Genomic DNA, 71546 nt, shown 5'->3' on the forward strand with positions numbered 1-71546 from the left:
ACTCTTGTTTTTCAATAAACGAATGCAATGTATCTTTCAGAGTTTTTTTTTGTGGTGGGACATGTGGTGGGTAACTCTGGGGGTTTTGGAAATTTTGACATAGAGGAACTGGTTGTGAAGATTGTGCATGGTTATCATTTCTCCAACTGAAATTTGGATGGTTTCTCCAACCAGGGCTGTAAGTTTGGGAGTATGGATTGGGATTTGGCCTTTTGAAATTGTCAACGACATTTACTTGTTCATGCAAACTTTCTCTCAGAGCTGGTAAGGTTGGACAATCTTGCGTAGAATAGTCAATAGAATCGCAAACATGGCATGAAATATTTTAAACAGACTTTACATGATCATTCTTTTTCGACTCTAATGCTTTGACTTTTCTAGCTAATGATACAAATTTGGCTTAAAAATCATGGTCTTCCCTAAGGTTATGCATGCCTCCATCATATGGAGATTACTGGGGTTTACTTGATGACTCATAAGAACCAACTGTATCCCAGTGTTGTGCATTCTCTGCTATATAGTCAAGATAATCTAGTGCATCTTCAGGACTTTTATCCCTAAACTCACCATTACACATTATTTCAATGACTTGTCTACCTTGAGATGTTAATACTGTTGTGCAAATTTTATTGAACTCGCAAGTGCACGAATCTATTGTAGAATAGATCAATGGTGACGAGTGTCGATCCCACGAGGAGGTGGATTTTAATTATATGTAGAGTTAATTTTTGAATTGGGTAATTGGATTTGTGGTGAAAGTGATTTAGACTATCTTAGAATTTAAATTGGAATGGCGGAATTAAATTAAAGCGGAAACTATTATAATTGAAGCGCTTGGGTATCTGGATCCGCATCAACATGCATCATGGGCTAAATATTCATTATTAGTGTCAATTAAATCATGAGGGGGGTATCAACACCTCATGAACCACACTTTAATCAATATGGTGCTAAGGGCTTATCCTGTCAAATAATAATAACCTTGTACTAGGGAGCCGGTGAAACCAGTGTAGTATCTAGACAAGATTATTATTATTTATCGACGAGAAGTCAAAACATCTACAAAAATTAGAGGGGAAGAGAAAATAAATTTACCAAATAAAGCTCATGACACATGTTGAGACTTCACCTTCAACCCAAGCTTGAAAGAAAATTATCTACTCATAATTGAACTAGGGGTAAAATAGGAATTTATTAAAATACGTAGAAAATACAAGATGGAGAAGGAATTACAGAAAATGGAGTCCAAAAATGGATTCAGAGATACCAAATTAGGGGAGAATGCCCCCTTTTTATAGATACATGGAGTAAATCATGGTCATCGGATTAAAAACAGTTTGGACGCTCAAGATTGCGCCACGTTATCAGTCAACAGTACGCGGTTTAACCACGTGGTTTGAACAGTGACACGGTTTGACCACGTGGTTTGGTTGAAAATAATCATGTGTATATGCATGTACCGTACACGCAATTTTTGGTCCACTAACATGCTGCCACGTCACCGATCAACAGTGCATAAGAATTTTCTCCAATGGAATCGTGACACCTCATCAGTCAATGCCACATCATCGGTCAATGTCACGTCATCGATCCGTCCATGTGAACAGTGTCGTGAACAATAACGTAAACAATACCGTACATGTGAATAGTGACATTTTTTCTTTTATGCTCCTCATAAGGTTTTCGACTGTCCTGAGTTCAAAAGTGATGTCCATTTTGCCGTTTGATTTCTCGTTCATTGTGAAATGACCATGATGCCCCTAAAATACATAAAATACTTAATTAAAATAAAACACACGTAATTAAATCACAAGAAACTTAAATACATAAAAGTAAGGGTGTTAGTAAGACTTGAAATGTAAAATGATGATTTTCTTCTTTATAAATATACATTTTCTAACACTCAAAAAATACCTCGTAGAAATAAGACACTAATCTCCATGTTTCAAAATCGTGGTGTGGACAAAATGTTAAGTAGTTCTTTAAACCTATCCCAACATTGGTAGAGGGTTTCTTCTGATTTTTTAGTGAAGGTGGTGATTTGTCTTTTGAAAGAATTTGTTCTATGGGGTGGGAAGAATTTTTTCAAAAATTGTGCTTGCAATTTCATCCCATGTTCTGATTGATCCTGACCTAAGATTTTGTAGCTAAGTTTTAGCTTTATCCTTTAGTGAGAAAGGAAAAAACTTAAGCTTGATTATATTCATGCTACAATTTTGATCAGTACATGTGTTACAGACTTCCTCAAATTCCCTTAAACGCAAATATAGATTTTCATACTCAAAACCATGAAAAGTAGGAAAAAGTTGAATGATACCAAGTTTGAAAATAAAACGTGATGTGTGAGGAGAAAAAACTATGCATGATAGTGACCCTGTTCTAGTAGGATGCATGAAGTCTCTAAGGGTCCTAGGTTGTTCATGAAGATTTTACAAGGCTTGGTCATTTTCAGCTCCTATGTCAGCCATATCTAAGGGTGGTGAATGTGATCTTCTAATTAATTTGCCACTATTTGTACGAGACCAACGACACATGCAATGCTAATGATGTGTGCTAAACCAATGATGCATAAAATGCTAAATGAAAATTGCAGAAATAAAAATAAACTGGAATTAAATAAGTAAAAATGTGAAATAAAAATAAACAAAAATAAATAAATAAAATTATTAGGCGGTTAAAACAGCCATAAAAGCAATTAATTTAAGGAAACAATTAACAAAAATTAGGCGGTATTTTAGAACCAACCATAAACAAAGAAATTAAAAGAAGCAGTTTAGACGATATTTTAAAACTAATCATATAATAAAGCATAAAAATTAAACAAATTAATGTACAAAAATAAATAAATTGAAATTAAAATGATAGGTGGTAGAATAGACCATATAATAGAAAATTTAAATAACAATTTAGGCGGTAAAACCGACCATATAAAAGAAAATTTAAATAACAATTCAGGCGGTTGAACCAACCATATAAAATAAATGCAAAAAGTAAATTACAGAAATTTAAAGAAAAAAATTGGTTTGAGGACTAATTTGCAAAAGTTTATGGGCTTAAATGAAGTTTCTCACCAATTTTATGGATAATGTTAAAATTTAGGGAGAGGAGGAGTGCTATCTGAAGTTTTTTAAAAAGAGAATAAAATAGAATGACTAAAAGATAGTAATGACAAAACAAAAAAATAATAAAATAAAGATAAACTGACACAAAATTTAGAAAACTCTCCGATAACGGTGCTAAAAACTTAACACGACTCAAAAGTGTATTACTCCCAAGTATAAGAGTGTTTAGTTATAATATAATCTCATGAGTCCGGAGTTGAACCACAAGAAATTTAAAATTTAATGGTCAATTTAAAACAAAGAAAATTAATTATGGGAAAAGAAATCACTATAAGATAATTTAAAAATATGCTAAGGTTACGGGATCCACTCTCAGTTATTCAAACTATAATTTTAATATCAATACTCTTTCATTTTTATATTTTGCCTCACTTTTACCAGTTAATTTTTATATCATTTAATTTTATGTGTGTGGATAAATATAGAATAAAGTACCTAATGTGCCACAACTGTATTAATGTGTCAACATTATGTCAAAATACTATATAGATCCAAGAGACTCTATAAATTAACATGACGTGAAAATAACCAGAAAAGAATAAAATAAACTTAAAAACTCACTTTGAAAAAGTAATAAATTTAATAATTTGAAACTTTGAGCTTCACCCTTCACCTCAACTTAGTAAAATTAGTCACTTATTTTGAAAGAAAACAAAACACTTTTTTTATTTGATAAACTTTTGACATATGTTATAAGGAAAATTAATACAGATGGAAACAAGAAAAGAAAATAAAGAAAGAAAGAAATTCTTTAGCTACACTCTTGACTATCACCCTCTCTCTCAGCTCGGCTTAAGCTCCTCTCTACTCGCTCTCCCTTTTCGCTTCAACTCATTTACTTCCTTTTTATAGGCAACGAGTGCCTTTAACTTTATTTACTTTATTATTTATTTATTATTTTATTATTATTATTTATATTATCATCTTTTTAAAGGTGTGATGGTCAGGTGGCCAAAATGGCTACTTGACCATCACGAGCAACCAAATTGCTCACATTTCGTTCTTTTGTTCTTTTTTTATTTTTTTTATTATTATTTTTGTAATTTTATTTTTTATTTATTTACATCTCCTAAATTGTGCATTCTAAATGGCTCTAGTAATTCTTCTTTGTTCCCACTTCTAGTGCTAATTCCATCTTTATTCCTGAAAAAATATTTACAAAATAAAAATAAACATATTGCGAATTAATTTAACATGAAAATATATTTGGGGAGTGTTAAGATAATTTAGAAATAATGAACGTTTTAATCGACACAATAAGGGAAAAACTAATAATTTCATCCTCATTAAATGTATAATTTTTACTGTCAATCAGTTATAACCAATTTGACTTGACTCATGTTTTGGTTTCTTGTACTACTCATTTGAGGGTATTGTTGACTCTTGACATTTGGCTCTGATTGAGAAGGAAACTTACTTTTTTTCATGAATAGCAAGGGCTAATGTAAGTTTGGAGATGGTATCTATCAAATTGGTCAAGGTTTACATGGTTTGTTTGTTGATGGGCTCTTTTATTTCAATGAATGAATGCAATATATCTTTGAGGGTTTTTCATAGTGATAGGACATAACGTGGGTAACTCTGGGAACTTTAAAAATTCTAACATGGAGGAGGTGGTTGTAAAGGTTATGCATGATTATCATTTCTATAATTGAAATTTGGGTGATTTCTCCACCTGGAGTTGTAGGTCTGTAGATATCAATTAGGATTTGGTCTTTTAAAATTGTCTGTGGCATTTGCTTGTTCATATAGACTTTCTTTTAGAGTTGACCAGGTCAAACAGACTGTGTAAAATGGTCAGTGGAACTGTAAATATGACATGAAATTTCTTGAACAAATTTAATATGATCACTCTATTTTACTATAATGCTTTGACCTTTCTAGCTATAGATGCAAATTTGGTTTGAAGGTCATGATTTTCCCTAAGTTTGTACATGCTTTCACAAGATGGAGATGGTTGAGGTTTACTCGATGACTCATAAAAACCAACAATATCCTAGTGTTGTGCATTTTCAGCTAATTGGTCAAGATATTCGGATGCACCTTCAGAAGTTTTGTTTCTAAAATTACTATTATTCATCATTTCAACAATTTGTCTATTTTGGGATGTTAATTCCTCATAGAAATATGACAATAACCTCCATGCTTCAAAATCATGGTGTGGGCAAATATTAAGTAATTCTTTATACGTGTCCCAACACTGATAAAAAGTCTCTCCTAACTTTAAAATGAAAGTAATGATTTGTCTTTTGAAAGAATTTGTTCTATGGGGTGGAAAAGTTTTTTAAAAAATTGTTCCTCCATGTTATTCCAAGTTCTTATTGATCAATATCTGAGATTTTATAGCTAATTTTTAACTTTATTTTTTGATTAAAAAGAAAAAAAAAAGCTTTAGTCAAATTATGTTCATGCTACAACTTTGGTCTGCATATGAGTTACAAATTTTCTCAAAATCTCTTAGATGCAAGTATGGATTATTGGATTCCAAACTATGAAATGTTAGTAAAAGTTGGATAATACCTAGTTTAAAGTTGAATCAAGATGCTTTAGTTTAAAGTTGAATCAAGATGCTTCTAGAGGAAATATTATACACGAGGGTGCTCCAGTTCTGGTTAGATATATGTAGTCTTTCAAAACCCTTGGTTGATTCTAATCATGTGCATTATATTGAGAATGGTTGTCTCCTTAATCAATTTGAGAATTACATTAGTTCAAAAAGTTTTCTTCTTTGATCTCTTTCATGATTGGTGTTGGTGATTGAGATCAACGAATTAACCTACCACTTGAAGTTTGAGACCAACATCTCATACAATGTTGATAATGTGTGCGTGAAATTAGATGATACACAAACAAATGGCAATGTAAAAAAAATGAAAATTAAACAAATTAAAAAAATAAATTGAAAATTAAATAAACGAGTCATATAAATGTAACAAGAATAAAAAAAATACGAAATAAAAATAAACAAATTGAAAAGTGAGTAACTGAAATTCAAATAATTAAATAGGCGGTTAAACCAACCATAAAAATAAAGCAATTAAACAAAAAAACACATAAACAAAATAGAACTAGCCATATAAACAATTAATTAAACTAAACATATTAACAAAATAAGAATATATTAATAACAATTAAATAACAATTTAGGCAGTTGAGCCGGCCATATAAATTAACAACATTAAACAAATGCCAAAAAAATGAAAAATTGCAAAGGAAATAAAAAAGTAAAAATTAAATTACAGAAATTTAAAGAAAAATAATAATATTTATCTCAAGATGCAGACTCTTTCGTTTTTTTTAATTTTAAAAATTACTAGCTAATTAAATGATTAATTCAAATTATCGGGCCTTTAGTGTAATTTTCAAAGTCTACGTCAATGCTTATTATATCCAAAAATTCCAAAAGTCAAGATTCATTTAGTCCTCAAATCAAAAAGTCCAAAGAATAAGTCATAATCTAAAGATCCAAGTTCCAATTTAGTTTAAGGACTGGTTTGCAAGAGCTTCTGGGTTAAAATGAAATGTTCACAAGCTTTTTTAGATAGTACTAAAATTTCAAGGAAAAAAAGGGTCTAACTAAAATTTTACTGAATAGAATAAAATAAAATTATAAGATTTAAACGAAGAAATAGCAAAGGTAGAAATACAAAGCAAAAACAATAAATAATAAAAGAAAATAACAAAATAAATATTTTTCCTCAGCAACGCGACAAAAACTTAACAAGATTTAAAAGTGTTGATTACTATTAAGTATAAGAATGTCTTATTATAATATAACCCGGTGAGTTTGGGGTCAATTCACAAGAAAAATGTTTAATTTGTTAACATCTTTAATTTATCTGAAAACTAAAAAATATATAATTTAAATTCATGCTATTTAATTTAAATGAAACTGCGGAAATAAACTAGTTAGGCCTATGGATCCACTCATAGTAGTAGATATAATTTAATAAATCCTTCCTTTTATTGGTTATTTCCCAAAAGATAATTATATAAATTATCATTATTTCCTATTAATTTTATTATGGATTAAGTACTTAGTGTGCCAAATTTCAATTTGTTTGTAATAAGTCAAAATGTCATTTTACCATATTTTATACTAATTTATTTATGTAGTTTCATTTAAATTAAATAGCATGAGTTTAAATTTTTTTTCAGATAATTTAAATTCATGCTATTTAATTTAAATGAAACTACAGAAATAAACTAGTTAGGCCTATGGATCCACTTTTATTGGTAGATATAATTTAATAAATTCTTTTCTTTTTATTTATTTATAGCCCAAAAGATTAATTATATAAATTATCATTATTTTCCTATTAAATTTATTATGGATTAAGTACTTAGTGTGCTAAAATTCAATTTGTCTATAATAAATCAAAATATCATTTTTACCATACTTTATACTAAGATATTAAGAATTTATTGTGCCATCCCTTGTTTGTCTACAATAAATCAAAATTTTAAAATATAAAATATGGATAAATTTAAATAGAAAAGAATTTGATTTTATATAATTAAAAATATAATTTAATTATATTATATTTTTCTACTAAGAGTTTCACCTTACCCTAACTATTATTATTTAGCTAAACATAATTGAAATAAAAATAATTGTTGAAATTAGATTACACATAGTAAAATTAAAATAACTATAATTAAAATAAAACTAAATTTATTTATGAATTAAAAATTAAATTTCAAAAATAAATTACAAGAAAATTAAATTCAAAAGAAAAGAGAAGAAATTTTGAACTCTAAGGTTTCCGTTTCTCACCCCTCTTCTGCATGCTTCCTCCAACACCGTCCTCTAATTATCCTCTCCTCTCCTAACTTCTTTTTTATTCTTTTTCTTTCATGCTCTTGCTCTCTTTCCCCCACTTTTGTTAAGCCGGAGCTCCCTTCTCCTTTTTTTTTTTAATTATTATTTAATTTTTTATTTTTTTTAATAATGCCAAAGATAAGCAAGTGACAACCCACTGCCACTTGCTTATCTTGACAAGGTGGGTCCACTTTCTTTGTTTTTTTAAATGTTATTATTTTTTATTTTTATATTAATGCAATCTATCTTATTTATCTCCCTCTTTCAGTTATGATTCCTTCTTATTCTTAAACTATATTTATAATATACAATTAAGATAAAATTAACATAAAATTATATTAGTGGAGCATTAAGATTATTTATAAATTATGAGTGCATTAATCATTGTAAGTGAAAAAAATGATAATTTTAATATTTATTAATTAGTCATGTATTTGATTTTATTATAAATTAGAGTTGAAAAAGTCAAACCTATATGCAATTTGGATTATATTATTTGAATTAAATAGTGAGGCACATGGATAACTAATTCAAATTAAATGAGAAAGGTGGGTGAATAATTCAAATTGAATTAGGAAAAAAAATATAGAGTTTCTCTATATAAACAATATATAAAAAGCCTTTAAGACACTATTACTTCTCCTTCTATCTTATGTTTCCTTCATAATTTTTCTTTCGTTGTTTTACACACTTGTTTGAAATGCAACCTCACAACTGTGATGTCATTAAATCTTAGAGATTAATCTGCATTATTTGTGTCCTTATTGCATCGGAAGATCTTTGTAGAAGAGCGAAAATTGGCCTTAAGGACAATGTTTCGCGCAAGCCTTGACAAATTTATGATTGTTGTCGTAAATAGTATCATGTGAACAGTGTCGTAAATAGTATTGGATGAACATTATCTATGAATAGTAATGTAAACAATGCCCAGGAACACAAACAGTATTGACAACTTCTATTCATGAAGTTCTATTCTCACGTTTAAAGTTGTTATTGTGGCTGGTCTTGAAATTTAAAGAAACAATATTGACTCATATTTTCAACAAGAATATTGGCCGAAATTTGGACGTTTATTTTTTATGTTTTCTAACATGAAAAATCCACGAAATATGCCCTTCTAATACATTTTTTAACTCCATACATATTTTCGAGACCTCATGTCTCTCATAATCCACTAAAACAAAATGGCGCACTTCAAAGTTTTCAAATGCCGAAGACCTCAATATCAACTCCTATCAGACATACTAAATGAAATTCTCGTATTAAAATTACAATGATTAGTCAAATAAAACTGTAAAGTTCTTTACATGAAATATGGTGTTGAATGATCAAATGGAACTTACAAAAATGTATTTTGATGAAAATATTTGTGCTAAATGAGTAATTGACTTAAATTGTAATAATTAAAGGAGCATTTACTCCTAATCAGCAGATTAGTTACTCAACAAGTACATGTTAATTTAAACCGAAAATTTTTCTTCAGATTCTTTCCGAGCTAAGTTTTTCAGCTTGGACAAAATCAGAGTTCCGTTAAGTCCTCATTCCAATTTTAATTTTTCTTAGTGAACTTAAGTTATATTTATCTATTTTTATTAACTGTCGTAATAATATATTGTTTTAGTTGATCAATCACGAACAATATGGTAGCATAATGGCAATTACAAGTTGTGAAAAAAGGAAAAAAAAAATTAATTTGTTGTACCAAACCTTAATGTGTTGTGAAGAAACGTTCACGTCTTATAATTGCATTAAGTCATTGAGATCATTCTCACTTTAGGTACGTTGTTGACTCCCAATCATGATTTCTTTGCTGATGCATATAGACTACATGTTTGATAAATTGTTTATTCCTTGTAATCCACACTTTGCCACCCCATACATATACACATACGTACGTATGTATATATATATATATATATGTACATACATACGTACGTACATATGTATGTATGTATGTATGTATGTGTATTTCTTCTCTTATGGGGCATCGTCATTTTTTTTTTCATATAAATATATTATTAAACCATATAATTTAATAAAATTAGGACAAACACACTATTAAACCATATGTCTTTATAATTAATTGAACTTGATTCTATTAAATTATATGGTTTAATCTGCATGAAATTTTATACGGATATGCACAAAAGACTTTTACAATACTATAAAAGTGTAAAGACATTTTACAACTTTGTGAATGCATACACATATATAGAAAAATTCTCAAATGTGGATGTTCGTATAAATTTTTGTGTAGATTTGGAGTTGCACAATAGTATGACAGTTTTTGACACCATTGTAAATTATTTTACAATGTTGTAAAAGCCTATATATATATATATATATATATGTATGTATGTATGTATGTATGTATGTATGTATGAATTCTTAGGTACATGGTCTAATACGGACACGCTACTAGAGCATGACTCTATATATATTTATAACAATTCTTTAACGCCATACTCTTTGTCCTCAAAAAAATAAATACGCAGGTTTTATTATAAAATCGTTTAAAGATGGCATCTTAAATTATAGCATTTAACTTTATGAAAACTACAATTGAGAATGGTCTAGAATTAATGTACATTAACTAACATCTAATATTGAAAGTTAATAATCATACTTAACACATGTTACAATCATGTGTAAAGAAATAATTCAGAGCGTTGAAAGTTATAACATACGATAAATTTTTGAAATATTTACCTATAAAATAAATCATTTTTATGACTTCATCATGTGACTTTAATGGTTGTGAGTAAAATACAATAAAACACATACTTGAATGCATTAGAAATTATTATTTTTTTTAATCTATTAATATTCATATCAAGTGTAAATATTAAAATATAAATTAGGGTTAACACCATATCAAGCTATAGTTAATTAAATAAAAATACGTTGACGAAATTCGTATTTTAACATCCACACTTGAAAAGCTTAGAATATATGTATGAATAGTATTATCATCCATTCTAGAGAGAGAGATTGCCATGAATGCACAAAGTTAGATAGTGGTCCATCAAAAATCGTTTGCTATATATGAATTAATAGCGTTGCAGTGAAATAAAAAGCTAGGTCCCCATTTTAATTAAAGAAATGAACATTATTCATGAAATTTGGTTAAAGGTTTCCTTAAATTGTACAGCAGCCCTTAACTATTCTACTTTAATTGTTGCAAGCAACAGGCCATCTAACTCTCCTAAACTCTTATATCCCCAACCAAATGTGAGCAAAGCAAGAAAAGGTAATAATTATGGGGTGGACCATTAGACCCTTCGTACGGGTTCATTGAAGAGACACTCTACAAAATATCAATTTAAGTAAATAATTATCGGAAGTTTGATTATATTTAGGATTGAAGTGATACTAAATGTTGTTTCAATGGATTTCTAGAACGTACTAGAAATGATAAACTCTCTCGCAATGAGAAATGTCACATTAACGATGGAGACGAATCCAAAAAGACTTCATCATTTCTAGTACGTTCTATATAATCCTGCATTAAATGGGGTAAAAAAGTTAAAATCCTATTTAGATTAAAATAACAAGAAAAGCTCAAACTCTAATTAATACTAAAAGGGACAATTCTGATAGAAAATTAAATATAGCACAGCCCAACGATGCAATGTGCTATGGCTTTCTCGAAAGAGACGTATGACCATGCCAAAAGAATAAAATAAAATAAAAATCCGCACTTTCTAAATTCTATTATTAGACGGTCTGGATTTGGGTTATTTGTTCACTGTTCCTGAATTCTCATATCGGTGTTCATCGTGGCTGCCAACTTTTGAAGAACTGTTTGTCAAGTCAATAATATTTGGCTCAGGATTTAACACTTTATTAAAATTTAAAAAAGTTTTTACATCATACTGATCTAATAGTTTTCTATTAAATCCAGGATTTTAGATTGGATAATTTCTACCTATTAACTTCCTAAAAATTATTGAATTTCTTTGAGTAAAATCAAATTAATTTTATAAGCAAAGTTAAAAGTGCCTATTGCCTAATTAAGATAAATGATCTGTATCGCAACAGTTGAAGACAAATTAAGCCTTAGGTCACACTTGGTTAGAAGAAAATAAGAGGAGAGTAGAGGAATGAAAAGAGAGGGGGGCAAGAGAAATGAGAAAAAAAAAAGAGTGTCAATCTCAATATCATTATTTAATTGGATATGAAATTTATCTTTTTTTCCCCTTATTTCTTTTCTCTCTTCTCCTTTCTTCGACTATTCTTTTCTTTCATTTCTTCAAACCAAACATATCATTACTCTATACTTGGTGACTTTCAATAGTTCTTTCAATGTAAATACACAAATCGATATATTTTTTTAGTAAAATTTGTTATGTTTATCAAAGTTTTGATATATATATATATATACACATGGTGAATTTGATAACGTTTTAGTATGATAGTTGTAATTTTTGACGCTGCAGCAGTATAAATAATACTCCAAAGCGGTTAAAACTTTGGAAAAAATAAATTATTGCTGAAAGCGTATACTGCTGTGCATAATGCAAGATACATACCGATCACTAAAATAAAAAGAAAGAAAAATGATAATCATTAAAGGAAGAAAGAAAGGTCACGGGATCAATAATAGACTTGGGGTTTCTTCATCATTCATGTGATCTTGGCTTTATTACTAGTCTTTTACAGATTCTCGTCTTATTAATTTCTTTGGCCGCTAAGTGGAAACCACAGAGCAGTATGAAAATAAAAAATTATCTAAATATTGAACACTAATCTCCAAAAATTGATTGCTGATCCGTAAAATGAAAACTCCATTAATAATTGAATGTATGAAAATTTTGTGATTTAAGATTCAAAATAATGTAAATTTATATAATTTTAGTGTTTCATGATTATTAACGGCAATTTTTAATTTCATTTATATATTCCTTCAGCTTGAGACAATTATTCAATTAGTCTTCCTTATTTAAATAATTGTAAAAAACATATAATCATTAAGTAGATTATAACGAAGACATACAATTTTTTAAATATTTTTTTAAAATATAAGAATCCAATAATTGACTCAGTTTGTAGTGCTTGAGAGACCATTTACCTTAATACTGTTTTTTTTTTCTTTTTCATTTTTTCAAAGATGGCGTGGCAGAAGCTGATTGGTCCCACGCCAACCGTCCAAATTGCCTGTGAAATTGATAAATACCTAACGGCGAAAGCGCGGGGTTTGCAGTTACTACTCTCACAAGAGCACTCTTCTCTCTTTATGATCTTGTCTTTCTCCTTCTTTCTCTCCATTTTGTAGGAAAATTTCTCATTTCAATCGCATTATATGTAGCTCTTAAAAAAATATATACCAAAAAAACGAAATCCCATTATCACAAATGTTATTGTTATCATTTTATGATCACTGTCGCTGCACAAAATTAACAAGATCGCATCTCTTCATCAACTCTTTCTGATCCAATCAATGTACTGAGGTTCTTTTATCAATTTTCCCTTTGCCTTTGAAGAATTTTTGTCTCAATATTTGCCATTGCTATGTTGCTAGTTAGTTAACTACAGTATGCTATCTTTTGATGCGCTTGTGTTTACACAGCTCATAGATCGATCGTCTCGCCGGAATATGGGGAAGAAAGGCGGCGGCGGAAACGGTTGGTTCTCGTCGGTGAAGAGAGTTTTTCAATCTTCTTCTAATAAGGACTTGCCTCATAGAAAGGTAACCTTTTCTAGTTTTCTTTTTCTTTTTTCTTTTTCATTTTTAAGTTTACTTTTAAGCAATGACTTAGTATAGCAGTTTTGATTATTAATGCTTGATTAGTAAGCAATTTAAAATAGCAATGACTTTGATCACTGTCTTCTGTTTGCCCAAATCTTACTATTAATGAACTTTCATTTTCACCCTACACCTAACTTTCATTTTCACCCTATATATATAAGCCAAAACTTGATGGTTGCATTTATTCCACAGAGTGACACTTTAATAGTTTATTTGGTCTTTAAATAATGATAGAAAACACAATACGTTGAAGTAAATATAACCTTTTAACATATAAATCAATGAGCTTTAATCTATAGAGATTTCGAATAATTAATTTTTATGCGAAAATGTCACGTGTACCCCTACGACAATATTTTTTCAGTTACTGTTTTAACATCAGAAATGAAATGGATTTATATATCCACCCACGACTAATGTGGTGAATCTATATTCTAAAAAGGATTAAGATGTCGTTTTTTCCTTTTTGTTCTATAACATATATTATACACATGCATGATAAGTACGTAAATAAACAATTAATAAAATAATAAATAATTACTTGCTAGAATTTTTCAGTATAGATCAATGAGGTTGTGACCACTATTGAGGTTAATTTGCACGGCCACATTGTTGATATCTCCCATCCACCAATACACTACCCCTTTACTCTATCTCTGCAACAATGCTAGGACCATGAACGGATAAATCGTATATATGATGGTCCCCTATCAACATGACCAAATTTTGCAAACTTTTCGACATATTGTTGTCAAGCCACCTAAGCCCATCACATCATTTACTTTGATCTCTCATGTGCTTTGACATGTTAGATCACCATCATGCCAAAATTACATTGTATTTCATGATTGTATATTTTTCTAAATTGAGAGTAGGACAAAGGAGAATTAATTTCATATATCCATCTCCACTATGTTCATTTGCTCAAACATCAATTCATCCGCATACTTTAGTTTAAAACTCATTAAAGATCTACATTTGTGACACTATATTTTTAACATATATATGGATGTCAATTTCATGGTTAAATACTTCAACATGAACTATAAAATATCAATTGTCCCAAAGGGCGTGGTCGGGTTGATTGCAGTGCAGCTGTAATCTTTACCAAAACCGAATTCGATTCTTGGGGGTGGTAAAGGGGTAAAAATTATATGTGAGCTTGCCCACCCCCTTACCTTTTAAAAAAAACTATAAAATATCAATTAAGAGGAATTATAAAAAGACCATGAATAGGAAATTAGTGAAATTTATATTTTATTTTCGAGTGTATGGATATTGAATTTCCACAACTGTCAATTTACTATTTTACCTACCATGTGATGAATGTTACGTACATTAATTGGCATTCAGTATCTAGCATTGCTCTAAAATTTTTTATATTACGTAAAGTAGTATTTACACTGAGAGCAAAAGTATTTTCATCATTTTCAGAAAGAAAATGTAGAGAAATGGCCACAAGAGGTTCCAGAGGTTGTGTCATTTGAACATTTTCCGGCAGAGAGTTCACCAGATGTGACAAACGACGAGAGCACCGGATCAACTCCGGCTGAAGATAGAAATCACGCTATAGCTGTCGCTGTAGCCACTGCTGCCGCGGCGGAAGCAGCAGTCGCGGCAGCACAAGCTGCAGCTAAAGTTGTTCGATTGGCTGGTTATGGGCGTCACTCCAAGGAAGAAAGGGCTGCAACTCTCATACAGTCATATTATCGAGGCTACCTGGTAATGTTAATTAAATTAATTACTCGCATATATTACATAATTAGTACCCAAAAAAAAAAAAAAGAGGGTGGGTAAAATTTAAATTATTTTTGTAATCTCCTAACATGTCCGAATTCGAATTGGGGTAAGCCAGCTAAAAGAACTTATTAAAAAGTCCTCGCTCAAGCCCCTAGGCCTTAATTCTTTTGAGTAGTTGTGACAAACCAGTTACAAATTTTGATAGAAAAACTTGTTAACTTATTAATGTTACAGGCCCGGCGTGCATTGCGGGCGTTGAAGGGATTGGTGAGGCTACAAGCATTAGTAAGAGGTCATAATGTGAGAAAGCAAGCACAAATGACAATGCGATGCATGCAGGCACTAGTGCGGGTGCAGGCAAGAGTAAGAGCACGCAGGCTCCAATTGGCTCACGAGAGACTTCAGAAGACGAAGGTCAAAGAAGATGAAGATGAAGAAGAAGTTGATGAAGAATTGCAAAATCAGAGAAGCCCCCTGAAGCAGTATGCTGCAGCTGGCAGCTGGGACAATGGCCGCGGCCGCCATCAAAACTCAGAGAAGAAGCTTAAAGAGAATGCATCAAGAAAGCACGAATCTTTGATGAAGAAAGAAAGATCCCTCGCTTATGCTTATGCCTATCAGGTCTGTTAATTGGTTACCCATCTGATTTGAATTTGGATACAGTGCTTACCTATCCACTGCGCTTATCTTTTCCAATGCTTTTAGCACCGAATTAAGATTTCAGAATTTAAATTGGCTAAGAAATAGTGATTATTATGTTAAATGGTATAGATTTAGGATCAACGCCTATTTGATATCACTAATCTAATGATCATAAAAACTTACTTAATCTCATAAGTTATTTTTATATTTTTCTAAAGTTGTTTAATATTTTTTTGGTATTAAATAAGTTATTTTGCTTGTACTGGAAAATTTTTAAATTTTAAACTTTTGGAATAGAAGTTGAAATTTTTTTTAAATGTTAAAATATCTAAAGTATTCTTTAATTATTTAACAATTTTATTTAATTACTAAAGTAATTTTATGATTTTTAATAAAAGTTTTCATTAATAATTAAGCAACTAAAATTTTTGTAATAAAACCTCTAATTGTAGAAGCTTTACTTAAATAAGTTCTATTTTAAAAGTTATACCAAACAGATTGAACCTTTATGTTAATTGATCTTGGGTTAAATTGATATATATAATTAAATTTCACTAATATACACTTATTGAATCATGCTCAGGTCTAGATATATAAATTTAGTAAAATTTTAATTCAACTAGAATAATAGTTGTATAGCTTTTTACAACTCTAATTTTAATTTAAATTAATGTTAAAAATGTATAGATGGCAGAAGATTTTTAAAAGATAAGCACAAATCAATATCGTATTTGGATACAATGTTGACCTTAGGTTCTGATATTTTAAAGATATATACGTTCTGCCTAGTGTGTCACACACGAAAATTAAATGATGCTAACACTCTACCAACACTAGCAGCAGCAGCAGCAACATCAACATCTGTCACAGTCTAACCCGAATGGTAGAGACATTGTGGAACTCTATGCGCAAGAGGGTGAAAGAGGGCAGTGGGGATGGAATTGGCTTGAGCGTTGGATGTCAGCACAGCCGCACCACGCCCGCAATTTAGGCCCAAATGAAGCGTCTTACGTGGCACTCCCCATCACTACCACCACCACAACGACGACGACGACAGACGACATGCTATCAGAAAAGACCGTGGAAATGGACGTGATCACACCACCAAGCTCAAGCAACACCAAAATGGGAAGGTTCAATAGAGAATTATCAGACTCAAGCTCATACATACCTCCCCAACACAAGCCATCGTTCTCACACAATGTCCCAAGCTACATGGCGCCAACACAGTCTGCCAAGGCCAAGGTGAGAAGCCAAGGGATGATGAATATCAAGCAGCAGCAGAGGAGTCCAAATGCTACACCGCATTGGAACTCTTCAACAAAGAAAGATTCAGTACTTGGGTCAGCTGCAGGCGGCTGTGATTCCTCTAGTTCTGGCGGTGCAACAACGACGTACCAGGCTCCGAGGAGCCCTAGCCCAGCGTTTAATAATGGCAGCCGGGTTAAACGGGTTGCAGCCGGGGTTAGCCCGGATTCCAGTGCCGGTGAAGATTGGAGGCTGCGTCTTGGTGGTCATGGTTGGAGACATGATCTTGTTTGATTTATATATAAAATAATTTTGTTTGTGAGTGAGTACTGCTTTTGTAATGTTTGATGAAATTAAATTTTCATATGTATTGTTATACAGTATTATTAATTGTATTATTTAACATATTTTTGGCTTGGTATAATATTTTTTTCGTCCAATTATATTACATATATTTTTAATCATTTTATCTATGAAATTAAATTTAATGCTGAGTAGTAATTACTTACTTTTCAATATTTTTATCGCTGTATGTTAAAATTTAGCTACATATAATTTTTTATACAATAACTATCCTATCCATCACAATATAATAAAAGTTATCGTTCTTATTATTTATATATAGAATTTCTACTCACAATGCAGTTGTATTAACTATTAGTATAGCACTCAGTTTGCGTTGGATGGCTGATTTGGGAGCTGTACTGAGTAATTAATGTAATGTCATTCAGCTTCAAGTTCAATGGGGAATGGTGGGCAGTTGGCTGGTTTAGGGTGCGTTTGGTATTAAGGTTGAACGGCTGTAACTTAAAAGTTATAATACTAAAGTGTTTGGTAAACACTAGCTGCTGTAACTTGTAAGCTATATTGATATGATTTTTCACTTATATAATGAAACATCTATTATATCTTTAATAATTTTGTTAAAATTATTATTTAAAATTTATATTTACTACATACTATTAATTTTTGTTCGATAGTTACATATTTTTTTTCCACAGCAGCTACAGCACCTCAATCCCAAACGAGACCTTAATATTGTACGTACCTACATCCTAATTGTCATGCAGTTCGATTCTAACAGTTATTAACTACTTTGGTCGCTGGAGGATATAGAATGAATGTTCAGACTCGAGGTGGGCATGGATGTGATAGTATTGGATCAGTATTAGATCAAGATTCTCTTCTGACCTAATCTTTTATTTGAATAAATACATTCCCATCATATAAGTATCTTGTTTTAACTAAATTTTGGGGTGAAGAGGAAAGAAGAAAAACCTAGCTAAACAAAATAAATTTGTAGTAAAGTGAAAGAGTGTCTCGTATAATCGAGGTGTGTTATTTGTTTTTGGTTTCTAGTAGAGCTTGAGAAAGAACAGAAGAGGTGAGGTTGTTATGAGGGTTTTGATCTGGAGAGAGTTGGCTTGAAGGGCTATTCTTAACCTGCAAAAAGAAGAAAAGAGGTTAGAGATGGAGCTAGTAGTGGCTGGCAACCGCACTTCAATACTCAAATTATTGTTGGGTTCATTTTTTTAGGTAGATGCCAGCAAACTCTCAATGATGGAGGTGGCTAGAGGTTAAAGCCTTTGCCTTATGTGTTGTGTGTGTTTACTAATGAATAATGAGAAAAATAAAACACAAACTTCCTTTTGTAGAATGCCCTTGGATGCCTGTTCATCATGCTACCTAGCATATTTTTATTGGTATTTTCTCTCTCTACACAAAGGATATTCCTATCCTTTGCCTTTTCTAACCGTTGGTGCATGGGGTGCATGTTTGGAGAGCAAGTAGGCACGTCATTTGTACATTTTGTCCACACTTACAAATGTTGGACTCTGAGTACCTCTGCAGAAGCTGTCCTATAATGACTGGCGTGTCAAGTAAGGACAAATGGTCCAAACCATTTTGGTGGGCTGCTTTGGCCATTTTTACATATGTGGCAGGCTGTTGCGTCCAGATTGTCAACATAATATCTCTTCATTTACTCCTCAATATAAGTTAAGAAATCAATATCATTTTCTAGTGATAATATTTTTGGTGTTTTCCCCAACTATTCTGCCTTCAATATGGGGTTACTATTTTAATTATTTGGTGTATACGGCATATTCCAATCTCCTCTTAGCAACTTTACAAACTCTATATCAACACGTGTCATTCTCTCATTATCTATTTCTTCCCCAAATAACTATCTCCCTTATTTAAAAATAGCACATCACTATTTTTACAAGGCCATAAGAGAAATACTAAACCTACAAAAAAATAAATTCTTAAAAGAAATTCTAAATTAACTATAATTTTAAAAGCTAAGGAAAGTTGATAAATGTGTTTGTGTGGTTGGGTCGTTGTAAAAGTATTTAGTAAATATTTATTGCTATAGTTTCTAATTTGAAAGCTAATCACTTGAGTTGGTCATACATTTATAAAATGAAAAATTTACAATATCTTTATTATTTTTGACAAAATTATAATTTAAAAGTCATATATATCATGAAATTTTATTTCGAAATATATTTTTTATTTTTTTATTTCAGGGATGTCATCCATGTTTTGCTCATACTGTCCTAATTTATTGGTTCGAATATTTTTTATTTAAAAAAATAAAAATATTAAAAATTTAAAAAAATGTATTTCATTATATTTTTATTTGTAATGAAGGCATGTTAATTTTATACATTGAAATGTAATTATCACGTCATCAGTTCACCAATTCATCAATGCCGCATAGCTAATAATCGAAGAGTAGTGATATTAAAAAAAATTGGAAAAAAGGAAGACATAATTAATTATGATACTATATAATGTAAGAGGAAAAAAAAACACTATATGGTGTTATAGTTCATTCTGTCTTCTATCTCCCTTCAGCTCATTTATCATTTTTCAATAATAAAAAAGTTTTGGATTGGAAAAGGGCAAATTTATCTAATAAAAAATATTCAGAAGCGAATTTAGATAAAATAAGGCTTTGTTTAGAAAATTTTCTCCAATAGCTGGCCCAAACGAGATTTTATTTGGATTTGGATTGAGAGGAGCTTTTAACATCCCTAGAAAATCATTATAACACCCCTTTTGGATCCTAAAATCTTATATTGTTTATTATTGTTACATAATTTTTATATTGTATAATTTTTAATTCTTAAAAGTTTTTCAAAAAAATATTTTCAATTAAAATTTAAAATATAAATATAAATTATGAAATAGGGTGGGCATTTTAAAAGAATAATCTATTTTAAGTGTTTAATTAAATTTTCATTCAAAATTAATTAATTTTTTATTCAAAAAATAAATAAATAATTTTATCTTCAGTTATTTAGGTAATTACAATTAAAGAGACGCTGTAAAATGAATTTCCAGAGAATATGTCAGAAAGCCTACTGGTTTGATTTTTTTTCTTTTTTAAGATTCATGATCTTTTTCTCTCTTAGCCCATGTTTACTGGATTCCCATATTTAAAAAGGTCTTGTATGGGCTTCATCGTGGGCTTATGTTAAATTAAAGGGTAATTTTTAATTGAGTCCTCAATATTTCTAGAAAAATATTCAGAGACCAGAAGTTTATTAAATGAATCAATTAAATCCTTTCAAGTGCAAATTTATGTCATTCAAGCCCTTAATCCAATTCTTCCGTTAAAAAAAATAGTGAAAATGTTAAGTTAAATATAAAAAGACAGGTATACCCCTAAAATCATATTAGTGATTTAAAGTACAATTTTAACCTTGGACATTTTTTTTTTTCAATCTAACAGCCTATTTATCAATTTGAGTAACTGAAAACACTAATCGAATATCTTTAGCCAATTTTTATAAAAATTCAAATATAAAGAGTGAATTATACATGAAAATGTAATTTGCTATCCATATAATTTCATCACATCTATAAAAATAGGAAAATTATCATTCATAGACCCTATATTTGCTCTGTTATCAAAAATACTACAACACTTTGAGGGTATATCAATCGTCCACCCTTAGTTGACAAAATGTATCAGCCAACCACCAAACCATTAGTTGCCGTTTGAAAGTTAACAGAGTTACAGTGAATTGACGATTTTATCCTTGAAAAAAATCACTTGTATGCCCTTAAATTCTCTTGTTATCACTTGTATACCCTTAAATTATCACTTGTATCATATGAAAAGACCAAATTACCCTTCTGACGTCATCATATTTAAACGAAAATTAATGGTTTGGTGGTCAGCTGATACATTTTGTCAACTTAGGGTGGACGATTGATACACCCTCAAAGTGTTGTAGTATTTTTGATAATGAAGTAAACTAAGGGTATACAATGATAATTTTCCATAAAAAAATGATAATTGTTAAACTAAATAACATATGTATTGAATATAATATTAAAAAAACCACAATAACATTCGGTCTAAAAATGAAATTAAAATTATGAAAGTCAATTAAATTCAAACTAACAAAAACCTTAACAATACTAAGGTAAGCTGAAATTTAAACACAAAAAATAGTTAATTGTCTTCTAAATTCTATAATGGAGAATTAAATGCCAACCCAAGGTGAAATTGTACTATCCTACTCCTGTTAACAGTGACAAGTTATTCATTTTGAGGTTGAGATACAGTCCACAATAGTTGTGTATGCAGTCCCACTGGTTGAGTGACATTGATTGAAGCCTAACTAGCTTATTCAAAACTATTGCCAATTGATTGTTCATTGACATCTACTTCTTGAGATTGTGGGTTAGTTCCATGCTGTCCAAAAAGGAAAAAAAAAAAAGACATCAATTTCATTTAATAAAAAAAAAAGAATCAATCTATTTAATATAATTCCACGATCAATTAAACATATATAGCTAGTCCTGTCTTATGGCTGCCTACACATCATTAGGATCACCAAGTTATTAATCCATTTGATAACATAAGAAATCATATATAAGGAGATTCAGTTACAAAATCATACATATGCAGTTGATGAAGTGATATCGCTTGCCTGCGCAAAAAAAAAAAAAAAAAATCACCAAGTTTTAAGCAATTTAATGAAAAAGAACAAAAAAAATTCCTTTAGAATTAAATTTTCAGAACTAGATTAAACATGTCCACTTGATTAAGTCTTATTTCTTCCTTGCACACGACCAATATCACCAAGTTTTAAGCAATATCTAGTGCAAAAGAAAAAAAATCCTTTTGAATTAAATTTTTATAATTAAATAAAACATGTGCACTTGATGAGGTCTTATTGTTTCCCTGCACAACATCAAGATCAATATTTGTTAACTTCACCAAACGAAATTTAAAAAACAAAAATGACTTATATTATACCTCTATGGTTCTTGTGGTTTTTGGAAAATTAGGGCAGCCCCTTTTGTTGTGTCGAAGACATCTAAAAGCACTACATTTGATAGTAAACATTTTACCAGTTAGTTTGGCCTCACCAAGTTCTTTTGTTCTTTTCTTTTTTGGTCTACCAACTAGAGTTTTTATGTCAGGTGGTCCAACCTTCACAGGTACCACAACATCAAGTGAAGGTTCAGCTTCCACTTCAGGCCATGCACACTCATCAGGAATAGGTTTTATAGTCCCCATGTATGTCATCATAAAAGATTCCTTGGTCAGATAATGATGCACATAATCTTCAGGTTGCCCTCCTTTATGAAGAATAGCAGCTACTGCATGTTTGCAAGGTACTCCACTAACTTGCCACATCCCACATTCACACGTACCATCTGTAATATGTACCAGGAAGTTTCTATAGCTAGCTTGACAACATTCAAACAACTCCCCTCTACCTCCAAAGACCTTAACTATCTTTGCCTCATTTAAGGATTGATTTAGTCTTTCTTTAGCATATGGGGTCAAATGGTCTTGCCAAGATTCCCTTTACTGATATTTTTCCAACATTCTCACCATTAGTTGTCTACGAATATGCTCAAGAATGGTTAGGACAGGCTTATCCCTAACCTCATCCACCCACTTGTTAAAAGATTCAGTCATGTTGTTTGTAACATGGTCAGATTTCACATGGTGATCAAACCCACTTTTAGACCACTGTGCAGCTGGTATTTTCTCAACCATTCACAACAATTTTGGTCTTTAGCCCTAATTTGACTCATTGCCCTCTCAAAGTCATATTGATTTGCAGCTCTACAAGCTTTCCAGAATAACCCCATGACATTCAAACCAGGAAACTTACACTTCAAATTAGCAAAGATATGCCTAGCACAATATCTAGAACTAGCATTAGGCCAATATTTTTCCAATCCCCATAAAAGACCTTTTTGTCTATCACTAATAATAGTCACAAGCCTATGATCATCGGCCCTAATGAATTTATACAGTAAAGATAAAAAATAACCCCAATTATCATAGTTCTCTGCCTCACATATGCAAAAAGCCAATGCAAAAATTCCACTGTCAACATCTAATACAACAGTAGATAACAATACTCCCTTGTATGGCCCCTTCAAGTGACACCCATCCAATCCTATGAAAGGTCTACACCCAGTTAGGTACCCCACTTTAAGTGTAGGAAATGACAAAAAAAAAAACCTTCGAAAAACTAGGCTATTTGACAATGGTCTATCAACCTTTACCTTGACGCAAGCACCTGTATTCATTTCATTAGAATGTGAGCATATTTCAAAAGTTTTCCATAGTAAGCAAAGTGGTTAGCACCTAGGTTTTTTAATGCAATTTTTTTGCCTTGTATAGTTTTTGTTTGTTACATTCAATCCCATGTTTATCTTTTAACTCGCTCCTTATGACATTTACACCAACTCCTTGGTTAGTTTGAATAAGTTCAGCACAAACTTTAGTTATCCAAGGTGATGTTGCATCTTTGTTAACTAATTTAATCTGGCAATCATGTTTCCCTTTAATATACATAATTTTAAAAGTTATCCCATCAACCATCGATGAAGCATGAAGTTTCCAAGTGCATTTTGGATTGACACAACAACAAGTATGCCTAACACCATCATTTTTAATCCTATTTAACTCAAAACCCTCTTGGATTGCATATTTCACTATAACCTCTCTTAATAATGCAACAGATTCAAAGGTATTTCCTACTTTTAGACTAACTGAACCATTTAGAATTGGTTGCCACTCATTATCAACAATGGATTCATACATTTGTGAGAGACCATTCTCTTCATCAAATGAGTACCCTCCGATAAAGCCATCCTCACTGAGTTTTTCAAACTTATCACTACCCATACTAACACCTATATTGATAGGATTTTCAGATCCTATTACAAAACTTTCATGACACAATTAACCACATGACCCAGTGTGCACCTCAAACTCAATAACAGGACAACTATTGGTAAAGAACTCAAAAATCAAATACAATTCACTATCATTTGAAATTAGCTTCCTCTGCCTACTTGTAGTCCATGGCAACACAACAGAAATTTCAATCAAATCCATTTCATTGTGTCCATACTTAACTATGACTACTAGAATTTCATGAAACAACCTAATAATCTTATATTCCTTTGGGTCCCTATATCCTATCTCATACACCACCCCATTAATTTTAACCAACAAAAAAAAAGGTAACATGGCTACCTACATCAATTTAAAAAAAAAAAGTCTTGCATCAAAAAATAGCTAAACTAATACAATTTTATTTAGCAAAGAATAAAAAACTCAACCTAAATGAAATATACATGTAACTCGGTTAAAAAAAGTACAAAAGCAAATTCAATCTAAAACATATAAAAATAAAAAATGAAAAGAAAAAATAACCCAGCAACTATAGAGAATTTAGTCTAATATATATAAAAATTACCACTCATAATAACACATAGAATTCAATTTTACATGAACAAAGAAGCAAATACAATGAATTCAATCTTATTAATATAACGATACCAATTGGTTGAAATGAAATATTGTACGTATACAACAACTCAAGAAAGCCCATAAAATAGGCAAAATAAGTTCAATAAATACATATATAAATATGGTGTATTTGGTCTAATTATTATATAAAGAGCAAATTAAAAAAAGTATATTAACAAAATACAACATTCAATAAAAAAAATCCACCAATAATTAAACATAATTTGTCATTTAGAAAAATAGACTTGAAAAACCTAATTTTTCACAAAGATCACTAAATATGGAAACAATTTTATCAGAAAATGCTTGCAAAAATCACTAAAAAATTAGAGTTACTAACCTTTAAACTCAGGTTCTCTCCAATACTTGAACTCAACCAATGTTAACAAAGCTTTGGTCAAAATCACAGTAGATTTATACAACATTTTTGGCGTCATCCCACATTCTCTCGATCTCTCCTCTTACACAAAGAATACGGCAGTTTCTGTAGGTTTTTTTTTTTTGTTTGAAAGAACTTTAATTTGGTTAGGTTAATTGACTTTACTTTAAACTATTGCCACCTGTAAGCAAACTATTGCCACCTGTCAAAAATAAAAGAGTAAGGAAGGGTTCAATTGTTCTTTTACTAAAATGTCCTCAACATTGTTAATATTTCTAACTGAAGAGTTAAGTTAAGGACTTGAATGACATTAGTTTGTACTTGAAAGGATTTAAATGATTCATTTAGTAAACTTCTGATCTCTGAATTTTTTTTTTAGAAATAATGAGGACTCAATTGAAAATTATCCTAAATTAAACTCATTTTCATACCAAAATTACCCTTTTTTTAACTAAATAAACACATATAATTTGTCTTTCAACTCCTTGTAATTTTTTATGAATGCAAAGACGTCTACGCGGACTTAAAGAGAGAGAGACAGAGAATAAAATATTTGAAGAGAGATAAAATACAAGTTGAGTTTATTAGATTTGTTTTGTCCTTAAGTATAAAATGAAAGAATAATGAAAGGGGTGTTAATAGCATGACTTATCGTTAACGCCTTTCAATTAAGGTCTATAAATATAATCCAGTGGAGCTATTGGCACCTCTCTAATTTTCAAAGATAAAAACCCTCTTTTCTAAGTACATCTCTTAAATATTTTACATATACATCACTTCTCAAAAACCCACGTTAATTTTAAAATTACCCTCATTTGTTTACCTTTGTTTTTTTTTTAATTCTCTTCCTTCAAATTTACTTGTAGAATTTGGCTATTTGTATCCTTTTATTTCTCAAATCTAATCTTATTGATTTAATGTAGAACAAACAAATTCACTTTTTCACAATTAAATTTCAAATTCGTTAATTGGCCTGTGGCCAAGCGGTCAGAGCTGCTCCCTCATAATTGTAAGAGCAATGCATTGTGAGGATTTGATTCCTCAATTATGAGTGAAGACAGTTTTCTTCCTTTCGAAATGTGAGTGAAGTTAACATCCATCGAATATTAGAGAGATTTATAGATGTCCCTCTAATATTATATAGGTTTGTGGGGATTTAATTTTTTTCCTCAATTATGAGTGAAGACAATTTTTTTTCCTTTTAAATATGAGTGAAGTAGATATCTCTCGATTATTCGAAAGGGTAAAAATATGGGTAGTGCTAGATAAGATATAATATTCTCATATAATATGAGTTATAATATGAGCAATAGTTTCATATAATTAAAAAAAAATCAAACTTGTTAACTAGTATAAGATATCAATAAAAACAGAAAGAAGAAAAGGTAGATTTTCTTTTTCTTTTGTTAAGATCTCAAACTTTACAAAAAAAAAAATAATAATCATTAAGACTTACGAGAACGAAATCAAGAAACCAAGGAACCATAACAAGCAAGGAGGTGAATTCGCTAGTGAAGACTAGATGTTGTTATGGGGTTGTAATTGCTTGTTGAGATTTTACTTTTTCTTTCCCTTTAATCCGTTTAAAGGGTATTTGTTTTTGTTATTATAGTGTACTTGACACTGAAGTGGGTGTCATTTTAATATATATATAAAAAAAAGTAGAGAGAGAGAGAGCTCATGTGTTGAAGAAGAAGAGTGGGGTTAGTTTCGAAATTAAATTGGGGTTTCAAAATTACAGGTTGTTTTTAAGGAAGGCAGCCGTATGCCAATGGCACTACTCAATCATAAAAAGTAACTCGAGTTTACTTGACACAGGATTTGTTTACAATATTTTCTTTGGTACAAAATGGAATAAAATATAAATAATATACCTCCAAATATCAATAAAGGCAGATAAGATACATATGGATGCATAAGGCTTACAAGTCTAATTGATGAAGATTGATTTTACGTAGCACAACACAGTTTGTGTGCTAATTGCATGCCCATACAAATTTTTGTCGTTATTAGATATTTTTCGACTTCAAGTCAACGGCTTATGGTTCAAAGAGTACCATAAGAACGAGTAAGCCAATCAAGACGGTGCAATTTTCATTTTTGAATACGGCTTCAGGTGGGCAGTCTGAAAGCAATCTTCATGAGCCAAACAAGTGTTTCGTCTTTTAAGTGCTCCACTCTGATTTCGCCACGTCATCTACTCCTTCTGGCAAGATCTAGTTGTGCTAATAAACCTTCAGTGTTCGTATACCATAAATCACTCAAATCTAATCATGACAAGAACACCACTCAAAATCCGCCACGAAAACATTTCCTTTTCCTCCACTTAATTTGGCAATAATGATTGGCCTACTTAGAGTTCCCAACTCTAAAATGCTTCGCAGAGGATTATCTCGGGGGATTCGCGCTTTTCAGGGATCTCACAAGTCACAAATGTAATAACATCTAATCCCTAATATAATTACGATTTCTGAAATAAGGACAATATGTTTACCACTTATATCAAATAGGTACCTAAGTCATTTTTATTTTTGAAGATTAGTAATGACGGATCCGGTATTGCATTAAAAACATCAAATTGGCCAATAAGCTGGTAATAGACTATATTAGACTCAAATATAACGCTTTGAACAATACCTAAATTTAAGATTTAGTCAGGATAATATCTAACTATATGAATATTAACTTTGAACTACACACACTAGAATCTAATGTCTAATGACATATGAGATTTTTATATATCTTAGTATGTAATAGTATGTAATGACTATATCATATTCAAATATAACATCTTGAACAATACCTAAAATTTAAGATTTAATTAGGATAATATCTAGCTATATAAACAATAATTATATTCATTATGAATTCTTTATAACCAAATAGAGAAACACCACACATACTAAAATCTAATGGCACATAGGATAATTTTTATTGGTCCTATCTAGTCTACCCAACTCATCTAGCATATGTAAAGACTACATTTAAATAAAAAAATAAAAAAATCACTATAATGCATGCTAGGACAACACAACAATACCACCACATTTTAAAATCTAAATATAGAAACTTAGAGATAAAATTTGATAACTTAATCGAACCAAGAGCATAATAAAAAAGAAAAAATAATAACACCAAAAGTAAAATAAAATCACAAGAAGCTGTTATTGAAAAGTAATTTGCCAAATAGCTTACACAACAAGCTTCCACCTAGGCTATGAGAACTTCCATACACCATCATCAAAGTCAACATAACCAACTCTATCATAAAATGTTCATTTTTAATCCGAGCACCAAAGTGACACCATTAGAAGGTCCTAAAAAAAAACTTGAGATGTAAGACAAAATTATAATTAAAGAAAAAACTCAAAACAAAAATTAAAAAAATTGATTAAAAGGGGAGAATTCCTGCCTGTCGAAAATTTTAAAGAACAAAATAATATTATATTTGACTATGAGAACAATTATTAGAATTCATGAGTAGTGACAACTTTTCATTAAATTGATTCAAATTGAAAGAATAATTTTTCTTACTTACTTCCATTTACCGTCACATGGAGAAAAATCATCATACCTAAATCATCCTATTATTCATAAATAATGGATACTTGGCTAGTGACCAATTTGATAAAAAAATAATATTTGTGATTGTAATAAAATAATGTAAAAAAATGGATTCAGAAGTTATAATGGCATATGAGGTCTGTAGCTGATCAAACAATCAACAAGTGTTCTCTCCTCTTTTGTTACAATTTACAACTGTCGCACTTTAAGAGATTTTTATTCGACTCTCAAATTTAGCGAGTCCCATGGATCGCTTTCATTTTCCTTTTTGAGTCTTCTGGCTCCTCATTTTCTCTCTCTCTCTCTCTCTGCAGACTCTCATTCTCATGGAGTCTCTGCAAGTCACTCGTTTACTGTCATGGAAATCATTTCTCAATACTGCAGCCAAAGCTGGCACCACTCGTTTCAGAGCAACAACCCAGCTGGGGTTTCCTCCTTTATCCAAAAAGGCTACCAAAAATGGCTTCTTGATGATTAGAAGGTCGTTCACCAATGCCAGCACCGGCAGTGGCAGTAGCAGTGGCGGGACTGACGCTGTTTCTGGTAATATAAGTTCTCACGATAGCTCTTCTCCTCCAGTTGAAGATGAAAAAGACGAGAATAAGCCCGGGTATTTATTGGGTCAAGAAAAGGACGGTTCTGGTTTGGTTATCGGTTTTCACTTTATTCCTCCTTCGGGTATGTTCATTTTGCTTTGTTTTCAATTTTGCAATCTTTGAACTCTTTGTTTTTTTTTTTTTTTTCAATGGCTTGCTTTTTAGTGTTTTTCGAATTTCTTGTTCTTCAGTTTTGGAATCTGCTTTGATTTGCTAATCATTTTGTAATATTCAAACGGTTGCTTTTTCACTTATTTCGTCTTACTTTTCTGATTATGTTCTCCTTATTTGACTAATTGACTTTACTTATTAGCAGACAAAATTTTGCTTTTTTGGAGTCATTTTCAAATCTGAAGTTCCTGTACCAGAATCTTAAATTTTGATAATGGACAATATATCCAGTAATTGAAGCCTAGCACTTATTATCCATGGAGCAAGTTACTCCGACTAGCTTACTGAGCCTCATCTTTATTTCATATTTAGAATTGAAATTCATTGGGCAATTGCCTAATGCTGTGGGCCCAAGTGTAGCCCCACAGGAAGATTCAAGAGGCCAACAAAGGGACTGATCAGTCGATAATTGGGAGAAAATTAACTACAACTTCATGGAAAAATCAGAAATTCTTTTAAGATGTTATTGAATTATTTTGAGTTGTTGAAATTTTTGCTTTACAGAACTTGATAGGTATAGATATTCAGAGACTTGTTTGGGAAATACAAGATTTTGTATTGGAAGGTTGCACCCAACATATACAGTGAACTTGGTGTAACTTTCTGGTGAATTTTGGCAGCTTCCAGTCCTTCTGAGTTTGAATTTCCTCTTGAATATACCGATCTGCATTTTATTGACGTTTGTTGCGGAAACTAAAGAACTGGAAATTCTGATTGCAAATATAAACTTGACCTACAGGAGACCATGAAGTCATTGACTCTAGTAAAGACATAGATGGTTATGGGGTAAAGAAAATTGAGGATGTTGAAGGAGAAGACAAAGCTCAAACTCGAGTGAGCTACAATATTGTCTTTGTCACTGCTGAGGCGGCACCTTATTCAAAAACAGGTGGACTAGGAGATGTTTGTGGTTCTTTGCCTGTAGCATTAGCTGCCCGAGGACATCGCGTGATGGTTGTCTCTCCTAGATACTTGAATGGCACTGCCGCAGACGAGAATTTCACTCTTGCTAAAGATTTAGGATGTTGCATGAAGATATGTTGTTTTGGTGGAGAACAAGAGATTGCTTTCTTCCATGAATATAGAGAAGGTGTTGACTGGGTAAGGATTTCTGTAGGCTTTCATTGACAAATATGTAGAAACTAATTCACATGTTCCTAATACTGTTCAAGTCATAGAATTACTCCTATGACGATGAGCACATTCCCCTTTTGTAGGTTTTCGTGGACCACCCTTCATATCACAGACCTGGAAACCCTTATGGGGATATAAATGGTGCTTTCGGTGATAACCAGGTATGTTTTTAATCTAGTAGGCGTGTTGGGATTTATGAAGCAAACAATGATTTTTTTTCTCAAACAATGACGAGCTGTTTTCTCATCTGGTTTTACAGTTTCGGTACACTTTACTTTGTTATGCAGCATGTGAAGCTCCATTGGTGCTTCCATTGGGGGGTTTTACATATGGTGAAAAATGTCTTTTCCTTGTGAATGATTGGCATGCTGGGCTTGTGCCGGTGTAAGTGGTTTTCTTCTAAATCAGTGCTTTATTTGCATTTACTGATCGATTAGTTGATTTTTGATTAATTTTTCAGTAAATATTAGGAAAAGAGCCTTACGGTTTCTTTATCAAGTTTTGCCCCATTATTGAACCCCTTCCTTTTTCAATGTAGCCTATTGCACTTTTATCGCTCTTTCCCTTATTTAAACATTAGCAAACTTTTACTAAACACAATCCATCTCTTTATCCCTCATCAGTGGAAGTAGGAAACTGTTTTGGTAACTAAGTTGTTGTGAGCTTGTCATTGTAAAAGCATTTAAAAATTTTGTACTTGAAAGATTTTTCATGTCTGGGCCACGTATCAATTAATTGTTTTTTCAATTATCTCATTAAATGGATAGTAGGTTTTTTCTTTTTCCCTCCCATTTCTTATTGGAAATTTTGATTTATATAGGATGTTAAAATCTCTGCCAAAGTTGGTTCTGATTTTTCCTGTCTTGGTTCAGGCTTTTAGCTTCAAAGTATCGTCCACATGGAGTCTATAAGGATGCTCGAAGTATCCTTGTAATACATAACCTTTCACATCAGGTGCTTTTGTGATCAACTCTCTCCATGCTGTTCCTTCAATGTTACTTAAATTGCCACCTATGCTTGTGGTTCATAAACCCCTTTCTATAAATTCTTATGATGTACGAAAGTTCATGTCTCAAATGGTAATCTCAAATATTTATTTTTCTACATATGAAAGGGTGTTGAACCTGCTGCAACTTACAAGAATTTGGGACTACCTTCAGAATGGTATGGGGCACTGGAATGGGTGTTTCCCACTTGGGCTAGGACACATGCTCTTGATACTGGTGAAGCTGTCAATGTTCTGAAGGGTGCAATTGTCACAGCTGATCGATTACTTACAGTGAGCAAGGTCATTAGTCTTGCATATCTTCTTTCCACATTTGGATTTCTAATTTGACGATCTATCAGGTTCCTATCTCTTAGTTGTCTATGATAATCTACTTGTGATATTTTAGCACTTTTATTTTCAAGATTTGAATTAGAAAGTTTATTTGATGGGTCCATCATATGCAGTCAGAAGTGCTTTATATTTCATTGACTGTATCACATTTAGGTCATTGTTATTTTTGCTAATTGCAGGGTTATTCATGGGAAATAACAACTGTTGAAGGCGGATATGGCTTACATGAGATATTAAGCAGTCGAAAGAGTGTTCTGAATGGTATGTGTTTTATAACTACAATTTAACATAAGGTTGTTGAATAGTGCAGAGTTTGTCTAAGGTTGCTAGGTATCTACAAACTTAAAGGTCCTCCAGGATTCCTTAGTTTGATGGAACCTCACCTTTGTGGATATCTGTATTGGGAACAGCAATAGATATTAACTAGGACACAATGATGCTTTTGGTCAAATGCAGGATCTCTCTTCGTGTCTTCATGAAGAGTAAATTTCATGGAGTGCATGTGAATAAATGTATATTGGCACTTGCAGTTTCTTCAATTAACATATGTTATTATTGTCAGGAATCACAAATGGCATTGATATAACTGAGTGGAATCCATCTTCAGATGAGCACATTGCATCCCATTACTCAATTGACGATCTCTCCGGAAAGGTGGTTTAATCTCATGTTTCAATATCCACTGGTTTAATCTCTTGTTTCTACACCTACTGTTTTGCAGCATGCTTCTTTAACACAGGTGTTTATACATTACAGGTTCAGTGCAAGATTGCTTTGCAGAAGGAACTTGGCCTTCCCATTCGGCCTGATTGTCCCCTGGTAGGACAAAAATTTCACTTTCCTCTTGAATTTTGTAGAAAAAATATATATGTACCTTTAATTGTTGTTTTAGTTTGATTTTGTAGATTGGATTTATTGGAAGATTGGATTACCAAAAAGGCATTGACCTGATTCGCTTGGCAGCCCCAGAGATCTTGGCAGACGATATTCAATTTGTGCGTGAGTTTTTTTTTGTTTATAAATTTTTTAAGATAAAAATTACCCTCTTAACTTGTTTATTGACCAGAAAATGGTTTCTTACTAAAATTATGAGTGTGAGTTTATCTTAAGGACTAAGATAGTGGATTTTAAGTTGTTTATTATTTCTATTTTTGCCTTTCACCTTGATCTCATTTCCATGAAGTATCTATGTATCTAATTTTCTCTAAATTGAAACTCCGTAAACTAAATAATATTCTTTGACATTAAAAAAGAAAAATAAAATAAAGTACCCAACTTAAATTTGAGTAAGTTTAAAATAATTAATTCCTGAAACCTCTGTAGAGAGAACAGCGATGTCTGTGCATGCTTATGTAAGTTGTTCTCTATTTTATCCCTTCATTAGGATCGCTGTGGATTATATATCTCTTTAAGCCAACTCAAGCTTCCAAGATGTTTCAGGTCATGCTTGGTTCTGGGGATCCTCAATTTGAGAGCTGGATGAGAGACACAGAGGCAACTTACAAAGACAAGTATCGTGGTTGGGTTGGATTCAATGTGCCAATTTCTCATAGGATCACTGCTGGGTAACTCAAAATTTACCTTCATAGTTAATGTGTTTGTTAAGGATACCGGTGACATTGAAGTTTTGGAATGGACAGATGTGACATACTGTTGATGCCTTCAAGATTTGAGCCATGTGGACTAAATCAATTGTATGCAATGAGATACGGAACTATACCAGTAGTTCATGCCACTGGAGGACTTCGAGTGAGTTCAAGCATCCATGACATTAAGTGTTTTAGATACATGTATAGTCCTCTCTTGTGACGTCTGCATTTTTTCAAAGTCCAAAAGGGCAATTATGCATAGAAAGAGTTTGTAAAAGTAAAACGTTTGCACACAACTCTTTGTGTATAAAGTTGCATAACTAGCGCACTAGAATGAAAGCTTTTTTTCGTTTTTTAGCAATTCTATATAGAGACTTGAGGTCTGAATTTTAAGAGAATGCAGACGTCCGATAGGGGAAGCTTTTTACATATACAAATGGCTTGTGTATTTAATACAACTACCTATTCTAGGATACAGTGGAAAACTTCAATCCATTTGCTCGAGAAGGCAGGGGTGAAGGTACAGGGTAAGTATCTGTCCTTAAGCTCTTGGCTTGTTTGATGTCGATTGGACAAATTCTATCTGAAACAAGAATCATATGGCTATATCTTTTTCTTAGAAAATTTCAAAGCTAAACACATTCATGACTTACAATGGGGTGCGAGATTAATGGGTATTGAAACACTAAACAGAGTTATAAGTCTACTTCTGAGCTAAGCCCTCTGGCATAGAAACAAATTGCTTCCTTGAGAGATGTTTATTATTTGTAGAACGTTTGTTAAGTTAACTTTTTGCTGTACAAGATCAGTAGAAATCTGAAAGAGTTAATCATATGTTGAAAATCTCATGATGTAATTGTTACTAAAGCATACAGAGGTTTTACAAAAGGGAGCGAAAAATTTTTTATTAAGATACGCTTATCTAGTTTAATTATTAAAATTAAATGAATAACTATCTATCATGAATGTGAAGCAAGCGCTTTTTGAATGTCCAGAAGATATTAAATGATGGCCAGAGAGGTTTTCTTGTATATTTAGATACCGTAATTGTGTTCTTCAAATATTTTTGCTTACATTGCTGTAAATGACACTGACAGGTGGTCCTTTTTGCCACTATCAGAAGAAAGCATGTTGACGGTAAGTTTATTGATACTAAAGTATGAATCCGGTGAAAACATCTGATAATCAGTGAGTAAACGAAAATGATGGCTACAATAATCATTTGGGTATTATTAAATTGGTAACATAAACACAATGAAATGATGGAAATCAACTAATATGATAAATGGTTTATTCCTTTTATATATAATTTATCTTTATGGCTTAATCTATTTCTAACCATTGGTGAGTCATTTTATAGGCATTAAGATTTGCAATACGGACTTACAGAGAACACAAGTCATCTTGGGAAGGATTGATGAGGAGAGGCATGGAAAAGGATTACACGTGGGAAAATGCTGCGATACAGTATGAACAGGTTTTCGAATGGGCCTCCATTGATCCTCCCTACATTCACTGAGGTAAACAATAAGAAAGAAGTGAAACAGAAAAGTAAAATGAAAGATTTATGTCTTCATACATAGTGGTGCTGGTCCCGGTAATATCAGCTTGAACATTGCTTCCAGGAAAAATTTATTCTTGTCAAAATGCTAGGTGGGTATGAGGTTTTATATTCATTTTGGTCTTTTTTTTTTTTTTTTGAGCCGGTATAGTTTACAAAATTCCACAAGTGACCACGTTGACCAAGTTCTTTGTTTTTTATTATATACAGTATGAAAATCGTGTATTTTATTTTATATCAAGGTAAAGAATCAGTGATATTCTTGTGACAAGTGCCAAGCTGTTTAGCTTTAAAAACTCGTAATAGACAAGAAGCCCTTGCGCGTGGCATTTGCTTCCATTTTGTCTAAATGTTACTTGTTAAGACTTGAGAGAACAAAATATTGGTGTTGTTTTTTGGGATTTTGTTTTTGTATTTAAGGTTAAGAGTGTGATCTTATGAGCATCTCTTGTTGCATGATCAATGGAAAAGAATAATGAAGTGGGTTTCATGCAGATAAGAAAAGAATCTTAATTATTTTTGAATTTTCCATGTGCCCTATAATAGCATCATTAATGAATTTTTGGATGTACTCATGTTTCCTAAATGCTAGGAATTGCCATGCGGACAACATTGAGCTTAATTTCAAAGTAATGAGAAAGTGTGCTCTTGAGTTGAGTTTTGGTATTGCATGTTTGAATGAGAAGAAAGGGATCAATTTGCAGACTTAGAGAATTTTTTTTTTTTTAATGCAAGTCCTAAAGTTTGATTATGACTGTTGTGACAATAAAGTTAAAGAAGTTTATACAATTTGTCACGTTTCTGCATATTGGAACTATTGTGAAGGAGATTTAGAAAATATTGTAAAAAACAATGTTCTTTTTTCTTAAGCATATATAGATTTTCAATTGAGTGCTTCTATAAATGGTTGGTGAGGATTAAAAAAAAGTCAATATTTACAAATTAAATATTTATTAAATATAAATAAAATGGATAAATCAACATCTCATTAGAGATGTTGATAAAAATATGCATTAAAGTGAATATTAGTAAATTCTATAAAATTTCAAGGGCCTAAATCTTTCACATTATAAGATTGAGAGAGAGAGAGAGAGAGAGAGAGAGAGCACAAACAGAGTGTTGAAATACATTGATGTATCGGTGCTGGTTTATTTTATTTTTTTCAATTAAATGAGTAAATTGACATTCATTTGCTATTGTTTATGTCTTATGTTTTATTTTATTTTGATTACATGAGATTATTACTCATACTACAATTCATATTACATGAAATTATAATTGATATTTACAAATTGACTATTACTAGAACTAGTTTTATTATATTCTTATGAAGCATTACCTAAATTTTTAATTCTCACTAATATTCGAGAGATATCTACTACACTCATACTTGGTAAGGAAGAAGATTACATTCATTCAATTATATATTATAATTAAGAAAGAAAATACCCTCCAATGCATTTGTCGAGGTTCACATAATATTTGAGGAATGTTTACTCCAATTATACTTACTAAATAAGGAAGACTACCTCCACTTAATGTTTTTAGTTGAAGTTTATGTTTTTCTCTTTGCATAAAATTTTTATTATTTGTGCTCTCATGTCCAGTTATGTTGCCGCATGGGTAACAAACAACCATTTTTTTTTCGTCTTTTCTAATCCTTCACTATTAAGATCTAGCCCAAAAATAGTTCTAAGATGTTTCTGTCGGGCTATTAATATTAGGGTTTGCCTACCTTACGTTTAACGTAAGATACAATCCTCTCACACAGTTGAAAAGTGAGTCCTAATGGGACTCATTGCTGTAGAGAAAGATGTACCTTACGTTTAACGTAAGGTAGCAGCTCCCTTAATATTATAGTCACCAACACTTGTTATAGTCCCCGACACTTGCTACAAAATTAAAAAAGCAAAAAGATTAAAATTTTGACACGTAAGTCTATCATATTTTTATATTTTTACACTTAAGTCTATTGATCTAGTTAATTTCACCATTAAAATGACTTATTCTTACATTTGTGTTAATACATTCATAGTGATATTGTTTCTCATTAAGTAATTAATTTAATACATTGTAAACCTATATATTAATTACAGACCCTATTGTATGATAAATGTGAGTATGAATTTAATTTTATTTTCTTAATTTATAGTTAATATTCTTTCTGTTTTATAATAATATACAATCAATAATTTGAATATGTAATAGAAACATATTGATTTACAAATATTATTAGTAATGTGTTTTTTGAAAGAAGGTGTCAAAAATGGGTAAAAATAAAAAAGTAATTTATTTGATTCCTACACATAGAACCTGATGAGTAAGGTGGTGTTTGTTTTTTAACTTAATGACTTAAAGTGACTTAATTTAATTAATTAAGTTAATTAGAGGTGTTTGTTTTTATAACTTAATGAGACTTTTTAGATAATTTTGACTTAATAAAATAAGTCAATTTTTTTAGCTTTTTACTTTATGGAGAAATCTGAATTAAGTCAATTACTTGCTAATGTCAAAAATATCCCTGTTTTATAATTTATTTTTCATGTCTATCCCAAAACTCACACATAGACATTTACCCCATATAAAAATATCCCTATTTTTTCTTTCTTATATTATATACGATAAAATTTAAAATTTATGGTATTTTATATATTAAAATTCTAAAAAATTATGTATTCACTTGAATATAGTTTTACTTATAAATGTTAAAATATCGTGGTATTTAATTTATTATTTATTTGACATTCAAATTTAATAAGGATACAAATGTAAAAGTACATATTTTCAGCTTTTTAAGTTAAAAAAAACAAACAACTTAATACTTATTTTTCGAGATTCAGACAAAAAAATAAACATATTATTCAGATTCAGATATTCAGATTTATTCAGAATTCAGATTAATTCAGGTCTATTTAGATTTCAGACAAAAAAACAAACGCCACCTAAGTCTATAAGTTTTTTAATATTTAAAGGTAAAGTCATTTTATGCTCCACACTTATTTCATAATTCTTTTCACATCTTATTTCAATAACTTTGGGTCAGTGATAGATTCCAATTGCTAATTGTTAGAGATATGGAAATGAAACAATTGGGCAAGTAAATAATTTAATTAATTTTTATATATGGATTTAATTAATTTATTTAGTAAGAATAAAAAATTATTTTAGTAAATATATATTTAACATTTAGATAGGTCTATAGAGTAAATTTTTATTTTTATTTTTTTAACTTTGATGATGGGAGTGTGATTTAATAATTAAAAAAGAAAAAGAAAATAGCCTCACTCTTTTGTTTAAGTCTAAAAAATTAACATAACGGTAGCTAATAAGCCAAACTTTAAAAATATCTTATTTATTTGTAATTTCACAACAAAACAAGAATTACAGGTAAATGTGTAATTAACTCAAAATAAAAAGCCAAAGGGGAGGGTTGCTCACCCCGGCGGCAAGTAGCAACATAGTTTTGCCCTTTTTCTTAACGGTGTTTTAGAAACATTTGAGGTGTTTCATGATATTTTCATTAATATCTGTGGAGCTTTTTTCAAATTTAAGCAAATATGGGGCTACCGTGTGAAAATTATCCCAAGACCGAAAAGTCAAAATCATACATAATAATCAGACTACACGTTAGCACTTAGCAGTTAGCACTTCATACAAAAACAGACAAAATCATATAAAATATAAGGGCATTAACGTAATATCACTAACACAGAACTCAGAGATCACCCCGATGGATTCTCCCCACGTTAAACGCTTTGGAAGCGAACTAAAGAAGCAATCATTATCCTTTCAAAAAAAAAAAACAAAAGAAGCAATCATTATCAGCAAGAGTAGATCCCTGACCCTATTGAAATGACCAAATTGCTTAACGGTAATCAACGCGCACCACGAGGATATTCAGGTCATTTCAATGGGGCCGCTTTCCGCTTATGCCTCTCTTGGATACAAATGAAAATAGTAAGCTATTATTTGTAAAAACGTTAGAACAGTAAGGAGCTCAATGTTATTATCCCAAACTATAATAACAAATTGCCTGGAAGGGCAAGTTCGTAGAGAGCGGTTATTCTTTCCCGTTCTTGCAACAGATCCGGCTTTGGAATCTCAATTCTGAATATGAGGAAAATGGAAAAAATACCATGATTGAGAGAAAATTTGGAAAAAAAAATATAAAAAAAGCTTCTTTTTTTATTTCTTCTTTTTTCTTTTGCAAAGGTTATGTATGTGTTTTTTCTTGAATCAAAATCCATTGACAAACTTATCAAGTTTTTTACAATTTTGATGTTGTATATGATTCTTTGCGGAGTTTTGAATGTATGACATTAACCCTTTAATTGTTTGATTTTCTTTATTGTAAAGCATAAATCGATGATTTCGAATCCTGGTTTGGTTTTTTATGCATGTTTTGCAAAAGGGTCAATAATTCTTGGGGAATTTTCATCAAAAGAGCCTACGATATCAGAAACTTTAGCCCAAGAATGCATTGATAAGACCCCACGACATCATTTAATGTTCTCCCATACAGTTTGCAAAAGAACTTATGCCTTTTTAATCAATGGCCCTCTTACCTATTTTGTCATCCATGATGAAGATCTTCACAAAGGAGAGTCGTTTTGGTTCCTGAATCGGGTTAAGTCTGCTTTTGAGGAGATTTTTGAAACTAGGTCGATCTTGAATTTTGATAATGTCAGCAATCACTGCTTTCAAGCTCATTTCGATGCGGTTTTCTGTGAAATAATGGGTTTGGATTTGGGTTTCTCGAGTTCTTCAAGGAGTGGGTCAAAAGATGGTCGCAGTTCCAGTGTTGATTCATCTAAAAGCAGGAGGACGGTGCTGGCTCCGTTGCTTGGGGAGCCGTGTAAAGGGCTGAAGAAAAAGAAGAGATCGAATGGCGAGAGCGAGGCTATGAGTCGGGAATTTAGTGATGTTAATGAGGAGAAGAAGGTCGATGTCTGTGATGATGTGACAGTGCAAAAGAATGCACTGTATTCGGGTGATCATCGACAGAAGGCAAAGCAGATTTGGAAAAAACATGTTTGGATTGTTTTGGGGCTGGACTTGTTTGTATGTGCCGTGCTATTTGGGATTTGGTTGTGGGTTTGCAGGGGTTTCCGGTGCATCAATGGTTGAGTTTGTTTTTTTTCTTTTATGGGTTCTTCTTGTTGTAAATGGGTGATTTACTTTCTACTTGATTGAGGATTCTACATCTGTAACAAAAAAAGAATGCATGGTGATGAGAGGAATATATTTGTTATGATATTGCTAAGAGTAAATGTTGTTCATGAGTTCTTGCGGTGTGTATTCGGCTTCTACTGGTAATATTCTTAGTTTCTTTAATCAATGATTTGCTGTGTTATGTCAGGCAAGTCAAGTAGCGCTTCTTTTACAGTTCTTGACTTGCATAGTTACTTGTAATGGACTAAACTGTGTGTATCTATTGGCTACAGGTAAAACCTATGCAGGCATGGTCTTCTATGTTTCTTTGTTGCATGATTATGAATTGGTCAAATATTTTAATGATACTTTGTCAATTTAGTTTTATTGGAGGTTTACGGATGAGAAATGATGAAACAGGGCTAAGTTAGATATTATAGGTCGGCATAGCATAGTTATGTAGATATTTTCTGTTGCAATGTTGATTTAATATTGTTCTTCATAATTCTTATGGTGTGGCATTGATATAATGATGGTCAACCACCTTTGGTAGGGGATGATAAAAAACTGTGATAAATTCCTCCTCTTCCCTTCTGTATTTCCTTTCTCATCTTTCACTCTTTTGTAATCAGTCCAAGCACCGTATCCATATAACTGCTTGCCACCTATGCTCCACCATCCATTCCAAGTTTAGGAACCTAGGTAGTAGTATCCCAATCAAACAACTGAGGAGGGGGATGAGCGAAACAGGGAGTCTACTGGATGGGGTTCAACTAGCGGAGACTCTTGGAACAGCAAAGCAAGAAGGTTTTATTTGAGTGCAATGAAGGTTTCATATATTTAAATTGTTGTTACTGTTTTTTGATCGGTGGTGACTGATTGTTAAGGTATAGGACAAAAACTGTTTGATTGTTAAGCTTATGAGACAGAAAATCCTTTGTGTTTATGTGTGATTTCAGATACCATATTGAGCTCTGCCATCAAAGTCAGATTAAAATCTCTCATCTAAAGTTTTATTTGTTATTTATAAAGCCCTATGTAGATACTTAAAAGTCTGGAATATTCAATCATTAGGTGCGACTACTAGTTATGCATTGACAGAACTCTTAAGTTTTATGATTATATATCCTTCTACACTTATGATGCAAGCAAGGGGTTCTATTATTCAATAATGCTAGGTATTACAAACTCATGTTCGAACTCTAGTCATACAATTGACAGTATTATATTACTAACTATATGTCTCATGATATTTGGTTTCCTTTATTTTCGAAAATGTTAGACATGTGGCAGTGATAGTACACTGACCCATCCGGCATCAGTTGTGGGGGTAGAGTTCATATAGAATGTATGGGGTATCACTCTTTATTATTCCAGTATTGTGGCTTGTGCGTGTGAAGGTTACTTTTGCTCTTTCGAACAGAATTAACAACGTGCTGATGCAGGTGAAAATTCTAATATTAACATCTTACAGAGAGCATGGAAATAAATGATACGCCAATGCATTCTTTGCTAGAACGATTGGTTTTTGAATATTGGTCCTCGTTGCGTGATGAGCAATTTATCCTTTTAACATATCGCGAATGAGCATATCGATCTTTTATGCATGTTGAAATTATTGATTGGGTAGAGCAGGATCTTGCCCTCTTCGAATGGGAAAGAATGTAATAGTGACAAGTTTTATGACGTCTCTTGAAGCCTTGTGCTTTTCTGTAAAAAGATTGCTGCAAGCTTCTGAGAAAAAAAAGAGAGATTGCTGCAGCTTCACACTTGATTACAACAGCTGATCTCTGAAAGCTGGATACGATATCTTGCAGAATTGTATCTAAACATTTGAACTCTGTGAAGTTGACAGCTGGAAACTAAATTGTCACAGCACTCTGCAGATTTATGGTTATAAACTAACAGTATTCAAATGGCCATACATTTTGACATGGCTTTCTTGACCAGTAAAAATGCCATTATACAGTAATATTTTTCATGAGTAATGGAAACATCCTGTAATGCTCAAGTCAGAAATCAAATTTTTGAAATTTTTACTATCTACCAATACATTACAACGAGTAGAGCCACATAGAACAACCCAGAAATCTGCTCCAGAGGAGATACCCGCCCTCATTGCAAAGGAGCCAAGTTGCCCCTTCTCGATTGTTGAAACCCCTGAAACCAACTTGGAAGCTTGGTTGAAGATCCAAGAAACTGCAGAATTCTACTTCTAGTGAATGTATGGGAAACTAAAAACAATACTTACAAACCTTTCCAAGGTTTGTATCATGTTCCCAGATCCAGATCCAGATGATTGCATTGCATCATGCAACAGCTGAGTCGGAACACAACACATCTTGCCAAAATCTACACAGAAACAAAATATTCTAATCCTCGTATTCATTTAAATACATTATGTGCGATGAAAGTTTCATATTAAACCAGCAACCAATATACTTAAATATCTATAAATACAAAACTACAACAGTTATTCCATGCTTAGGAGAATACATGTAACATATTGAAAGTAATTTGCATCTTTTAGCCACATGGGGTTAGTTTCTTATTGCCAGCTCCCCGAGGATTATCATCTTTCCAGTCATCAAATGCTCTTGCCTTCTGTACAGCATCATCATCATCATCTTCATTGTCGTTTTCACTTGTTCCCAATTTCCTATTGTCCTTGTACCAAGCAGAATTGGCTTCTTCCATGAGTTTAACATTCCTCTCCTGCCATTTATTCATCATTTCCATCTCCTTCAGCCCAGCCTCCTCTATACTCATGGTCGGCAACCTACCATAGAACATTTCTAGTTAGCTTTACTTGAAAATGACCAGATACCAATATAAGCATAACATAATAAATATTTTAAGACATAAGAACTCTAATAAAATATATTTAAGGCACAAGAACTCCAATAAGTAAAACCAAGACATAAGACATAAGAGCTCCAATAAGTGAAATATATTTAAGGCATACGAGCTGTAATAAGTAAAACCACCTTCCTCTTGTTCATAACCCCCGACCAAAAAAAAAAGTCAAATAATAAATCCCTTAAAAAACATTCTATGTTGTCTGACAAGCAGAAATACCTATGCATAGGTTGGAAGACCTGCGCTGCCAACCTTTCCCTCTCACTTGTCAGGCCTCCACCCACAAGACTTGCTGGTCCAAATATCATTGGCTGGTGTTTGTGCTCATGTGCTTGTGAGACTTTGGCTCTTCCTTCTAGAACATCCTGTGCAAAAGTAGCACATGTGATGGGCTGTGCTGGTTTTGTGTATTGAGCTCGAATAGCAGCATCACGATGCCAAGATTCAGCTTTTTTGGAGCGCTCATCAAGGACAACCTCAGAAAATTCCTCCTCACCTCCCTGAAAAGACAAGGAAACAGATCACTCAATTTATATTCTTAGTAATTGACATGCACAGAGCACAGTCAATTATGGGGCACAACAAAAGTAACCATTTCAACTGTGAACTTCACATGCTTGACTACAATTTTAATCCACCTTTATCAAATTCCACATGAGCCAAATGGCAAGATAATTCAAAGCACATTTCTATACCAATAAAGTAGCTTACCACTCGGAAGTAACGAATATCTTGCAAACTGATATTAAAATTAGCACACCGGACCAAAGACATGGCATATTAAAAAATTACTGTCCTCCAAAAAAATTTCTATGCATTTTATGGTACAATGCCAAAAAAAAGACCAATCACAAATCTCTAAATAGCAATGAATTCGCAAAAGGGATGAGCCATTAAACGTTCACTGTAAGAGTTTCCTAACGGTCAATTTAAGATTAGCACAGGCTGTATTGAGAAGATAAAAGATGGGAACATAAAGGACAACGAGCAAATGCTTATTAATAATTGAAGTTTAAGGAAATCTCAATTTACCAAGTGGATGTCACAGAAAAACTGGGGATTAATCTATAAAATTATCAATAAATACCTTGAGATTAACATACAACAATGGATATAGACATTGTAAATTTCACATCTTCCAGTACTTTTTTTCAGATTACAAAAGTTTAAAAATTCAATATTATTATTTCTTCTAATGGATGTGCTTCAGAGTAATCAGTTAAGAAAGAGCAGTGAAAACCAACAGGTCTGAGAAATGCAAACCTCAGGAGAAACAATAAATAGTAAACAAACATCTCATTTATTGACCGTATTAATAATACCTTTAATTGTCTTTCTTTTACAGCAGAAAGCATATCTTCCTCTTTCTTCAGCATCTCTAGCAGATCAAGAGCCTTTAGTATAGAAAATGAAAGTATTATCTTCAATGGCAATTTTCAGAAGCTTGCAAACGGAAAATCGTATCAAAACATAAGACAAACCTTGCAAACAGCCAATGAGATGGTGGTAAGCCAAGCCTGAAATGTTTTGAAAAGGAAAGAATGAGATTCACAGATCCCATGAAATCACAAACTTTAACAATGTTAAAAAAATGAAACTAACTAAATAAGAATTTTGGTTTTGACATGTAATAGGCATATTTGAACTTCATTTACTTTAGGAAACCTACAATATCAGTCTTAACATTTAGCATATGCTGGGTACACTGATAGGAATATGCTTGGAAAGCGTTTGCAAATTGCCTTCCATGCCCTCAAATTAAATGACAACTAACCTCCCTTTCTTCTTCTCCATCGTCATCCAACACATCTTCCTCTCCAGCCTCAACAGGAGCAGATGGAGCGGCTGCTCTAGTCGAACGCCCACGCCTCTCCTTCCGCTCCTTTATTTCCTGAAGTTTTGATTCTGCTGCTCTTTGACGTTTGAACCGAGCAATCTGGATGCATGCACAAATCTAGTAAGCAGCCATACAACTATGTCGTACGCCATATGAATTTGCACAATGAAATAAGGGCTAACAACAGAATCAGGAAGGATAAAAGTCAAAAAGTCTGAATGAAAGCTACCTTCCGGGCCCTTTGATCTGCGAAAGCAGTTGGCTTGGCTTGTGCAACGGCTTCCAACTCCTCTTCTGGTACAAGTTCCATTATCTCACAAAATGAAATAAACTCCTACAAAACACAACCTTTCAATAAATCTGGACACAAACAACCACAAAGAGCAATCATGCCCAAATTGCTAAGTTGATTAAAGTAAAAACTCCAATCACACCTCAGATCAGTGAACGTCATTTACCTTCAATTTAGCCTGGGAAGCTTTAAGAATCTGTAACCTATCATCCTGTGCAATTTTTTCAATCAGCTCGCCAAGAAAATACGGCACCTGTACAAAAAGGAATCATTAGAAACTGCCACAAACAACTTGAATCCTTTCCACAATCACACCAGCCACAACCATTTAAACCAAGACCATAATTTTCAACATAACAAAATCATAATGTGATCATATTATTAGTGATCATTCACTGACCCCACTTTTACTTGGCAATAACACTAAGCTTACAAAGCTAATATCGTAACTGATACAACACCCATTAGAAACTGTTATGCATGAGATAGATGCCGGGCATCGGATTTTGGTAAGTAGCAGCCATCATTGTGTGCCGCATCATTTGCCACACATACCAAATTCTAATTTTTCATACAAAACTCATTCTTTTCCTTAATATTAACATGCTTAAAACGAATAAGTAAACCCCACTTCCATTTCCAACTCTCTAAGCATCCAAACAGAGCACTAATTACAAACATTAAACAATAAATTACCAGAATATACTTGAGATTGGCGGTGCTGATATCATCTTTGGTCTCATTCGATGAGAACAATCCTAGCTTACCGACCATATCCTCGCACTTCTCCAAAACCTCACATCCTTTCCTCACAGCATCCTAAAATCAATCCAACACAATCATATTTTTAAATTCAAAGATTAAAATTCTAAGGCAACCAAATCAAATGCTGCGCGCACAACAGTACCGGATCGCAACCGGATTCCGTAGCTATCTGGTGGATCTTTCGTCCTCGTTCAAAGAGCGAAGGCAGTGGCAGCTCCTCCCTTGATACCTCACCCATCGGTCACCGTATCAAAACCCTAGATTTCAGTTGTGAATTTGGAAATATTTGAAACGTTCAGGGGCAGACTTGCAATAAGAAGAAAAGTTTCGGGAAAGAACGATCAGGCGGAAAAGAGACTTATATAGATTATTGAGGACAAGCCAGGATTGCAAATCTTTGCCACGTAAGCGCTTAACGTGGGACCAAGCACTCTTGACCGTTGGAATAGAATGACAGCAAGGCAACTTGACTCTAGAAAGGTCTGGCGCGTTTTTTAAACTATTTTATGAAATGAAAATGTTTGCTTTTGGGTATTGTATTTTGAAAATTAAAAATAAAAATAAAATAAAACTAACTATCAAACCCAACATAAGTTAATTGAAGAACAATAAATTTAAATCAATTGTATTTTGTGTGAAAACAATAGTATAAATAATAGCACGCTATCACTTAAAGATTAAAAAGATAAAAATTAACTGCAGACAAAAGTAGTATATTATAAGATTAAAATTATTTTTGTCTTTTGTACTTTTTGTATTTAATTTTATATTATTTTTAGTACATATAATATTATTCAATATAAAGACATTAAAGAAATTCTGAGTGAAAATGTTATAATAAGCTATAATTAAGTGTCATAGAAGTTTTGAACATTCAAAGAAAATAACAAAATATTATTAAAATTAAATAAAAAGAAACTTATATGGTTCCAAATGGCATAAGAAATTTTTGGGATACAATTAGTCTATGATTTCTATTGATATGAATGTAAAAAATATCAAATAAAAGTTAATAAATATTAAAAGTATAGGCTAGATAAAGAGTTATGTCTACTAAGCACAGGCGTGGGGTGGGTGGACCTCCTCATTCCCCACCCCCACGTAGAATTTACTATTTAGCTCCCATCCTCATCCTATTTTTCATGTGAACTAATTCCATTTCCATTTTCTCATTGCGTATTTTATATTATATTTTATATATAATTTTGATGGAATAAAAATTCAAATGACTCAAATGAAACTATCACTAGCATTTGTAAAGTATATGAATTATTAAAAATAGAAAAACATCTCAAACATATTGGTTGTCAATGTTTGGAGTAGGGTGAGGTGTAGAGTATAAAATCAAATCTCATTATATTAAGAATTTAGGAATTATTTTTTTTATTCTCCACCCCATTTCCAAAAACTCATTACAATGTATCCCTATTAGGGTGGGGCCCCAAAAAGTCCTAAACCTTAAATGATTTTGCCATTCTTAAATTTAAGACTTTGCTATAACAATCATATTCAATTAGCCAACCACTTTATATCTTAAGTTGGTTGATTAGTTAGATAACTTGTTAAAAAAATACATTTGAATTTGCATATAGTCAAAGCATAATAAAAAATTCTGAAAATGAGATTTCACTTCTCTTATTACATCATTATTATTGGAAAGAACGATGTACAATAACTACATTATTCAACAATTAGAAAATTTGGTAAAAAAATTTAATTAAAATAATATAAATTTATTTTTATTTAAAAAAAAAATTTTAAAAAAATTATTTTTTTATTTACTATATAAATAAGTAAATAAATATTTAAAGATTAAAATTACGTGAATATTTTATTGATGCATTAGTCAGTCGGTTATGTACAACTAGTTAAGCATATATTTTGTCTCAGAAGTGGCTTGCTGTTGGGTTGCTCAAGGCTAAAATAATCGGTGAGCCAGATACTTTTAGACATTATGTTTGACCTCACAATTTTATGTAACTACAGTTTTAATCCAAAAAGTTAAAACTTATTCAGATCAGTCCAGGTATATTTTGAAAATCGTACAAATAACTCTCTGTCGCTTTTAAAAATTTGGCAAATAAGTCCATATAAAGTTAAGAAAATTACTATTGATAAATGAATTTGAGTATCTGTTTTCCTTAAACATTTTTTTAAAAAACATTTTCACTAAACTATTGTGTAATAAAAAAAGTTTAAGAACATTGGTAAATATAAAGATTAAAAAACATTTCAGCTCAAATCAAATTTGTTAAGCATTCATAAACTCAGACTAACTATCTTTACAAGAAATTAGTTTTTAAAAAAGCATGTCACCTAAGCTATTTTCTTTTTAAATTTGAGTTTTCTCTTAATGAACCATTATTATGAACACTTGATCTTGTCATCGTACACATAAATCTTGAACTTGAAGAACTAGTGAGAATAAAATGATAAACTCATATTATTAGAAAAATAGAGTTTGATTTAATCAAAATCTGAGTTAATATGACTATTTAGGTTAAAATTGTTAAACCCTAATTCCTCCCAATAAGTATACCAAATATGATGATGACATATTAACATGATGCTTTTGCATCTTTTGAAAGTGTGTGATAATTTTTCTTCTTTCATTAAGCTCCTAGAAACAAGTTATCTCTCTAAACATTGTTTCATTACACATCACATCAAATGTTTATCTTATTTCATCTTTGTAGTCCTTTAATAGTGACTTCATTGTCTTAGGTGTCTAAGAGCGATCATCGATTATAGGCCGACACCACCGACCTTGTTCTTTGCTCTAAGAGATAATAACACCTAAGGCAACAACCGTCTAATTTGAGTTTAGAGATTACACAAAGAGTCCACATCCTCCATTGATAACAATGAGCTGGGCGGCACATCACACGACATGGGCACAACATGTGTCTGTATAGTATAGCACAACACGAGCACATTTTGGTAGGACAAGTAAAACGACACGAGATGTAAGCAAGTTAGGCTGGATTGAGCATTTTAGGCACATGGCCTTAAAAACATAGCATTATTAGAGATTGTTTAAAGTACGGCACAAGTAAAGGCCCGCAATAAACATGTTTTACTAATAGATTAACACTTGGCTTGTAAGCCATGTGTAGCACATAGGCCTAGGTATATTAAAGTAAAACTTTTTAATGAAAGTAAACTTATAATTTTATAATTGTACAAATAACTTGAAAATGAATCTTTTAATGTATTTTATTAGCATAATTCTTTTAAGTTCATTTAATTCTTAGTTTAAAAAAAATACTCTAATTGTTTTATGTTTATCATTTATTAAGTAAACAAATGATATTATGATTTTAATAAATAAAATTATAAATATCATAATTTTATAAATGTATGCATTAATGTTATTATGGATTATAATTTACAACTCTATATAAGCTTAAGTTAGCAATTAAGTTAACCCTTTAGAAAAATTTATTATTATTGTTCATGTTGTTGTTGTTAAGTATTAAAAAAAATTCTAATATTATAAGATCTAACGTAGTAGTTAGTATTACATTAACTTACTATTATTGGTTTATTATTATTGAATATAAACTTGAGTTTTAAACTTTTGATTCTATTGAATTTGACTAAAGACACATGAATCCAAAAAAAATATATGAACTTGAAAAAAGCACGCCAAAGATTGATGCACCCTCTTAAAAAGATTAAAAAAAAAATTGTCTTGCTTTTTTATACTTCATGGCCTAAAACAGACGTGGGCTAGGCAAGTGTGCCAAGTCAAGCCTAAGTAAAAAAATTAGGCATAATATAACAAGAAGCATTTGATGAGTCATGCTATGTTGACCCACGGGCCCTCATGGCCCTTCCTTTGATGGGCGGCTTGTTGGCCATCTCTAATGACAACTAAGAATCAAATTGTAATTGTCTTTTTGCTTTTTTCATTTTTAGATTTCATTTAACTATCTTCAAAAGATAACTTAATTGGCTGGTTTTTTTATTGTGTAAGTGAGAGGTTAAATATTCAAATCCAATAGATTATGTTTAATTTGGAGTGGAGTGTACGGTAATTAAAAATATAACTGTATTATATGGTTAGATAGTAAGAGGTTAAGGACCCGTTTGAGATTGCTTTTGAAATGCTTAAAAGTGATTTTGAAAATCTAAAAATTAATTTTAGTGTTTGGTAAAAAAAAAAATCAAAATCACTTTTCTCAAAATCAGTCTCTCTTGCAGTTGATTTTGAAAAGCAGGGAAAGAGTATCTTTTAGATTCTGATTTTGAGAATCAATTTTATCATTTATTACAATTCCATAAACATCTTTAAAATTATTACCCAAACACATAATTATCCTTATTCAAATTAGAAACAAAATCAATATTTTAATAAATTTTTATAATAATTTATCAATATAAATTAATTAATATCAATTTGTTGGTCGAATTATTATTAAATTTGTTTCACTATATTATAAATTTAATTATCAATTGATTTAAGATAAAAAATAAAAAAACATATTATAAGTTTTATTTTTAGTAAAAATTATTATAATACCCAATAAAAAAATATAATATGTACATATTTTTATATGTATAAATAAATTTTGTCTTACATTATATACATTTTAGTCATTTATTTTCTCTCAGCAGTTTAACAGTAAAATTTATCAAACATCCATAATTGCTTTCAAAACTCACAGTATTTCTAAAAATAAAATTTACCAAACACTTAACTGATTCTCTTCACAGCCGGTTATTTATACAGTACAACTAACAACAATTATTTTAAAAGTTACAGCATTCCTAAACTGACCAAAGAGCTATATGAATGTACTTAGCTAACGTTCTTTGCTGCTGGAAGTATAGAAGAATGTACTTTGAACTTACTTTAGATTAATTTATAGTTCTTTTTAAGGGTATGTAGGTTATTTTCTATTTAGTTCCTTTGACATTAATATTCAATTAAGCAAATGAGTAATACCAGCCTTGTTTACAAATTATTGAGCGTTAGAGACCTATAAAAGACTGTTTAGACTTTACCCACCCTACTTAAAAATTTAAATTAAAAAAAAAAGACGAATTTTGGACAAAAACAATTTCCAAAAAGAAAAACACCATCTATATTTTTCGATAACTTCAATTCGGAAGATTTTGGAACTGTAAATGTTAAGATCCAACATGTAAATCTTTCAAATATAAACCAGATGAGATGTTGCAAAGTCATGCCATGTGGGACAGTGGGATCAACAGAGCCTTCAACATTTATTGTAAATCCACGGTGGGATCCAAAATATTTCCACGACCACACATGCAAACATTTGATTATGACTCCAAATCTCCAATTTAATTAGTTTATTAATCTTTTTAATTTTTTTGGTCCACTCAAATTCAGTAATCATCTCATGAGAGCGATATTAGTACATATATATATATAATCAAATACATCCAGCACCACAAAGTCCAGATTCCAAGGGCAGATCTTAAAATCATAGAAATAATCAAATAAATAGTGGGTACTCATTGACATTCCCAATTTGCCACTGGCCATGTTATTATACTTTATGTTAAAAACAGATTAAAGGCAATGGATTTTGCCAAGTCTTTGTTGAACAAGTTCCAGCTTTAGAGGTCTCAAGCCAAGGAAGCAACCAGCTTGAGCAGAAGCCAATATTTCTTTTGGTCCCATGAAAGACCTGGCTTCTCAAGTGCTTCCATTATCATGACTATCATCTGAAAGTGATGCTTTTCATTCTTTTCCCTTTCAACTTTTACAATATGCTCCTTTCCATTTTTAGCTTAACTGGACCATTTTCAGGTACATGGCTCATCATTCTTTAATCTTTATTTATTTTCTTTTTTTTTTCTCTGGTTTTTGATATTTTTACGTGAATTTTTCTTGCATCAATGATTCAGTTTAGCCTTCTCATCATTCATATTCTAAAATAAATTGCAGTTTAAATATACATTTTATAAAATAAGAACGTTCGCACTGGAGACGTGTTACATTTTGATAAATTTAGATTCAGTGTTCATTTAACTATTGTACCGATATTTCAAAAATTTGTGATTGATAGTTATTGAATAAAAATATATAAATAATTAAATTTTACCCAAACATTATTATAAATAAACACTGTGACAAGGACAATTAATACAAGTACATATCCAAACTCTATTCGAATACCATTAAAGATGTCTAATTAGTGAGGAGAAATTTTAGAATACGTACTGATATTTTAGAAGTTGGTAAGAGGTTTAATCAATCCAGCATTATATTTCTTTCACACTGTTCTGATTTCACAAGCAAAACAAGAAAGAAAGAGAAAAGCGTCCATATCTTAGTGATAAAAGAATCAATATTTTTTTTGGGAATAATTTAATACCCTATATGCTTTCATACAGGTAAGACACTCTGGAAATAATAACATATTATGAGGACTGCAATTTGATTTTGTGTGTGTGTGTGTGTGTGTATTTGTTTCAACTCTTTTTCTTGTTTTGTAATTTTAACAAAGTACCAATCACCAGGAATCTAGTGTACTAAGTTCAATTTGGACAGGTTTTTAAAGAATTTGAAAAAGTTGTCACAGAAAAAGAAAAGTTAAGCAAGTGGGGTTAAATGGGTCGGCTGCTTTCACTGAAAACCAGGGAACATTTTTAGTTTCAAGAGAATACTTGAGGGATGCATGTAGTGCTACTCCTTCATTTTATAAATTGTCTCTATTTTCTTTTTGAGTGCTCTGGCCATTTTTGTTAAATGTCTCCACATGGTACAATTTTTCTGCTGTTGGGTGTAGCTGGGGCCTCACATCTTTAAACAAAAATCAGTACTGCTTTCTCTCTCAGCTTCAACTGTTTTCTCATATGTTTGTGGCTTTGGTATTGAATTGGAGAAGAAGCCTTTAAAAGTTTGTTTCTGTAAGTTTTGTTGTATATTTACACGATCTTGAAAATGCCATTGGGTTTATATTCATTTTACTGTACTGGTACTATTTGTTTCTCAATTATTGACATGCTCTATACCCGCACTTCAATTATTTGCAATAGACTACCAGGTATTTTTGTCTCTGATTCAGTTTTAGATAATTAATGCTTCCTATAATTAAAACGGTTTCCTCTTTATATGCATGATTTGCTCAAGCAAAGACCAGAATGCTTAGAATTTCACTTCTTTCAACTGAATTTTGAAATTTGTTATAGGAGAAGAAAGAAAATCTTGGTAAATGGAGAAGGGGGTTTGTGGCTTGATTACCTCTGAAGAGAAGAGTGATAGCTTGTATCCTATGTATTTTGGTGTTTCTTGTGCTTTCTTTGCTCTAAGGATGTTGTCAGTAGCTGAGACGAAAGATGACAAATGGTCTGAATTGCATGATAAAATGCTTCGAGGAAGTGCCCAGCTTTTGGGCTTACTGGTATGGAGAGTACAGAGAGACGGAGCGAATGGAGAGAAATGTAAGCTTAGCCAAAAGCTTGATGCCGCTGAAAGGGAGATCGAAGAGTTGAAGAAACTAAGACATGAAGACGCCAAAGCAAATGAGAAGGTTGTTGGTATCTTTGCAGCTCAAGAGCAGAGCTGGTTCTCTGAAAGGAAACAGCTAAGGCAACAGATTGGAGCTCTAATTAATGAGCTGAGGATTCTGGACAAAAAGAAGGATGAATCTATTTCTGAGTTGAATGAAAAATTGAAGGATATGGAGCTTTTGGTTCGGTCTAAGGATAGAGTATTGGAGGAAGATGAACAGAAGAGGAAGGAGTTAGAAGAAAAGATTTCAATTGCTGAAAAGATTGCGGAGGAATTGAGAGAAAATGCAAAGCAAGAAGCTCAAGAGCATTCTAATGAGATTCGGAAGCACAAAACTGCTTTTATTGAGCTTGTATCAAACCAACGGCAACTTGAGGCTGAGTTGGGTCGAGCACATAGGCAGGTGGAAGCTAGAAAAGAAGAGCTTGATTTAGTCTTGGAGCAAAAGGAGGAGTCTGTCTCATTTGCTCAGAAACTATCGCTGGAAATTGTAAAGATGCGCAAGGATTTGGACCAGAAAGACAAGATTTTGTCAGCGATGTTGAGGAAATCCAAGTCAGATACAGCAGAGAAGCAAATGCTTCTAAAAGAGGTGAAAATTTCAAAGGCTAAGAGGAGACAAGCTGAACTGGAAACAGAAAGATGGAAGGCAGCATCGCAGTCTAGACACGAGAGGCATTCATTGAGAAGTATGTTTGTGAGCCAAGCCAATTCAAGATTAGCTGCTTCCTCTGGTACAAAAGGAAAGACCAGATCATCAGCAACTGTTGAGTGTGAGCACATTGAGTTAAAAAAAGACTCTGATGTTTTTTCTCCCCTTTCTGATTACTACTCAGCAGAAGGAAATGAGGAACAAGGTGAGCAAATTCCTGATTTTCTGTATCATATATTCTACTTTATAATAACCTTTTTCCTATGAAACCAACTCCTAATGCTTAAGGTCATGATCATACAATCATACTAGATTGTCTTTCTCATGCTTTATTTGCTTCTGATTCTTGCATCAACAGCTGATGGAAAAAGGTTGGAAGGCTGGGTTCGATTGGAAGCAGAGAAGTATGCAGCTGTTATTGAGAAAAGACATCACTTAGAACTAGAGGCTTTTGCAGAACAAATGAGAATGAAAGATGAGAAATTAGAAGGTTACCGTTGGCGGTTGCTGAGCATGGAAATAGAATCAAAGCGTCTGCAGTCCCATGTTGAAGGACTGAACCACGAAACATCACAGCTCAGACATGACAATATGAAATTGGAAGCCTTATTATTTGAACGAGAAGAAGAATTACATTCTCTGAAAGAGCAATTCATTTCGCAACTGAAATCTTTTAGTTGCCAAAACAACATCTTAACATCATCTCTACATGATCCAGCACTAACCCATGATGCCATTTGGTCCAAAGACAAGAGTGTAAAGAGAAGACCAAAGGAAAAGGAGAAAGAAACAGAAACAAGTTCAGTGGAAATGGCTCAAGGAAAAGGCATAGATATAGAAGAAAAACCCCCATCTAGTAAAGAGTCCAAAAATGTCAAGTTAGTCCAATCTCCTGAAAAAGAGAATGATGCTTCCGTTGATAGTCCTATTCAAGAGGAAAAGATGAGCCTGGTGGAGGTTGACACAGTTGAAAAGGTAGCATCGTCAAGCCAGTCCCCGAGCAATAGAAACAATTCTCCATGGAGGATGGATCTTCATGCTCTTGGAGTTTCTTACAAGCTAAAAAGGCTGAAGCAACAACTTCTTATGCTTGAGAGGTTTACAGGAAAGAGTGGAGAAGATACAGAAAGCAATGATGATGGGATCAAGGGGTTGCTATCGTTGATATCTTTGCTGAATAAACAAGTTGGCAGGTACCAATCCCTCCAAGGGAAGATTGATGATATTTGCAAGCGATTGGTAAGCCTTCTTCCTACTTATTTGAAATTTGTAACAAGTTTTTGCTGCAGAAACTTATCTGGACAAATGTTAAAAGTGTTTCCACAAATTTTCAAATTAACCAGGGCCAAGATCTTGAAACCAAACTTACAGCTGCTCCTAACTTTGTCTTTTGAAATTTGTACGGTTTTCAGCATGAGACTGGTCCAGAAATAAGTCCTGAAGATTCCAGTACCGCAAAGAGGAGGGGAGATACTAAAACACTAGAGCATTTCCTCGAGGAGACGTTTCAGCTACAGAGATACATCGTATCAACAGGACAGAAATTGATGGAAGTACAGTCCAGGATTGCTTCTGGTTTTGTTGAGTTCACAGAAGAGCTTGACAAGTTTGCCTGCTTTGACAAGAAGCGCTTTGCTGATAGTCTAACAACTCTCTTTCAGGAAGTTCAAAGAGGTCTTGAAGTTCGGATTGCTCGAATTATTGGAGATCTTGGTGGGACCCTGGCTTGTGAGGGAATAATTCACTTCAGGAGGTAACGGTGAAAGTTGCCACTCCTGATGACATTTATGGTAAATTTTGTATAGGAAATTAATCTATTGACTCTAATGCCTTGCGGAATTCATCGCTTAGAAGACCTGCAAGCCCCATGAGTACAACATCACATCTTCCTTCTCACTCTCACGGGCTTGAACTATATGTTGAGCAGATCGAAATTCGGCCAGTACTCTGTCCAGTAGTTCTGCTTCTAGGTCGAATGTTAGCAAGAAACAATGAGCTAATAAGCTCTTTGCAAGTAAATTCCCGTCCACAACATGGTCTTTGTTAGTTACAATGAAATGAATAAGATTGTGACCCAAGCAGTAAACAAAATAATGAAAGATAAAATGAGGGAGAGTACGAATTGTTTTTTGATCAATGCCTTTGGAAAGAAAACTCTTTCCTTGACGAATTGCTATCGTAGAAAATTAAGTTAATGAGGTAATTGCTTTGATTAATGAAATATGCTTGAAACTGCAAAGCAAAATGTAATTTCATGATCAGATATTGGACAAAAGTTCTTATGAATCTCCTAGTTTGCTCCAGCTTAAGGGGAATAAAATGGAATTATGAAACATATCTGATCATCACTGGGAATATAGACGAAATTTATTTTGAAAAGCAGACTTCGGTCGAGTCAATGTACACTAAATGGATGTAATATTTGTTATAATGGGTGAGGGAATAAGGTGTCACTTGTCAGAGAGCTTAATGCTATTGTCTTATGCCCTTGCTAACTTAAAAGTTTTAGGTCAACTGGTAACTTGTCTCTCAAGCCATAAGGAAGCGGTGGATTCTACCAAATGTAAAAGTCCGAGTGAATTTGATGCTTTGCTGGAATGCTGCTGAATACCCGAAGATTACTCAAGAAAGCTTTTGCATTCAACTTTCTCTGCGTCACAAACTTCAACAGCAACTTCAACTCAATTATTTGTGGCTGTAATTGACATCTCAACAAGCATATCAGATAATTTAATGTGCAACGTCTTTAGGTTGATAGACGAATCACCAAATGTATTGAATTTGGTTTTGATCCATCTATGACTTTTCCCCAAATGGGACCCTTGATAGAAGCTTGCTGCCATGCTGCGTTTGTAATTTTTCTGTGGATCAAATTATATCCAGAAAAGGGAGGTAGTTCATCAACTTATTTCACAAAGCAGCACATGTTGGGTTGGGATCAGAAATTTAATGCCATGGATATCGAATGAAAGCACCTGATAAATTACAAAATAGGGCACTGCCACTGTTCATGCGGAAGCAGTGGCTAGCTGTTTGTGGGTGAAGTTCATGGCTGATGTGGGCTTGCAAGTCTTAATAAGTCACTTCAATGCTTAACGTCTTCATTGCTTCCTTCCCTCTTTCCACCAGAAGCTTTCAGATTTCTCAAAGTTTTATTTGTTAATTTTTCTATATTTATAAATATGGGGAGATTAAGTAATTAACTTTTAGCGAAAGTTTAAAAATACGCAAATTCTTCGAATACTTAAGAAAGACGCATCACGGTTAACATCATGAGAATGGTCAAGGGAACCTTTGACTTTGAGAAGGGCTAATATGCTTATGTAAATTTATTGATACGTAAAGGAAACTTTGGTGCTTATTTGAACTTTTATAAAAGTTAGGTGATCATATGACAATTTTCACAAAATAAAAGGAGTTTGGCAAGTAAATGACCGTTTTACGCATTATAAGATAATTACATGCATTAACTAAGGTTATTATAATAATATTATTGTTATTATTATTCTTAAGCTTACAATAACCTAATATCCTCCCCATTCATGTAAAAAAAAAATTTGAATCCGGAAACTCTTATTTCAAGAGAGAAAATTTATTATTTCAACTATATAGTAATTTCACTGTAATAACGGAAGTTAATAGATAAGTGATTCGAAAATAAATTTGTTATCTTAGTTGTAAAGATCCTAATTTTTTAAGAAATTATATATTTAGACAATTAAGTCCCTCATGTAACTGTCACCTCAACCATTTTCCAGTTCCACATGCCATTTGGCAAGTTAAGGCATCTTCTATTGGTAAATTATATGTAGGTCCCTTGAGCTTTGAAAAAAGGTTGAAGAAAAATGAGTGGAGGTGACAAATTTATATTTAGACAATTAAGTCCCTCATGCAACTGTCAGTTCACTAAAATGATGAGTCATGTTCTGAGGGAAACTTACGTCAGACCAGCGCATATCGCGCCTCATCCTGTTGAAATCGCATGCCGAATCACTTGGGTTAATTTGATAAAGCAGCGGCTCCTAATACGTGATTATTAATTATTGTAATATTTTAACAGGTCTCAAACTGTCTCATATAAGTTTTTCTCTTTACACAGATAACTCCGGTGAAAGTCAAATGCTAAGTGTTTAAAACTTTTTAATAATGATACAAAACAAATGATTTTTAAACAAATGGTAAATTTTGAATTACCCCTATTGTGAATTGACTGTCTTTTTATTTCTTTACTTTTAAAAAACCTAAAGTGTTTTATTCACGAGATGAGAGAAAAATAAGGTGAGTTGATGGATATTAGTTTGGTTTCTTAACAAAAGTGGGGCAAATTGAGGTTTTAAAATGAAAATCCGAAATTAACCCTTAAATAAATTTGACTTTTAAATCATTTTTTTTCATATTTCCCCATTAATTATCATTTACTATTAAATAATTCGTCTATTTTCAATAAAATTTAGTCCTCAAAGTAGTTTTTTTTTTTTAATTTAGGCATTATTTGGAATCGAGATTGGTTAGTTGTTACTTTTAAGTTATAACACTAAAGTATTTGATAAATACTAATTGTTGTAGTTTGAAAGCTAAGTTGGTTCATTATATCTTTATAATTTTGTCAAAATTATTATTTAATAATTATATCTACTACATATTTTAACTTTTATTTTATAATTGTATTTTTTTTTCTGCAGCAACTGTAATCTTTAAGCGACAACATCTCAATACCAAAGAAAGCTTTAGCCTCTATTAGTTTTTTTTTTTTTTTTCCATTAGCTAACATATCAAGATTGGGTATCAAAGATGAGAAATACTGAAAATTGGGAATTGGAATGGATAATGTTTTCATACTCGCTTTTAATTCGTGAAGGGGACAAGGATTAGCTGTAATCCTCATCCTCACCCCTATACTTGGTTCTATTTTTTTTATAAAAAAAAATAGCCAAAGTATTTTATCCTCTTTGCTTTTAAAATCTTTTAGCGAGAATAAAAATAGTTGATGTAATATTATCATTTCATTTCTTTATTGAATGTCAGTTTGATGGAAATGATTTGAACGATTAATTAGTTGATGATTTATATGTCGAGGTTTGTTTAATTAGTTAATTAGTATTATCATTATTGTTGTGGAGATTTCCACATTTGACGTTTTGCTTTTGGATGATTTCATGACATTTATTTTAGCTCCAGGATGTTCGAAAATGAATTAAGTTTTTTTTTTAACGTAATTACGCATTTTTATTTGTTTTAATTATGTATATTAATTGTGTAACACAAAATGACATGCACATAAGCATTTGTTTTTTGCTTTCTAAAATTAAGCACGCTTTCGTTAGAACCAAAACCAATTAACTTAAAACAAAAATAAAAAAATAAAACTAAATGCCGGCTTCGAAAAACTTAATTATAACCCAATTAACATATACTACTACGGTTGGCAGTTACAAGATTTTTTGGCATGACATTGGTACGTACTACGTATCGTCGCATTAACTTAACCGTCTCAACTAAATTACTTAATTAATCTTCTTCTTTTTTTTTTTTTCCATCCTTCATAAAAATCTAAACAAATTAAGTTGATTGAAGCTCTCTTTTAATAAGACTTTCCAGAAGAAATAATAACGTTGGTGCATGGCCTGGCTCCTAATTATTTTTATTTTTTTTTTACTTTTATTTTACTCGTAATAATTAAGAAATTAAAAATTTTGCATTTTCTCGTGAAGCAGAAGCGCCAGGCAGGAGCGTTTTAATTTGTATGAAACTGACCCCCTGGTCCTCACATTTCACATTCACCACCTTCCTCCCCTTCTCTCTTATAAATCAAACCTCGTCCTTCATAATCTTTATGATTCCAAAAGCATTAAAAAATAAATAAAAAAGAATTTGTGAAAATGGTTTTAGACTCAGAGGAAAAAGAGTGTCATGATCTAACTTCGAGATCGAGTAGTAGCAGTACAGTGCCAAAGCTATCTTTGCTCTCACTTCCAAGCAATAATAAGGCGGCAATATCGATGGAGCCACCGGGGATGTTAACGCCGCCGATCAAAGTCCTAGCCTCAGTTCCATTCCAATGGGAGGAAGCTCCGGGGAAGCCCAGGCCCTGTCGTGCCGCTGCCGGGGACGATGGGGAGTCTAAACCTAAAAATGTAGTAAGGTGTTTGGAGCTCCCACCGAGGCTTTTAAACGAGGCCAAAGTCGCCTCCTCCGGCATGCCTTCCCCGACGACGGTGCTCGACGGGCCCTACGTTGGCGGCGGAGGGCGGTCGTTTAGGAAAGGAGGGTCGTTTCGGGGTCCGGCGCCGGAGAGTACTTGGGGGAGGAAGGAGAGGGTTCTGTTCGGGTCAAGCAGGTGGGGAAGTTTCAAAAAGAATAGTAATAACAGTAAGGAAGTTGTTTTCGGGATCGGGAGCGGTTTCGACTTTTTATTTCCCGACGTTGAATGCGACGCGGGCGGCGACCGGAGCTACGGCGGCGGTGATAGATGTAACAAGGATGGCACAAGAGTGAAGATGGTTAGCAAGAGATCGGTGAGCTTTAGGAATAGCATCTCTCAAACGAAGTCACGTTTGTTGGTGAGTTAACTAACAATTAATTATTATCATCCCTCCAAAAAATACCTATTTTCTTTCCTTAAAAATGAATCAATATATATATATATATATATTTTGCTTATAATGCTTGCATGAGTTTAGTTCAAAATTTTTCTTTAATCTAAGATTAGTGCATGTGATTACAAATTTTATGTATTTTCAATTTAATTGCAGACGAGCATCTGCGAAGGCTTTAGACAAGTGGTTCCGCTCTCATGGAGTCGACGGAGAGGCAGGAGAAACTGATGATGAGGAAGAAGAGAGAGCGGGTAGCTCTTAGTCTTTTAGTTTACTAATTAATTAATTAATTCATTGATTGATACGAACAGTTAAATTGACGTGTCCAAATCAAATGGACAGCCACTCATTAGTTTCCACCTTGTTGAAATTTTCTGTATGTATATGAATATTATTAATATTGTGCTGGCTTTAGCTGTGAGATCACATCCTTCCCATAATTAATGATGATAATAATGTATATCAAGAAGAAATTACCAGCCTCTCGATGGTGATGGTTCTTTATTATTGCTGTTTTTTTCCCCCCTCTCTCTGTGGAAAAACCAAAAAAAAAGTGAAATACAATTGAACGATTGATGATGAATCTCAACCGCTAACTTTTTTAGTCCAGTTTCTATTACCGATAATGTAGCAGAATCTGTATGGGTTTAAATTACAAAACGTGGTTAGACTACTCTCCTCCCAATTTCAAAAAATTGTGTAGAAATACATTTATTAGGATATAAATTGAGAATGAAAATTTGTTTGTGCCATAATAGATTTTAGGCAGCATTTGTTTTTTTTATTTGAAATCTGAATAGATCTGAATTAGTTTGAATTTTGAATGGTGCTGATTGTCTGAATCTGAATAGTATGCTTATTTTTTTTTGTCTGAATCGCTAAAAATAAGTATTAAGTTATTTTTTTTTAATTTAAAAAATCTGAAAACTAGTACTTTTACATGTGCCCTTACAAATTATAATTGTTAAACAACTAGTGATATCTCAAAAAACATATATGTGACAATATATTTTCATAACATAATCATGCTTAATTGAATACAACATTTTAATATTCTAAATTAGTATATGTTAATCAATTTTATTGTTTTTTATGATGTTTTATAAGAAAAATATTCATTAAAGATTATAAAGATAAATAATGCTAATTTAAAGAAAATAAGGAATAAAAATAATAATAGTCTACCACTATATTATTATAAGTCATAGAGAAGAGTAATAATGCTAATTATTAAACTTATTTAGGTATGGATGAAAATTAATTAATTAGATAGGGATATTTTGGAGAATATTTTTTAATGATGTCATTAAGGCTTTGTAGATTAAGTAAAAAGCTAAAAAAAATTAGCTTAATGACTAAAAATTTTCATTAAATTGAAAAAAAAACAAATGGACTTAATGACTTAACTGATTGCAATTAAGTCAATTAAATCGTTAAGTTAAAAAAACAAACGACCCCTTAGTGTAATTTAGTAGATTTTTTTTTTGTAGATATCAATATTTCTAATTGTACATAACATACATATTATGTGAATAAAAAGTTAAAAATAGCTTTCTAATAAAAATATTTTGAAGGTCTAGTGTTTGAATGGTGATATTTTATCCCTACTAATTATCTCATTAGACAGTCATTAGATTTTAATTAAAGTATAATGTTATATTTAATTAAAGTAACTAAAAAGGGCCGGTCTTCAGCCCTCTTGTAAATTTATAGACTTAAAGTTCCATGAAAGTCGAAGATACATTTAAAAGCAACCCAACTGAAGTTTCATGCTATAAATTTAAAGTGATTCCGAAGAATAAATTCATTTTAAAAAATAATTTTTTTTTTGTACAATAAAATGGCTGAACAAAATTCAGCCTTGAGTTAAAAAAATAAAAAATTATGTTCACATTTGTTCTTTCGCATATCTATTATAAAAAGTCCCTAAAATTCATGTGTATTCAACGTATGGAAAAGTTGATGCGAAAGTTTGCAAGGCTGACTTCAAAGTGAATTGAGGACTAATTTTGTTTCTTGAAGTTAATTTAAGTGCATATCTTTAATTTTTTTTTTCTTTTGATTTTTGCGAGTGATTAAGTTGTAGTCTGATTTTATGATTTTAAAATGTAATTGGAAAAAAAAATGAAAGAAGAACAAGTAGTAAAAGAGAAAAGAGATGACGGGTTACATAATTTTCACTATAAGATGAGGCAGCGAAGAAGGATAAAGTTGGGGAATAATAAATGGGGTATAGAAAGAAATTAGATTAATTTAAAAATTTTAACATTATTATATTTTAAAAAATGGGGTCAAATGATATTGAAAGACCATTATTAGGCTCAGTTGTCAAGCCCATTATGGACACCATTTCTGACCCAAGATCCAATAAACTCGATAGCAGGTAGCACACAATTGTTGGTCTACTCTTATTATTCTTTAATACTAAGGATTATTGTAACAGCTAACAAATACGTAGGCTCATTTAGTGCCCTTTTCAAGTTTCAACCCCACTACCAATAATAGGGTAATTTTTAAGGACCTCTCCTGAAATTTGGTATATTAACACTTAAATAGAATGTATTCATGTAATTACTTATACCTCCCCTACAGTTAATATAAAAATACATATAGCGTCAGATAAAAGGGTAAATGTGTAAAAATATGTTTAAAATTAACAATATTTGCTTTTACCAAATCATTAAAACTTTGACCCACTTGCCCGCTGTCGTCCCAAACTTGACCAGTCGGTCATGGCTCCACTGGCGGCTGGTGGTGGTGCGACACTGCCGGAGTCCTCTCCTCACACCAGCAACCAACCCCATTCACGGCAGTCTTTTAATCAACTGCGTCCACCAACACATATTAACCCAAGTACGCGGCTTTTTGAAGTGTCTCTTTTGCTTTGCGTTTTCTCTTCACTGAGAAGATTCGTCAGCTAATATAATAAGCTTTGTTGCCTTAGATTTGAGATTACAGAGGCATGAGCAGATGTGGCTGTGATGTGGGCTTTATTGTATTTGACTAATAGGCAAAGCACATTTTATTGCCCTACAAGGACGGTGCCTTTTTCTTCTTTTTGGGGAACTTCGTGAAGAATCCAGCTTGCTTCTTTCTTCCTTTTCTTTCTTCATTTTAATTCATTTTTTTAATTTATTGGCTTCACGTGTAAATGAATGGTATTGGTATGTCGCAAGTGTATAGTTATTCTTTTTTTTTTCTGATGTTTTTGTGTTGGAATTAATTTCTCAAGGTTTTGGCACCACTCCCCATTGGATTTGATGTGTTCATGGTACACTTGGCCACAATCCCAATCACTCGCACTGGAATTAACCCAGCAAGGAGTCTCGAGGCTGTTGTTATTTACACCAAGGACAAGGCTTAGGTTGGCCAATGGCTCTTCTGGGTGGTGGTGCTTTGCCACTGACGGAGTTCTCTCCTAACACCGGCGACCAACCCCATTCACGACAACCTTTGAATCAACTGTGTCCACCAACACACACTAAGCCAAGTAGGCTTTTGTCTCATCGCAACCCCCACACCCCCATCGCCCCTTTGGCCATCGCCGAAGCCACCCAACAACCGCTAACATCACCATTAAAGTGGGTTCAATGGAATTCTCACTGCCAACAGAATTCCCAAAGTTATATATAATAATTTATTATTTCAGCAGGAAAGATATTTTAGTAATTTTAAATGTTTACTAACGGTCAGCTTAATTAGTAACTAACGGCATGGGAAGTATATGTAATTACATAGATATATTCTATTTAGGTGTTAATACACTAAATCTCAGGAGATGTCTCTAAAAATTACCCACCAATAATATATTAGTGAGTGACACAAAAATTGAACAAATTCCTTCGAGACCAAGTACGTACAATAAGAGGACGACAGTAAGAGTATTTTTTAATTTATTTAATTTGAATTGATATTTTGTACAACGTAATTATTTTGAAGAAATTGTACGATAACTCATCTTGTACAATCTCTTTATGAAAATTGTTCCTGTAACAAGAAAGAGCCTATACCTAAAATTTGGTGAAGTTCTAATTGTCAAAATAACTCCATTATATATGTATATATAGATGTAGTTATCACTTCTAAACAAAATTGTTTATCTTCAAGTGTGCGGAGAAAACTTTTTGTAAGTTTCTAATAGAGATATTGTTCATTTGTATCTATCTCGAGGAGCCGTTTATCAAACCCTTGCAATTGATGATCGTTTCCAAAGAGAAGAAAGAAATATTTGGAAGTGGAATTTTATGAATGGTGGGGTAAGTAACTTTCTTCTCAATGTGAACTAATTTCAAAAAAGAAAAAAATGAAAAAAAAACAATTGTGCCATTAAACCAAAAGTTAATTTTCAGCGCTCGATTTCAAACCCGTAACAACATTAGCCGTTGAGTATAAAAATATAGCTTCGGTCCAGATGAAGGATAGGCAACGATTTGTTTTGTGTTTGGCCACATAAGTTTTTCTACAATAAAATAAAAATTAGACGTCTGAAGAGATTTTCAGAGGGTTTGTTTATTAACTTAATGACTTAACCAATTAAGTTAATTAGAGGTGTTTGTTTTTATATAATTTAATTAAAATTTTAAATAATTTTGACTTTATAAAACAAGCCGAGTTTTTTAGCTAATTGGCTAGAACAACTTATGTACCCTAACTGTTCTCTGGCACAGCTCGGGTACCCTGTTCAACTCGATTGTGGAACAAACAAAGAAATATCAAGAAAATTTCACACAACAACAAACAATAAGAGCATAAAGAAAGTAAACAGAATAACATAGGAGATTTACGTGGTTTGGTTTTGTTAGGCCTACGTTCATGAGGACAATCACACACTTGCTGACTTTTTATTAATCATCAACGATTTTACAATTGAAATACACTGATTTCTAAGAGGTTACTGAGCTTACTATTTCTTCCTCTCTCCAAAAACTATTCACCTAGTTTTCTCAAGTATTTCTCAAACCCCAACCACTTTGGTCTGCATTTGCATCTTGGTTTTTCTTTTTCTCTTCTTCTTCTTTTGGCCTCAATTTACAGTCAATCCCTTTGTGATAGATACTCCTAACTAACTGCCATAACGGTTAGCACTCATCATGGTTAGTTATCCAACCATTAAAGGCTTGGGTAGTTATTTCATTATCAAAGGATAGTTTCAATCATGCCGTAAAAGGTTAAATAACTTTTGCAGCAGTTATTTAACCACTGTGCCACATAGATTAAAAAACTCCAACGCATATCTGCTTCCTTTCCCATATGTATACTCTTGGTACCCCACATAGAAGGTGTTGTTGGATGAAGAAAAAGAGAGAGAGTGTTGCTAGATGGAGATCTGCTATAATTAGATCGAGAAAGATGAGGGGGGAGAGAGGGCTGTTGCCGAAGAGAAAATGATGAGGAGTCACGAGCTTGGGTTTTGTTTTTTAACCTATTTTTTTAGTTTAGTTTGTAATATTTGGAGAATATGTTTAACATGTTTTCATAACTGTTGTTATAAAAGTGAATTTGGATTTGTCATTTTGTTACTTTTCTTTTTTAATTTAGTCTACCAAACATATATTATATATGTATTATGAAAACAAAAATGAAAACAATGATTGAAAAAGGATATCGAACAAGTCCTAAAATGTTTATGAAAACAAGATGCAAACACCGAGCCCATCCACGTCTCACCTAAAGAATACTTGAGAATTTGAAAAATTGTGTGTGAGATATATCCAGTTAGTCGAATAAGATCACTGGTTCAAAGCTTGTGTACCATGTCACCTTGATTAGTCTTGATAGATTGTCACTAAGTGAAGGTTCAAGTCCAAAAGATACCTCCATGTATGCATAAGTTTTCCAAGCTTGTGCGAGATATTTTTCAGAATTCATTTATTTTGAAAATGGTGAGGATTGTTGGATCAATTTTCAAAATAAATGATGTCTTATTATAAAGACATGTCCAATTAATTTTGCTCTATAAAAAAAGTATTTTTTCACTTAAGAATGCATCCTTTAATGGTGGTACTTCATTTGAAAATGCACATTTTTATGGTGACATTTCATTTGAAATGATGATGGTTCAATTTGAACTATTGAGCAAAATCAAATCTTAATCCAACAGCCATGAATGAAGGAGTATCATGAACGATGACAATTTGAACAGAGGGATACAAGTACATCTATAAATAAAGGTATGTTTATGTCATTTGGACATGAAAATAATGATCTTACACCACTTTTTTCTCAACTCTCTTTTCTAAAACAAATTTAATCATATAACACCTATTTTTATGCATCAAATATCCAATATCCAACGTTCAAGAGTATTCAGGTTTGTTTTCGTCGATGCTCAATGTAAGCAAATAAATAAGTGTTTTATTTGTGGGGCGTATTTGCTTAATGCATGTGCATCATTCAATTAGTGGAGATAAATAACGTCTTAAGAAGAGCAACATTTGTAATGCGCCCTCAAGTACGCATTATTTTTCTACAATTTATCTATTACTATTTTTTTTTTACATATAAAAACTGTAAACACATTATTTTATACAATAAAATTCCACTATTGTTACTGCAATTCTTCACATTAGTCATTCTCCACAAATATATACCCCTACATATTTATAAAGTGAAACAAAAGGTGTAGTGGTCTCAATTTTAATATTTTTTCCTTCAGAAAATAGTTAAGCCAACCATTTATACAACATTTACTACGAATGCAAGGTTTTTAAAACTTAAAACTAGCGGTCATTTTCAAATTCGTGACACCGTGTAACAATAGCAGCCGTCCAAATCATAACATTAATGTTTTATTTTTACGTTTGGCCACAAAAAGTTTTCAATGATCGAATAAAATACGATGCTATGATAGAGGCTACGAATTATTACCATGCATTATCACTCACTCTTGTCTTTATCAATGCTCAATCAATCTTTTATGTGGCGAAGGTGAAGCCATGCTCAATCAAATAATATAAGTTCTTTTTTATTTTACCTAAAATGGAATATCAAATTCAATTAAAGCCAGAATTAAACAAATTGATTGACTTTTACTTTACCTTTAATATTCTTCCAGAATTATATACAATTTCCTCTCTTACTTTCGTTTATGTAATTTCGATTACGCTTATAAGAGTTTTGCTTATTGTCAATCACAGACTTATTTGGTGGCTAAAGTAATCTTTATGATATTTTAATATAAGATTTTAATTATGCCCCCATGAATTATGATTGGAATTCTATTTTTATTTTTTTTTAAAAAAAAAACATTCATAATATAACTAAAAATAAATAGAAAAATTATTCACTATGTTTGCCTTTTGGATTTTCGAGAAAGAGTAGGAAGGTGGAAACAGAAGGCAATGAATAGAACAAGATTTTGAATCTTATCCGTTAAGCCATGAATGAGCTAGATAATCAAATAATGTCCACTAAAGCATTAAAAGCAAGCAAACACGGACAAGAAGTCAAGAACCGTGCCACCACCTCATTATAAATGCAAAAATAATAGAGATAAAACAAAATATACAAAAACATTGAGCCACAGCTCTATTGAATTTTCAAGATAATCAACAAACAGAAGATTATTCAAAACCCATGACTGGATCCAAGTAAAATTATTACCAATCCCTTTTTTATTTTTTATTTTTCCAAATTAGAATTCAACATTCATGCAATCGCTGCCATCCAATTTTATGGCATAACTTTCTTTTATCTTTTTATTTTTATTTTTTAAGTAAGAGTAGACAATATTTAAATACGAGTAGCTAATTAAGTAAAACTATTTAAAAACTACTCGATCAAGTTTTTAAAATCTACGCAAATTATTATGTTAAAAAGAAGAATTATCTGTCTAAATAAAATGTAAAAATAAATGGTAAATATGTTAGATTCGAAGAAATTTAAACTTTTACAAACATATCTTTGATATTTTGAAAGAACAAATAGCTTTAATACAACTTATAGTTGATTAGAGTACAACTAAACCCCATGTTCCCTACATTTATGCAACCATAACAATTATATTTATGCTAACAACCAAAGAGATAAAGATAATTTAAAAATAAAATTATCTAAAACTTATTGTTAGAAGATCGTATCGTGTTATATGAATACAAGTATAAAAAGAAAATATATTGTATATGAATACAAGTATAAAAAGAAAATATATCTAAAAATAAAAATACTGTGATAATTTATTTGACACGTTCTAGCTAGAATTATGAATAACAATATATTTTAGAAGTCAATTTTTATTTTAAAAGTTATGAAGTATATTCTAATCAACTTTATGTACATTTATACATACACGTTAGGAAATTGTTGAAAATGTGAAAGTTGTGTTTGTGAGAGTAAGAGATTTGACTTTGACCAAAAGAACGCGCCTGCGTCACTCCAGCCGACCATCCGACGTGGCAACTGGCCATTGTAGACCTGCCACGATTCGAGCACCCGACACCTCTAATTTTTATATATATAATTTTTTTCGTCAAAATTTGAAAAACACCCACCAAAACGAAAAACAAACCAAACGCCAAAGTTCCACCTTGAATCAATCTCTCGTCGAGTTGAAAGTTAAAAATCATTTTTTTTTTAAAATAAAAATCGTAAAGTCGATGCCGTACTGCGAGGTGGTGGGCGGCAAGGAGCAAAGCGCCGCCCCGGACGCGGCGCTGAACGACAATGGGATCAAGATTTTCTACAGAACGTACGGCCGCGGGCCCACCAAAGTCATCCTCATTACAGGTGTGTGAGTTTTTTTCTTTTTTGGTTTCATTTCTCATTCTCAGAACTGAATTGGATTTCAGATTTTTTTTTTTAATTTTGAATTTTGACTGCACGATCATCATTGGGTTCAGGATTGGCCGGAACACACGATGCGTGGGGCCCGCAACTAAAAGGATTGGCTGGCACAGATAAGCCCAACGACGATGATGAAACCATACTTCAGGATTCAGTTGAGAGTGGCGATGGTGGCGCAGGAATCGAGGTTTGTGCATTTGATAATCGGGGCATGGGTCGGAGCTCCGTGCCCGTTAAGAAGACCGAGTACACGTGAGTTTTTGTTTTTCAATTCCTCCCATTTGTTTTTTCCTTTTTTTTAAATTTTTTTAATTAACGAGTTTTATCTTTTTATGGAATTTTTGCTGGTTGCAGGACAAAAATAATGGCAAAAGATGTGATTGCTTTGATGGATCATTTGGGCTGGAAGCAGGCCCATGTTTTTGGGCACTCAATGGGTCAGCATCATTCATTTTTATAATTCTTTGATTATTCTGTGAGCTGAATTTATGCACTTTGCCTTTGTGGTTTTTTTTTTTGGTCAGTTCTGAATTAAGCTTGCTTTATTTTGTTATATCGAATCAGGGGCTATGATAGCTTGCAAATTAGCAGCTATGGTGCCGGAGAGAGTTCTGTCATTGGCTTTACTGAATGTAACTGGTGGAGGTTTTCAATGTTGTCCTAAGGTATTGCGCTCGCACACGTGTGTGTGTGTTTTCTGTTGATTACCAATGCCAACATAGAATTCTATTTTGTATCATTAAGTTAAAACAAGTTTTATTGGTTTGTTCAATTTGCATGTGGTGCTGTGGCTTTTTAATTTTGATATAATGCAACCATACGATTCTATGGTTTAGTGCTCAGTCTATTAAAAAATCACCAGCGTTATAAAGCAAATGACTGAACTATTCTGGTGAAAATAATTGGATGCCATTGAAGAAAAAGTAGAGCTATTTGATAAATCCACTTCAAGAGTAAAGAATTAATAGATATTGAACATTAGAAGTTAGAGCTTTTTCCTGTTGGTCAAGTTTCAATTTGAAAACTCCACTTCAATGCAACAACCTCCCACTTTTGAGATGAAACAGTAGTTATGGGGCAGGAAAGGAAGACTGCTTAATCTTGCAAGTGGCATTGCAGATTATCTTGTTCCTGCGAAAGGGGAAAACAAAAAAATGAATCTTCAAACTTAGAATCATCTTTGTGAAATATCAAAGTGAGCAGCAATGGTATGGGTTGGGTGGGTTTTGAGTCAGTTCAATTTGTTTTAGGTTCAAAATTGATGAACCCGTACTTAATAGTTGTACAAATTGATAACTTCATGATTTATGAGGACATAGAAATTTTGGAATACTAAATGCATTTTTCTAAATTATGAGAGCTATTACTGGTTAGGCATTTCTACTGTTTGAAGGACAAACCTGTTAGGAAACCAGATCTGGATTCCTCATGCTTTGGTCAAACTATTCTGTAATTGTGGGACTGGCCGTTCCTTTTCTTTTTTCCCAGTGTTAGTGGTCATCAATGAAGAAAAAATTATGAAGCTTGTTAGCAGCCTGCTGAATCTTAGGTTGAAATAGGGTTGCCTTCTATATTACTGGAAAATCTGATTTTTGTAAGTTAATGATATTCTAGTAGTCTGCCTAGAGACCAGTGCATAATGATTAAACAACTGGTTT

At 32.1% G+C, this 71546-nt stretch overlaps 7 protein-coding genes and 1 long non-coding RNA gene across 12 annotated transcripts in view; 6 read left to right on the top strand and 2 right to left on the bottom strand.

Moving 5' to 3' along the window:
- Positions 1-13161: 13161 nt before the first annotated feature.
- LOC18048323 (protein IQ-DOMAIN 1) lies at positions 13162-17617 on the top strand. 3 transcript variants are annotated; one of them, XM_024188922.1, is made up of 5 exons: positions 13162-13394; positions 13514-13633; positions 15128-15415; positions 15668-16054; positions 16913-17617. In XM_024188922.1, the coding sequence occupies exons 2-5, from the start codon at positions 13541-13543 to the stop codon at positions 17615-17617; spliced, it is 1473 nt and encodes a 490-aa protein (XP_024044690.1). In that variant the 5' UTR covers positions 13162-13394; positions 13514-13540. The 3 variants fall into 3 exon arrangements, with proteins under 3 accessions (XP_024044690.1, XP_006441095.1, XP_024044691.1); XM_006441032.2 differs by having other exon boundaries at positions 16916-17617; XM_024188923.1 differs by having other exon boundaries at positions 13162-13386.
- An 11736-nt stretch (positions 17618-29353) lies between these two features.
- Positions 29354-35842, top strand: LOC18048324 (starch synthase 1, chloroplastic/amyloplastic). The gene is made up of 15 exons (XM_024186899.1): positions 29354-29751; positions 30580-30941; positions 31058-31135; positions 31234-31358; positions 31847-31928; positions 32089-32262; positions 32493-32574; positions 32876-32967; positions 33070-33132; positions 33219-33308; positions 33754-33878; positions 33954-34062; positions 34374-34429; positions 35000-35039; positions 35263-35842. The coding sequence occupies exons 1-15, from the start codon at positions 29400-29402 to the stop codon at positions 35419-35421; spliced, it is 1989 nt and encodes a 662-aa protein (XP_024042667.1). The 5' UTR covers positions 29354-29399; the 3' UTR covers positions 35422-35842.
- A 3676-nt stretch (positions 35843-39518) lies between these two features.
- LOC18048325 (phytolongin Phyl2.2) lies at positions 39519-40745 on the top strand. Its single transcript, XM_006441034.2, has one exon. It carries the CDS (start codon positions 39829-39831, stop codon positions 40588-40590), a length of 762 nt encoding a protein of 253 aa, XP_006441097.1. The 5' UTR covers positions 39519-39828; the 3' UTR covers positions 40591-40745.
- A 1825-nt stretch (positions 40746-42570) lies between these two features.
- LOC18048326 (PP2A regulatory subunit TAP46) lies at positions 42571-46692 on the bottom strand. The gene is made up of 9 exons (XM_006441035.2): positions 46510-46692; positions 46299-46421; positions 45769-45855; positions 45540-45644; positions 45248-45409; positions 44955-44990; positions 44796-44867; positions 43693-43973; positions 42571-43393 (listed from the first exon to the last, which is right to left on the bottom strand). The coding sequence occupies exons 1-9, from the start codon at positions 46603-46605 to the stop codon at positions 43141-43143; spliced, it is 1215 nt and encodes a 404-aa protein (XP_006441098.1). The 5' UTR covers positions 46606-46692; the 3' UTR covers positions 42571-43140.
- Positions 46693-53085: 6393 nt separating this feature from the next.
- Positions 53086-56617, top strand: LOC18048327 (protein lava lamp). The gene is made up of 3 exons (XM_006441038.2): positions 53086-54716; positions 54870-55750; positions 55924-56617. Exons 1-3 carry the CDS (start codon positions 53561-53563, stop codon positions 56266-56268), a joined length of 2382 nt encoding a protein of 793 aa, XP_006441101.1. The 5' UTR covers positions 53086-53560; the 3' UTR covers positions 56269-56617.
- A 3747-nt stretch (positions 56618-60364) lies between these two features.
- LOC18048328 (uncharacterized protein At4g00950) lies at positions 60365-61402 on the top strand. Of its 2 annotated transcripts, none has more exons than XM_006441039.2 (2): positions 60365-61071; positions 61264-61402. In XM_006441039.2, exons 1-2 carry the CDS (start codon positions 60391-60393, stop codon positions 61333-61335), a joined length of 753 nt encoding a protein of 250 aa, XP_006441102.1. In that variant the 5' UTR covers positions 60365-60390; the 3' UTR covers positions 61336-61402. The 2 variants fall into 2 exon arrangements, with proteins under 2 accessions (XP_006441102.1, XP_024045101.1); XM_024189333.1 differs by having other exon boundaries at positions 60365-61026.
- An 8193-nt stretch (positions 61403-69595) lies between these two features.
- Positions 69596-71546, top strand: part of LOC18048329 (putative aminoacrylate hydrolase RutD) — a 6611-nt gene continuing 4660 nt past the window's right edge. For both annotated transcript variants that reach the window (XM_006441041.2, XM_024186898.1), the window contains exons 1-4: positions 69596-69831; positions 69945-70140; positions 70243-70325; positions 70453-70553. In XM_006441041.2, coding sequence (XP_006441104.1) covers positions 69702-69831; positions 69945-70140; positions 70243-70325; positions 70453-70553 — 510 coding nt within the window. In that variant the 5' untranslated portion in view covers positions 69596-69701. The remainder of the gene's footprint in view (positions 69832-69944; positions 70141-70242; positions 70326-70452; positions 70554-71546) is intronic.
- Positions 70782-71546, bottom strand: part of LOC112099527 — a 7205-nt gene continuing 6440 nt past the window's right edge. Inside the window, exons 4-5 of the long non-coding RNA XR_002906270.1 lie at positions 71289-71546; positions 70782-71019 (exon numbers count right to left, since the gene is read on the bottom strand). The exon at positions 71289-71546 is cut by the window's right edge and continues 29 nt beyond it. This is a non-coding gene — a long non-coding RNA (uncharacterized LOC112099527). The remainder of the gene's footprint in view (positions 71020-71288) is intronic.

The sequence above is a fragment of the Citrus clementina genome, unplaced genomic scaffold (genome assembly GCF_000493195.1).
Source record: "Citrus clementina cultivar Clemenules unplaced genomic scaffold, Citrus_clementina_v1.0 scaffold_3, whole genome shotgun sequence".
Classification (NCBI taxonomy): Eukaryota; Viridiplantae; Streptophyta; class Magnoliopsida; order Sapindales; family Rutaceae; genus Citrus; species Citrus x clementina.

Coding starts and splice junctions, on each gene's coding strand:
- LOC18048323 (XM_024188922.1), top strand. CDS start 13,541: ATGGGGAAGAAAGGCGGCGGCGGAAACGGTTGGTTCTCGTCGGTGAAG. Junction 15,416..15,667: donor CATATTATCGAGGCTACCTG/GTAATGTTAATT, acceptor TTAATGTTACAG/GCCCGGCGTGCATTGCGGGC. Junction 16,055..16,912: donor CTTATGCTTATGCCTATCAG/GTCTGTTAATTG, acceptor TACCAACACTAG/CAGCAGCAGCAGCAACATCA.
- LOC18048324 (XM_024186899.1), top strand. CDS start 29,400: ATGGAGTCTCTGCAAGTCACTCGTTTACTGTCATGGAAATCATTTCTC. Junction 32,263..32,492: donor GATTACTTACAGTGAGCAAG/GTCATTAGTCTT, acceptor TGCTAATTGCAG/GGTTATTCATGGGAAATAAC. Junction 35,040..35,262: donor CAGAAGAAAGCATGTTGACG/GTAAGTTTATTG, acceptor GTCATTTTATAG/GCATTAAGATTTGCAATACG.
- LOC18048325 (XM_006441034.2), top strand. CDS start 39,829: ATGATTTCGAATCCTGGTTTGGTTTTTTATGCATGTTTTGCAAAAGGG.
- LOC18048326 (XM_006441035.2), bottom strand. CDS start 46,605: ATGGGTGAGGTATCAAGGGAGGAGCTGCCACTGCCTTCGCTCTTTGAA. Junction 44,868..44,954: donor TCTCATTGGCTGTTTGCAAG/GTTTGTCTTATG, acceptor TCTATACTAAAG/GCTCTTGATCTGCTAGAGAT. Junction 43,974..44,795: donor TAAAAGAAAGACAATTAAAG/GTATTATTAATA, acceptor TTGTCTTTTCAG/GGAGGTGAGGAGGAATTTTC.
- LOC18048327 (XM_006441038.2), top strand. CDS start 53,561: ATGGAGAAGGGGGTTTGTGGCTTGATTACCTCTGAAGAGAAGAGTGAT. Junction 54,717..54,869: donor AGAAGGAAATGAGGAACAAG/GTGAGCAAATTC, acceptor TTGCATCAACAG/CTGATGGAAAAAGGTTGGAA. Junction 55,751..55,923: donor ATGATATTTGCAAGCGATTG/GTAAGCCTTCTT, acceptor TACGGTTTTCAG/CATGAGACTGGTCCAGAAAT.
- LOC18048328 (XM_006441039.2), top strand. CDS start 60,391: ATGGTTTTAGACTCAGAGGAAAAAGAGTGTCATGATCTAACTTCGAGA. Junction 61,072..61,263: donor AAACGAAGTCACGTTTGTTG/GTGAGTTAACTA, acceptor ATTTAATTGCAG/ACGAGCATCTGCGAAGGCTT.